General features: G+C 31.2%; 5 protein-coding genes and 1 pseudogene across 6 annotated transcripts; 4 read left to right on the top strand and 2 right to left on the bottom strand.

Moving 5' to 3' along the window:
- Nucleotides 1-15,364: 15,364 nt before the first annotated feature.
- On the bottom strand, nucleotides 15,365-17,260 carry NAC5 (NAC domain protein NAC5). The gene is made up of 3 exons (NM_001248970.3): nucleotides 16,953-17,260; nucleotides 16,506-16,783; nucleotides 15,365-16,362 (listed from the first exon to the last, which is right to left on the bottom strand). Exons 1-3 carry the CDS (start codon nucleotides 17,143-17,145, stop codon nucleotides 15,760-15,762), a joined length of 1,074 nt encoding a protein of 357 aa, NP_001235899.2. The 5' UTR covers nucleotides 17,146-17,260; the 3' UTR covers nucleotides 15,365-15,759.
- Nucleotides 17,261-19,508: 2,248 nt separating this feature from the next.
- LOC102667654 (zinc finger MYM-type protein 1-like) lies at nucleotides 19,509-22,389 on the top strand (annotated as a pseudogene).
- A 2,460-nt stretch (nucleotides 22,390-24,849) lies between these two features.
- LOC100306677 (uncharacterized) lies at nucleotides 24,850-27,285 on the bottom strand. 2 transcript variants are annotated; one of them, XM_006580874.4, is made up of 4 exons: nucleotides 26,674-27,285; nucleotides 25,367-25,429; nucleotides 25,226-25,297; nucleotides 24,850-25,144 (listed from the first exon to the last, which is right to left on the bottom strand). In XM_006580874.4, the coding sequence occupies exons 1-4, from the start codon at nucleotides 27,001-27,003 to the stop codon at nucleotides 25,031-25,033; spliced, it is 579 nt and encodes a 192-aa protein (XP_006580937.1). In that variant the 5' UTR covers nucleotides 27,004-27,285; the 3' UTR covers nucleotides 24,850-25,030.
- Nucleotides 27,286-28,484: 1,199 nt separating this feature from the next.
- Nucleotides 28,485-35,351, top strand: LOC100800656 (photosynthetic NDH subunit of subcomplex B 4, chloroplastic). The gene is made up of 6 exons (XM_003527042.5): nucleotides 28,485-28,741; nucleotides 28,830-28,874; nucleotides 29,126-29,288; nucleotides 29,388-29,443; nucleotides 29,532-29,603; nucleotides 35,068-35,351. Exons 1-6 carry the CDS (start codon nucleotides 28,643-28,645, stop codon nucleotides 35,182-35,184), a joined length of 552 nt encoding a protein of 183 aa, XP_003527090.1. The 5' UTR covers nucleotides 28,485-28,642; the 3' UTR covers nucleotides 35,185-35,351.
- Nucleotides 35,352-38,715: 3,364 nt separating this feature from the next.
- LOC102667526 (protein MAIN-LIKE 1-like) lies at nucleotides 38,716-40,186 on the top strand. The gene is made up of 3 exons (XM_041016136.1): nucleotides 38,716-39,051; nucleotides 39,188-39,829; nucleotides 39,923-40,186. Exons 1-3 carry the CDS (start codon nucleotides 38,716-38,718, stop codon nucleotides 40,184-40,186), a joined length of 1,242 nt encoding a protein of 413 aa, XP_040872070.1.
- A 17,731-nt stretch (nucleotides 40,187-57,917) lies between these two features.
- LOC100800129 (thioredoxin-like 1-1, chloroplastic-like) lies at nucleotides 57,918-59,622 on the top strand. The gene is given in 4 exon segments (NM_001253980.2): nucleotides 57,918-58,467; nucleotides 58,557-58,739; nucleotides 58,865-59,029; nucleotides 59,126-59,622. Coding segments are annotated over 4 exon segments (816 nt in total). The 5' UTR covers nucleotides 57,918-58,242; the 3' UTR covers nucleotides 59,369-59,622.
- The last annotated feature ends 5,264 nt before the right edge of the window (nucleotides 59,623-64,886 follow it).

Raw genomic sequence — 64,886 nt, 5'->3', positions numbered from 1 at the left:
TAACTTATTTTTAGTAGGTCTAGAATAGACCTCAAATTTTAATACTTCTATTTAAATTTACTTTTATTGCAAATTAAAATAATAATTCATATATATTTTAATTTTGATAAGCAACAATATAAATTGATCATTCTTGGTATCATTTCCCTCAATACTAGGAGAGACAAAGTGGGTTAATACCTAAGATGCAAAAGTAGATAAGTTGTCTACTATAACAAAAATATCTAAAATGGAAGTCTCGCTTCCTTTTTTCTTTTTAACCTTCTCTGAGTGCTTTGGACAATTTCTCTTCAAAAAATTTCTCTTCAAATGCCTTGTTTTTTCACAATGAAAGCATGTTCTAAGCGAAATCTCATGTTGGTGTTAGTTTTTCTAACTTATTTGTCATCACCTTGTTTGTGGGGCCAAAATGTCTTTTGTGGGTGTCTCTAGAGATGACCATCCATGGTCCAAAGTTATCCAAGTTAAAATGATAGATTGTTGGCCCTTCATCATCGTTATGTTACCATTACTATCACCATCCTAATTGATGTCATAGGAGTTATGTATGAATTTGACACATTAGTCTCATAAAGCTAAACTGAACAAGGTGAACACCCTTGTATTCAACTTTGTAGACCTTCTTGTTGAGCTCAAATTGACAAATTAGGGTTTTGTGGAGGTCGACCTTGATGTGGATCGATGATTGTTGAACAAGCGGCCTAAAAAATATTAAGAAGGGGGGGTTGAATTAAGATTTCGTTGACTATTCCTAATTGAAAATTTCCCTTTCTTTATTATTCCCTAGATTCAATTACTTCTTTGTTAACAAGTTACTAAAATAATAAATGAAGCAAAATAACTTAAAGAAATATAAACACAACAAAAAGTAAAAGAGATTAAGGGAAGAGAGAATGCAAAACCGGATTTATATTGGTTCGGCCACAACTCATGCCTACGTCCAGTCCCCAAGCAACCCGCTTGAGATTTTCACTATCCTTGAAAAATCCTTTACAAGCAATGAACCACAAAGGAATCCCCTCCTTTGTGTTCAGTGATTACAACCAAGAAGTTATTCCCACTTCTTGTAATGAACCCCAAGGAACGTTGGTCCCTTGTGTCCAGTGATAACAACCAAGAAGTTGTATCCACTTCTTGCAATGAACCCAAAAGACGTTGGTCTTTTGTGTCCAGTGATCAACCAAGAAACAAATCTTGTTTCTTGCAATAAACCTAAGGAACGTTGGTCCCTTGTGTCCAGTGTTTGTAACCAAGAAGACCTTCTCTTGAAAACAATCACCAAGAGTAGGTCTCTTGAAAAGCTTTTTGTAAGAATGGAGGAGAGGAAGAAAATAGAATAGTACAAGTTTTTGCCCAATGAACTTTTCTTGACAAAGCAAGTGTTGAACAAAAACTTTTAGAAAGATGTTTAGAATGAATGAATGAAATCCAGTTCTTAAAATTCATGTCATGGTCACATATTTATAGTCATTTGATGGCTCTTGAATAAACCATGTTAAAAGTTGGGACTCTTGACAATTTCTTCAAAACTAATCACTTTAAAAGTTGTGACTCTTGACAATTTCTTCAAAACTAGTAACTTTAAAAGTTATGACTCTTGGCAAATTCTTCAAAAACCAGTCACTTTAAAAATTGTGACTCTTGGCAATTTATTTTTCAAAACCAGTCACCGGTAATCGATTACTATTATAATATAATCGATTACACATCAACAGTTGTGACTCTTCATGTTTAGATTTGAAAACCAATGTTTAGAAACACTAGTAATCGATTACAAATGTTGTGTAATCGATTACACAAGTTTGAAAATGTTTTATCACAAGTTGTGACTCTTGAAATTTGAAATTCAACATTCAAAAACATTGGTAATCAATTACATGCCCATGGTAATCGATTACTACTTTGTAAAATAGTTATAAAACTATTTTGGGCTTCTGGTAATCGATTACCAGGCAGTAATCGATTACCAGAGAGTAAAAACTCTGGTAAAAGATTTTTCTTTGAAAAATTCTTTTGGACAAATTGTGCTATTCAATCTTTTCTTTGAAAAATTATTTTTATACTTATCTTGATGCTTTTCTTGAGGTTCTTGCATATCTTGAGTCTTCTCTTGAATCTTCACTTGAATCTTCTTGATTTCTTTAATCTTGTTTGAAAAATCTTTGGCATCATCAAAATAATCTTGGAAGCTTTGCTTCTACAATCTCCCCCTTTTTTATGATAACAAACCTGAAATCAAGAGAATACATGCAAGATTTGTTCTATCGTTCACTCATCTCTCTCCCCTTTCTTTTTGAATTCATGCTTAAATTTAAATTATGTTCTTGATTTCTAAAATACCCATTTTTCTCTCCCCCTTTGGCAACATCAAAAAGACAAAGTGCGTGAAAAAATAAAATCATACATAAATAATTTTAAAACATACAAAACATATATCATATGCTGTCAAACATAGCAACAAGACAAAAACACAATGAACACCTATTTATCTAAGTCACTAGCACCTAAAAGACCAAGTTCTCTTCTAATGGCAAAGAATGTTTCCTTTTGGAAAGGTTTGGTGAAGATGTCAACAAGTTGATTTTTAGTATCTACAAATTGTAAAACACAGTCGCCTTTAAGAACATGATCCCTTAAAAAGTGATGTGTAATCTCTATATGCTTTGTTCTTGAATGTAGTACTGGGTTTTTGGATAGATTAATGGCACTGGTATTGTCACACTTAATGAGTATGTGATCAAGAATAATTCCATAATCAGACAATTGTTGCTTCATCCATAAGATTTATGCACAACAACTACCAGTAGAAATATATTATGTTTCGGCAGTGGATAAAGCAACACTATTTTGCTTCTTGTTGTGCCATGAGACAAGAGCAAACCCTATAAATTGGCAAGTTCCACTAGTGCTGTTTCTATTGGTTTTGGATCCGGCAAAATCCGAATCAAAATAACCTATTAAGTTGCATGTAAAATTTTTAGGATACCATATTCCTAGGTTAATAGTTCCTAAGAGATATCTGATAATCCTTTTTACTACACTTAAGTGTGATTGTTTGGGATTGGATTGGAATCTAGCACACATGCATACACTAAACATGATATCAGGTATACTGACAGATAAATAGAGAAGAGATCCAATCATATCTCGATATTGTTTCATGTCTATAGACTGACCAGATTCATCTTTATCTAAGTAACAGCCAGTGCTCATGGGTGTGACCTTGATGTGGACCGATGATAAGCTTCCTTTACTTGTGGTGTAAACCTCTACTTCTTCATCAAACTTATGCAAAGTAATATCATTAACCAAGGTCCTTTTGCGATAAATCTTATGTATTTACATAATCTTTTTCCTCAAATAAGTAGAAAGCTTCCAAGTTGAACTCATTAGTATATATCATGGTTATCTTTGGCTTCTCCTTAATAAATCTTTTAGTATGATATTAAAGATCTTCGTAGGCTATCAAACAACTTCTTTGATTGAGGCTGAGGATGTGTTGAGCATTAGTCTTAAGTTGTGACTTCATTGAGAGGGCTTCAAGGACAATGGTGTATTGAGAGGATTAACAATTTTTTACTTTCTTGGTCCTACATTGTAGTTGGTTGCATTCTTTGAGAGAAAGCACGCCATTTATTCTAATAAATTCCACTCTCTTCATTCTCTTTAATAAGTTAAGAAAATCAATTTTTATGTTCTCAAATGTAAGTAAAATCCAACTACTTTTGCATTATTTAACTGGATTATGTTTAAAATATCTTTCATTTAATAGGAAATTTGTGTTTAATATCAAGTTTCAAGGAAGAATAATTTAGAAAAAAATTTGTTTTTTAATCGGAAATGATACAATTTAATGAAATTAATTAATTTCTTTTAATAAGTGTGAAATCAATTTTTGAACTAAAGGAGTATATTTTTGTTTTTGGATAATTGTGTATTACAATGTAAAGTTTTTTTTTTAATTTATATTACTGTTATCCAATCACAAATCACTACGTAGAATAAATTTGTTAATTTTACTCACACCAAAATTATTTTTTAATTGAATAACAATGTAAAATAAAATATTTTACAATAATAATATATATCTAGTAAACTCGCATACATTAATTATCAACCCAACATGTTAATTATTATGTAATATTAACACGCATATACATTAAAAAAACATAAATAATTTCAATAGAGCAATATAAGTACACTAAAAGTAAAACTATAGTGAGTTAATTAACTAGAGAATGAAATGACCGTGGGTGATTTTTTTTGGAATGAGAAGGGGAGAGGAGTGGATAGTTGCTCTCACTCAATGAAACAACAATGTTTTGCTTAACTAATTGGTGGAATACTTGGTTTCATTATATGAAGCTAATACTTGTCTTTCTTTTTCCAATCATTGACCACAAACACGCATGACACGTCTTACATATTTCGTCTCTTGTTGTGACAAATCATGCATGATATATATTGTGTTTTGTAGTAAATTAAATATTTAAATTTAAATATGTTTTGCTTGTTATAAAGAGAAAATATGTCACAAGTACTAATAAAATAATGAAAAATTGTCATAGGATAAAAACTATCCGAAATCAATAATTTTTTTATTTTTATGAATAATTTTTAAATTTCTCTTAAATTGCTCAAAAACTAAAATATATTTCACTCTCAAAAGTCCAGGACAATAATTTTCTGGTTGACCTTTCACATACTCTGGCTTGGATTAATTGATCTTGATCATGTTATACGCAAAAAAGAAAAATCTTCAATGGTATCTAAATCCTTGTTGTTTGTTTGTCTTTTTTCGTTCTTTTTCAATATTTCATTTTCTACCTTTTAGGAATAGTTCTTGGATGTTATGTAACAGACCTATTTAGTGGTCTCGATCAACTTTCAAGGCTGTGAAACAAATCAAATTATTGACATTACTTAATTAATCATAGTGGGAATCAGTAATTCAGTATTGTCCTCGGCCAAGTGCCAAGACCGACGTACGTAGCATCTACCTAGGGTTTGAAAATTGTATATATATATTTCTCTCCACATTCATATACAAATTTCCAGTACGATTATTTTCTGTGTTTATCTACCATCATCACAATTTTATTATATTTCATATATTTTTTTTCTTTTTTTAGTTGTAAAATTTGTTATATAATTTATTATACAAATAATATTTTTCCACTTAATCTAGTACTTATTCTGTCACAAAATAGACGTCACATTAAAAAAAAAATCTCAAAAGTATCATGTTAATTTTTCAATATAATATTCTTTTTTCTACTAATGCTCCTAATAAGTGACATTTTAGTTTTTCAATGTAATACTAATAATAATGTTAGTTTTATAAAATTACTATCCTCTTCCATTTATTTGTTAACTTTTTTTAGCCTCTATAAAACAACATAGAGTGACATTTATTTTAAGACGGAGGAAGTATTATATTTAATTCATGGATTTTTTTACAGCACAATATATATATATATATATATATATATTCACGGTTTTTATTAAGAAAACATAATTAGATACATAATTAGGAAACAAAAGATTACATCCTTTGTCATTAATAGTTAGTAATAACTAACTAGGTCCACCATAGTGATAGATAATTAAATTTTCTAAATATGTTGACATGTGTTTAATTCCTAACTGTGCATACGTGGAAAATTTTGTTGGGATAAATAAAATATATTTTGATGATCTTTATCTCTCGATGATTGATCTTATAACTTTTGACTATGAGAATATTTTTGCTTTAAAAAAAAATAGTTATAGTGATCAAACCTCTTTTAGTCATTGTCAACATATATATATAAAAGACAATCATATTTGAGTCATGTAGAATTATCATGGACTCGAAATTCTCCCCTTCTTCCTTTACTTTTCTAGTATTATATAATTAAATCATGACCAAAATTCATAACAAATAAATATCTTTAAATATATAAATTATATTTAATTTTTAATTAATTAATTTAAATTATGATATAATGTTATTTTTAAAAATTGATAAATTTTCTTCTAAAAAAACTATTGATAAAATTGTATATTGAAAGAGATAGTCAACTAAGAAGATGGTGGTGTATTTAGATAAAGATAATATGAGTGCAAATTGTGGTGATTGAAGGAGATTTGCTTTTACAATTTGTAGAACAGTAGATGAAATACACATTTAACAAAGCAAAATAAGAGAATGTCTAATTAAGAGAGCAAAGATAATAAGAGTTTCACTTTTCAAAGTATATAATATAATTTATAATGTCAAGATAAATTACTATTTAATAAAATTGGTTCTTGTTTTTGTACACTTCTGTAGTTAGATATTTGGTTTCCCAATGATACTCCAAAATATTGTTACAAAATTTAATCTTTTGAGACAATTATAAAAATTATAATTATTTTGGGCTTAAGTGCTCTACAAGAATAAAACCTTTTTTTTTACAGAACCTAATGAAACTATAGTAATAAAGGTAAATTATGTTTTAGGTTTTCCTAATTACTAATTTGCTAAAGTGTTGAAATGCATATATATATATTTTTTTCATTTTAGGAACCTTCTAATTAAACAAATTTTAATCATGTATAAAATACTTAAAAAACTAAAACTAATACATTCCAAATTTAGAGGAATGAAAAAAATATATTTTTGAAATTAAAGGGACAAAAATAATACAAAAACTTAGAGACTAAACCAAACAAACATTAGTAATTTTATATTGACTTTAAACATAATTTATCCCAATAATAATTAGTTAAAAATTTGAACCTATAAAAATTAGGAAATTATAATTGGTCCTGACACCATTACTATTAATTCTTACGAGTAGTTTTAAATTTTATTTTATCTATAAAATCAAATTATGTTTCTGTTATTTATGAAAGGGGTAAAAAATATGGAAGGAGGGAAAAAACAATAAAATCATAATTTTATTATATAATAATACATCAAAATTATGTTTTCATTAAAAAGTTGAAATGTGAACTTTTGGGGGCCCACGTAGGCCCTTAAAAATTGTGAGCATGTTGAGTAGACAAGAAGGAGACAGCTGGCGCAGAGGTGGAGACACGTGGGATCGGCGGCGCGACAAAGAGTGAGTGAGTTGGTTGTGTTGGGGAGTCGATGACGCTAAGCAAAAGCAGAAGCGTGTGGGCCCTTTCATCATTCGTAGGTGTCAACCGTTAAATTAGGCCTAACTCTGATGTCACCTTCTCTTGTGGGACACACCATAGGACCCAAAAACAAACAGATAGAATCACAGATTACCTCAATATCCTTAAATTAAGTTTTCTTTTAAAGTCTGGTACCCTAGTATGAGAAAAAAAAATATATTTTATATTGTTATTTAATTACAAATATATTATGATTAGTCTCAAAGGAAAAACTAGCTAATTACTTTTACTTATGTACAATTTTTAATTATAATTGTAATGCTTTATATAATTTAGTTATATGTGATTGTACCGTTAAATTAATTGTGTTTCATTTTTTATATATAGAATTATTGTAAGATTTTATATAAGAAAAAGCTAAAATGCGTCCCGTGACCGTACGTGTATCCAATTTCTAATTTAAAGCAACATGAATTTAATTGACTAATCCTAATTCAGACAAGCTGGTAAAATGTATATATTGTAAAATATGACCATGAGAACGTCGTATAATAAACGGCCTGTTAGAGTTGGTCTAATGGTAAGAAATTTGAATAATTTATTTGATATTTTAAATTTCATTGTCACCATGTAAAAAAAAAAAGACATAGTTTAATGACCGCAAACTTTTGAATATAGTCACAATTTGACCCGAATTTTTGGGGGACAAAAATATTAAGTGAATGATTTGTATCATATTAATATACTTGCATGCATTTCCCTCTTTATATATACTTACATGCAAAGTTAGAAAATTTCACGGCAACCCGATATTATTTAAAGTCTTTTTTAATTAATTTGTATCATGTAAACCCTATAGTGTGCCACACATGCATTTACCTACCTAGAATGTCTCACATTTATTGATAACCTGAGACAAGTAATTATGATTTATATCTTTTAATTAAATAGTTTTAGGGAATCTGATTAATTATTATGTATGAAAGAGATTATTTCATATTAAAATCATATTAAAAAATGTCTGACATCTATTTGTGGCATCTTGATTTATCTACGACGGAATATTTTATTGCGGGAAAAAGCCCATAAAAATGTCAACTAAATCACACATAATGATCCTTGAATAGTGTAGCTATATCAAATGTTTGAGATAGCTAGGTTTGTATTCGGTGTATATTAAGAGTTCTATGATTTTTCTATTTCAACCTGTTATGAAATAGTACATATATATAGTCACGTAATCACAAAGACAAAATTACATCTTATTATAATTAATTTAAAAGTAAATAATTGTATATATGCATATATATAGAGAGAGAGAGAGAGGGAGAGAGAGAAATAGTGATGGTTTTAAATATAGTTTTACTCATCCATTATTTTGTGTTATTTTTCTTAAAAAACCTGGACTAAGAGTGTTAGACTCTCCTCGTGCTTTCTTGTAGTTCCTCCATTAATTTAAAAGAATATAATTTATTCACCATTTTTTAAATACATCATGGAGTCATATATTGAAGAGAAACTAACCAACATGGTTCAGAAAATTTATCAATAATGAGTCAGTGGGAATAGTAGTCCACAAAAAGTTGACAGATCCAAATACCCTCGTTGATATCGAACAACTTTTGGTTGAAAGTTGTGATCTTTTTGTACTAAAAAGTCAGCTAAAATAATTTCCGAAGTGTATCTTTCAAATTCTTTATTGAGAAAAAGAAAAGACATATCATGGCTGCCAGTACTCAATTTATTTGAAATATGCTTTATATAATTATGGTCATAACTTTTGTTGTTAATGAGCTAGAACAGTGTTTCACCACAGCATTCCACAGTTAAGTCTTTTTTGGATCTTTGTTTTTGTGCGCGTATTGGAGCTTGTTACATCACACCAGTGCCCAGACTTGTAGTGAGGAGCATGTATATACTTTCGGAGACTCTAAGTCTATGTTTATAAAGATGAAAGTCTTGAATTAAAGGAGAATAAAAATGTGGGTCTCAAGAAATTTTACTATTCAATTCACTCTTTTCTTTACCTTATTTTGCCTTTACCAAACGGATCGTAACATTCATATTATAATTTGACATACTAATAGTATATATAAAATGTGTGTACCTGACTAAAATGGTTAAAGAAGTATTTATAGATGGTGTGTAAAAAAGGTTTAGTGATTTTTCATTATGAGTTTATTTGCCACATCCTTTCAAGGCGTCTAAATGTTTTTCAAACGTGATGCCTGAATATTGACATCGAAGACCGCATGATTGATGATGATTGCAGTGGTGGATCTTGCTAAAAAAAAATTGGAGGGACTAAATGATTAAACAAATATGTAAATTATTTACATTTTTATTTATAAAAGAAAATTAATACTTAGTTACTAAAAGAGAATAAATTATTTTGGAGAGACCATGGTTGCTCATCGCTCCCAAGAAGCTCCGCCACTATAGTGATTAGTGATGAAGTAACGGTTATCCTTCAGAAAGAGATACGTGCTTATATTGGCGAGAGAGAAGACAAGTTGATAGATTGATCAAAGTTCCAGTTGAGTGTTCAATCTTGTTATTCTTCTATTATAAATAAAGAAATTTATTAAAAAGAGAGTATAATTATATATAGAATATAAAGGATAAATACTTCTATGCATGAAGATTTAACTTCCACACAAATAAGTCAAAGTTAAGTACAATGCCAATTTATTCCAAAAGATATACATACCAAATATGCAAAAGTAACCTAAGATTTTATTTTTTTTCTGAATAACTGTAACCCAAGTTGAAAACCATCTAATTGTGAAGAAAAATATCAAGACTGCAATATAATTTTAATGAAATTCATAAAATGAAACTTATCAACAACTTTTTTTTTTTATCAAAACACGGCCTATTTGTGATGTAATAAAATAGACCATACCATTAAGTTATTAATCACAAAGTTTACCATAACTTTGCTTTTAATTTGTTCCCTTCATCACCACCCCCATGACCCATTTAGTGATCTTACAATTTATGTTCACAATTTGTTCATTATTCTTTTATACATATTGGAGTCTTTACATTGAAGAGAAACCCACACGGTTTAGAAAGCATGTCAATAAGTAAGTGGGAATAGTGTACTCCGCAAAAGTTGATCGATGTATATTGTTGAATGCCCTCGTTATTAATTTCTAAACCATTGGTATTGAACAACTTTTGGATGAAAGTTGTGATCTTTTGTGCTAAATCATTTAGAACACAATAATTAACAAAATCATTGAGAAAAAGAAAGGACATATGATGGCTGTCATCATCACTCAATTCATTTGAAGTATGCTTATCTATATAATTTGTGGTCATAATTTTTGTTCCAAAAGAACTAGAATAGTTTTTCTCTCCTGTATTTAAAATTAAGAGCATGTTTAGATTAAAGTTAAAAAAAAACTTAAAAGTACTTTTAATTCCAAACAACATTTTTTTTCGGTCAGTTTCTTTAGATATGTTTGAGGTACCGCTTGAAAACTCTTGAACATACTTTTGGAGCAAAGATAGGTTCTGTTTGGATAGAAATTTGTAAACGTACATTTGCAGAAGTATCATTATCTTTGTTTCTACTTTCAACTTACTTTTATCTGTTGATTTACATAAAACTATGCGCAACACATTTCCAACTTAAATCTAAACACACACATTGACATATGCTTTTCCCAACATACTTTCAACATTCATTCAAAGATTTCCAACGTTAACTCAAACAAACACTTTATTTGTGCATTAAATTTATAATTTTACACTGTAACTGGTAACCGTACTTTTAAAGTTTGATCCAAGCATAGCGTATGTCTTCTTTTGACCTATGTTTTTGTGTGTATGAGAGCTTGACTGAGATTATTTTTTTTATCAATAAATTAAATGTTAACTCTTTAGTTGTTAATTTTTATGAATGGAATTAGTGGAAAGATATGAACCCACAACATCTTTCATCTTCTTTTACTATTACATCAACGTTATAACTTCGTATCATTGATATTGTTAAAGGAATGTGTCAAGATGTTTGGTGGTTTTTTTCATAATGAGCATGCCACATCCTTTCAAAATGTGTCAATGGATGTCTTTCACACGTGAGATCTATGTGGGTATGAGTTACTTGAAGACTACATGATTTGTTGGTGATCGGTGGCGAAGTAGCAATTGTTCTTGAGAAAAAGCCAAGTGCTCGGATAGACAATTATGGGTCAAAGTTTGAACAAAGTATTCAACCTTGTTATTCTTCTAAAATATTTCTAAAAATAATTTTTTATATTAAAAATAGAGTATAATAACAGAGTATAAAGGATAAATACTTTACGTAATGGAATCTATCCAGATTTAACTTTTCCAAAATAAGTTAAAATTAAATAATTGTTCAATTTATTTCAAAAGTAGGGATGTTCATCGATTCAGAACAATTTATCCGACGAATTTGATAATCCAAATAGAATAAATTAATAAATTGGTTCAATTTTTTTTCTTGTTAAAATTGAATTCAAACTAAACCAAACCAATCGAAATCCTATTTTGATTTGTTGTGATATCGATTCATACTTTCCAAATCTTAATTAATCCAAACCAAACAAATTATATCAATTATTATTATTTTTTAATGCTTAATTTATCTATTATTGTGTTCTTTTGAATCTTTTCATTATATTTTATGGGATAATTTAATTTAATTTCTTTTAATTATTATATATAGATGAGATTTTATGATTATTAATCATGTGTTATTTTTTTTTAATAATTTATGCTATTATTTAGTTTTTAATTATAAGTCCATAAAATTTAACATGTTATTTATATTATATTATGAAATCATTATTTGTCAAAATTGATACAAAATCATGTTATTTTATTTATTTTTTAAATTATTATTTAAAAAATAATAATAATTGGATAACCGATGATCTACTCTAAACCAATCTGCTCAATACTGGTTAGCTTGATTTGAGTCAGACAAAAAAAATTATAAATTCAAACTAAATTAAACCAATTAAAATCAATTATTTTAGATTTTATTTTCTCTGAACTAAACCAATCCGTAAACACTACCATCCAAAAGGCATACAAAACAAATATGAAAATTGAAACCCAACATGAAAGTTAACTATCTAAATGGGAAGGAAAACACCAAGACTGCGATATAACTTTAATGAAATTCATAAAATGAGACCTATTATTAACAACTTACCGAAACACAAACTATTTGTGATGTAATCAACTTGATCATACAATTAATTTATTAACCACAAAATTTACCATAACTTTTGTTTCCATTCCCCTTCACCACCCTCTCGTGACGCATGTAGTGATCTTCGTATATATGTTCATAATATAAGTTTGAATTAAGCTTAAATATACTTCTTTTTTTGGGGGGAAAACTTAAAATATTTTGTCTTTTTATAATATTTTTATGATATATATATAATTTTATTTTTAGTCTTTATAAAATTATTTTCTAAAAATAATCCTTGCAGAATTTGTTTCTTTCTTTTTTTTTTGTTCTTGTCATTTTACTTTAGTCCTTGTAAAATAGTCATTTTTTCCGTTTTGCCCTTATAACATGTGAATAATTTGTTTAGTCCCTACCATGCATTTTTGTCCGGACTAACTCAAAATAAATAAAATATTAAAGGAACTAAAAATTTAGATATATTACAAGGTTTAAAACAAAATAATAAATTAAGGCGAAAATGTAAAAATAATTTTTACAAGGACAATTTAAAACATAGTTTTATAATAACTAAAACAAAAAATAGGAAATATAGGGACCAAAAGTATATATAACCTTTGAATTATGAAGAATTTCATTCGGCTTTGTATTTTGATTCTTTCAAATCAAACTAAAAAGGGACAATTGTGTGTGTGTAAACTATATAGATTATTGAAAAACTTTTTTTTAAATAAAACTTTTTATCAAATTTCAATTGATATTCCAAACATAACAATAATTTTTAAACAAATGTTCCTCAAAAATAATGAAAACGGACATAAGTAATCTGTCCGAAACACCCTCTTAGGATAAATATGCGAATGAAAGAAACAAAGATATTACCACTGGGGTTTATATATATTCTATACATTTCATTGCCATCAAACTGATGAAAATGAGTTGAGCATCAACACTTTGTAAAAGGCATATTGGCAGTGATTTCACATAGTTAACGATCAAGCCGTGTAGAACTCAAATTGATTTAGTACTTTTGAAGATCGAGGGTTTATCATGTGCCATAAATAAAAGTACCACATGGTACAAAGTAGACACGTATATTATATTTTTGGACAAAATAAGAAGAAAAAAAAAGGGCATTGATGTTCTCATGTCATGGCATTGCAGCTTCAAAACGCAATTCAAGCATCATGAAACGGGAAATGAATGATTGTACTTTGCGAATGGATGAATGAAACGTTAAAATCAATAATCAATAGTCACATATACAGACAAATCCCCTTGAGTGTTTCTTTATTTAGTAATAAAACATTAGAACCAACAAAACAAAATTATTATTTTTTAGATGTTTTCATTATTTAATTGTTTCTCATGCATAAGTATATCTCACGAAAGATTCAGTGAACAACTGACATGTAATTTTTTTATCATTAGCTGACATGTAATTTAGCTCAATGGGATGAAATTATATTAAAAATCGAAAACATCCTTGTACCAAAAAAAATATCACAGGTAACCGACCGAGTAAAGGGAAATAACTGAGACCATATTCTGTTTCTTTATTTATCTCTGTCGATGATGGCTTACAACTGGCCCTACATTGATTTCGTTGTATGTCACATTCATTATGTCTGTGTACTTACACAAATTCTCTTGAGTTCTTGATTTCAAAAGCAAAACTGATACATTTATTCTGAAAAACTTTTTTCTTCGTGCTAAAAATTAATAATGAGAAGCAACTAGGTCACCAAATACATCTATCAACTGATAAATTGTTATTTCAGTTTAATGAATAATCTCAAATTTAAATCTTGAAAATATAAATACATTAAATGTTCATAATTTTATTTTATTGTCTATAATAATTTTATCTTTGAATAAAATTGTTCAATGTAAAGAATACATATATAGTATCACACTTAAAAATGTAGTTAAAAAGAAAAAAAAACTCACTGCAAGATGTTTAATTAGATTTTTTAATAAAAATTAATTATCAATAGAATTGATAGAGACTTCGGATCAATAACATAATAATAATAAAAAATATTATATAAAAAAACTACCGTCCAGTGAATATATTCCACATGCATTAATTTAAAAATACATCAAATATTTTCAAATATATAATTAAGAAAAAATTAATTGAGAAATTAATGTGTTTGCTAGGAGGAGTGAAATACATAGGAACCAAGAGGAAGGGCGAAGAAATGGGGTTTAGGTAAGAAAGTTCCCAGGTACCCAAAAATAGGGTGGAGATTTTAAAAAAATGTGACACCTGTGTTTTTATTTTCACTCTCACGACTGTAAAATACAATAAAATATTATAGATGTTGAATTCTTTTTCTTTTTCACTTTATCAAAAGTAACCCATAATGAATTTTTATGTGCATTTAATCAATAATCGTTTAGTTGCACTGTTTTCTCTGTTGATAGTATAAGTGATTATATGGAGCATGTGGGGGTTATGGGTAAAAAAATAATGATTATATATATATATATATATATATATATATAGTATAAAGTCATATTTTTTTTAATAATCTCACTTTTATCTTTTCTTTATTCTAAACCAAACAATCTTGTTATTTTATTTTTTACCTTATTTTTTTTATTTCTCTTAAATCAAACAATCGATCAGGATTTTCTACTCTACTTTTATCTATTTTTCTTCTCTTCTTTACTTGAATATTTTGCTATTTTTCTATTTCCTTTCTCTCTGCCAAATACTGTGTATGAGTCAAATAGAGAATGTCCTCAAATTGATTAGGTAAAAAAATGTTTGAATCTCTGCGTTTGACTTAAACATTCTGTCTTGTCATCCACACTCGCGCACAAGAACAGAAGGAGAAAGGGGAGAGAGAGGAAAACTCTTCAGGGTCCTGATTTTCTACAAGGAGCATCACAGAAGGTAAATGCAGATAAGTTTGTTAATACTAATAATTTGTCCATGTCAAAGGAAGCGCGTGCACGAGTTTCCAAGAGAGAGAATCAAGAAATTTTTCATTTTTTTAATGGCTGTAATACTTGATTCAGTCCCCACAATCAAGAATTAAATTTGCAATTCAAATATTGCGAGAATAAATGTCATTCTCTAAAGATTTGCCGATAGATTCCAGATAAATAAGTAAAAATGACTACCATGTCTCATTCTAGTATTAATAATTTTAATAAAAGCTGATACATGGTAATCATGTTCATATCATACAAACCAAACCATAACAATAACAAGCCTAGAGTATCAAAGGACCAAAACAGCATAACTTAACACTTAACAGTACAAAATACATGCTTCACTATTATTCAGCAAATCTTTTAGTTAAAATCTATACAGACAAACAAACAAACAACAATAACAACAAGAAGGACAACATAAAAATCAAAACCAGACAGTAAATATGGTAAATTATGAGGCTATACTTTTTCAGCTGAAAAAGTTGGCCTTTTTTTTTTTTTTTCCAATGGCAATTCTTTATTTGAGATCAGTAGTTCCACAAGGTAGCAAGGTCCATTGGTGCAACTGCAGCTGCTGAAGCAATTGGGTTGTTTTGATTCTCAAAGTGCCTTTTACCCAATGAAGAGATTTCAGCCTTCACATCAGTAGAAAGACTTGTTTTCTGTGAGACACTGACCATTTCCCTCTCTGGCTCAAAACCATTGTTGCTCATGTTCGATCCATTTCCTTGGTTTTCAAGAAAGGCTCTAAGGTAATGGTTTGAAGAACTAGGTAATGGCAAAGTTGGTGGAGCCTGAAGTTGAACCCCCTGAGTATTGTAAAATGAATGGTTTGAAGAAACTCCATAAAGGGTGTTGCTGTTGATGCTGATATTGATGTTGTTCAAGGAATCAAAGATTCCTCTAGGAACATCAATTGGATTGGAGAAGCAGGGCACGTAAGCAGAATCAGTCACACTCAGTGCTTTGGTGTTGTTGCCAATGGAAGGTGAGGAATCAGTGAGAGGTGGCAAAGCAGAAGAAGAATAAACCATTTCGTTTCCATAAGAGTCCAACATCATCATCCCAGAAATATGAGTCCTTTTCACACCTGAACTCTTCTGAAAAACCCTGCAAATCACCCACTCATTCTGCAACACAATAATAAACACAGCACTGAAAATCAAACAAAGCAAACAAAGTACTAATACTAATAAGAGAATAAAAAGTGGAACATAGGAAGCAACATGATCAAGCCAAAATCAAAGTTGTTATTAGTTATTATTATTATTACCTTTGCAGTTTTGGGGAGGTTGTGAACAGAGAATTTACCATCAAGCCTATACTCATGCATGACCCAATCAGTTTTCTCTCCCTTGGGAGCCCTTCCTTTGTAGAAAACCAAAGTTTTCTTCATACCCACAAGAGATTTCCCTCTGAAAATCTCTTTGTCTTTCCCTGTAGCCTTCCAGTATCCTGATTCAGTGGCTCTATTAGTCCTCAAACCAGTTGGGTATTTTCTGTCCCTCACACAGAAAAAGTACCACTCTTTCTCTCCCATTTTGGCCTTCCCTGTAACCCAAAAAATAAAAAACATGCACACAACATAATGTTATAATAAACTTACACAATTAATATATTTGAGTCTGTATGGTCTCGTTGTAAGACAAAAATATATTTAGAAGCCAAATAAACCAAAACCAAAGTGGGGCTGAATTTTTTAATTTTGTTTTGAACTTACATGGCAAATCCCAAGGCTCAGACCTGTTCAAGTCCACCTCTCCAATGGCTCTAGCTGAGAAGTTGGTGTCAGTGACCTTTCTGTAAAGGTAATGACTAATAAGCTCTTCATCTGTTGGGTGAAACCTAAACCCAGGAGGCAAATCCATCTGATCCTTTTCCTTATTACACAAAAGAACCGAAACGTTTTCCATTCTCACTTACTCTAAAACCAATTACTACCCTTTTGCTTCCCTAGCCAAGAATTTCAATTTCAATATAAGAACATACACCAAGGTTTTAAATTGCGGTTGCGATTTCAATTTTCACATGAAAAAAAAAAAAAACAAAACTTGGTTGGAGAGGGAATGTTTTTTTGGTTTGGTTTAGAAAGAACTGGATTCAGAAGAATCTATATAGACAGTAATAAGCCAGAGTGGTTTTTTTTTATTTCACTGAAAAGGAAACCACAGAAAAGTCCACAGAAAGTGAGAGAGAGAAAAAGGGTGAAAATCATGGGAAGACATGGAACTGAAAATTGTGGTGGTGGTGGTGGTAACTGAGGGTGAGGGTAAAAAGGAAGCCCCTAAATACAGGTGAGTTGGAGAGAAAGAGAAACGTGGAAAGTAAGGCAACCTATTTTAGTTTGTTTAATAGCACACACCTGTAAACATTTATGCAATCATAATTTTATCATCCTAATTCTGTTATTATGACGCAACACACTGTGCCCAAGTACCATGCATGTAATTATGATATTCTCAAGTGCTTCTTAAATTCACTGTTTTGTGTAAGATTAATTAATGCTAAAAATAACCCACTTGAGAGTTTTTAAGTATTCAACACCAATCATCAAACAAGACATCGATGTTCATTAGTTCTTCTCAACTTAACAAACAATTTAATAATATATATATATATATATATATATATATATATTAAATTATCTCAATGTGAAAGAAAGAGAAAATTAGGATCAGGTGGTGGTGTTGATGCAAAGAATTTATGTTGATCATACAAAACCCAGCATCTTGCTTTCGAGAATCCGTTACACCACTTTATTATAATTAAATTACAAATTGGCCTTCAGGGTTCATTGGAGGAAAACGACAAAGAAAAGATATGAGAATAATAAGTGGCTTTTTTGTTAAAGTTTCCGAAACTGACATGGCAAAAGATATTTCAAACCATTAAAGTTGAAAACAGAAAATGGATACTTGCAGGACCGAGCAAATTAATTAATTCTTTTTCTTTCTTTTTTCTGCACTTAGTGCTGGGTGATGAAGAGCAAATAAGCGAAGATAAATGAAGCACGTAGCTCTTGAAAAATATAGACACTTGGACAATATCTGCGATAACTTGAAGTTATTATTATTTTTTCTTTTTACATCAACTTGAAGTGAAATTTTGAGTGGCAAATCCAACATCGACACATATATCACCGTTAACCCATAATTTAATCCGGTATTTCAGCATTTAAAGAAAGCATTTTTTAATATATTATTTTGGCTTTTTTATGGCTTTGCGAGCTGATTAACTTTACTTTTAATTTATTCTTAACTCTTATTGTTTTAACTTTTTTTTAGCCTAACTTTGAGTATTTGTAATGCATAATTGTTTATTAAGTTGCTTAAGAGCATTTTTTTTGGTAAGTTTTATACTTCACTTCATACTTTAGATGTCAAAAATTTTATTAAAAATAAAATAATGTAATCATTAAAATAAACAATGTAATATTAAATGAGACGGTAAATGGAAAAAATTTATTTTACTTATAGAGGATAAAAATAAGAAAGAAATATAGCATCCAAAGAAATACTACCATAAACTAATGATTTTTTTTTTGTTTTACTAAACTATAAACTAATAAAATAAACATATTTACTAAATACCTCTATCTAAAATGACATTCTATCTAGCATAAAAATTAAAGTATTCTTATCTAAAGATAAAAATATTTTTTATAATTTAAAATTTAAAGTAAATATATTTTTTTCTAAAGATAAAAATTATTTCCTATCTATTTATTCTTATCTTTAAGAAATTATGTTTAACCAAGTCTTTAGTTCTTTTATCTGTTGAAGGTATTTTGCACGTTATTAAGATTTTGTTATTATGGTTGTTTCTAATTTGCTGCGGCATGTTTAAGTTTGAATGAAGTTCTTGAACTTTATTTTTTTTAATTGGGTCCCTAATTTTTTTTAATTGGATCATCGAATTGAATTAAGTTCTAAATTGGTTTTTTTTTTTTTTAAACGGATTAGTGCTTTTGGAGTATATTGTAAGTACAACCTAGTCAATTGTAAGAGATTTTTTAACATCTGCGATTTAATTCAATCCCAATATTCTTTCAAAAGCCTCTGACAGTTGTTTGGCTCCGCAGAAGTAAAGGATCAGAGGAAGAAAATTGAAGGAGGTAAACCTAACATCCCTGACCTTAATCTTGTTTCTAATAATTGTCTTCTAAATAAAAATATACTATTGACTATTGAGACCATATGATGAAAGAGGAGCAGAAGAAGATAGAATGAAGCTCTCAAAGGAAGAGCAAACTTTTCTAGAAGGATTGATGTTAAACATGGCACAAAATGTTGATCCACAGCCAAAAAAAGTTGTTGAGCAAGGTCAGGTGGACCAGATTGCTCAAGATAAAGAAATCAACATCCTGAATCTGCATGTGACCTCAAATATCAGGTTCCATGTCCTTATGGAGATGGAAATCTCCGTGAAAGTTACTCCTATCCTAACTCCTCAAGTAGCAGCTTCTGATGCCACCTTTGGCACAAAAAGTATCAATAGGTTCTTAGCTTCACCTCAACTTCTTGGAGATCTACCCCAAATAGAACCTATCCAAGCTCCCCCACCTGATATTTCTCCAGTTTTTGAGTCACCTTGCCCTATATTAGAAGAACTTGAACCTACCCAAGAAGATCAATCACATCATCCTAAAATTCCTGAGCTTTCAATGGTAACCAGTGAGGAAAATCCTGATAACTCCCTTGCTAAATTATTTTCAGAGATTTATTCCTTGAAATATCTAAGAAACAAGACCAGACATGATCAGAAAAAGGAGTTAAGAAACTCTACTACTTTGCATGCATCTATCCAACAAACAGCAGAAAAACATGATCAATTTCTTCATTGGTTCAACTACAAAATGCTTCCTTCTCTTGCTCCATAAGCTTCATTTTCCTTCACTTCTTACAAAATGTCCAACCACTGCTGTCCCCATCTGGTTCAGTCTCCTCGGTGTAGTGCCTGCAATATCTCTTCCATCCCGCCATGCTTTTTTGCTGATGACAAAAGGGGGAGAAGAAGTGATAGAATTAGGACTTAGGATGTGTTTGTTATGTGTTTAGGAGTTAGATAAAAGCATGTAGATGATTGTCTTTTTGAAGTTTAGTATAATGATGGTCTTTCTTGAGTAGTAGGAAATTTGTTTTAACTGTATCATGGAATGCTATCATTGTTGTAAACTTGTTTACGTCTATAAAAATCCATGGTTATCATTTTAGGATTCCTACTTTTGCTGCTTGATGAGTAATCATGTTCACCTAAGGGGAAGGGAAAATATATTCATGGGAAGTCTTAAACTGATATATTCATAAGGATAACTTCCACCTATTGAGGGTAAGTTAAATTTTATTTCCTTTATCTCTATTCCTAAGTCAGGAACTTGTTTATGCGAGTGTTTGTCATCATAAAAAAAAGGGAAGAATGTTGAGGCAAAATCCCTACAAAGTGCAATCATCTTGGGCCAAGTCATTTGTTTTCTCTGTTGATTACTCTAACACTTTTGATCACTTTGTCCCACTATACTTCAAAAATGGTGAAACCTTGGCACATGATTACACGGAAATGTTAGTAAGAGTGTAAGACTGAATGAAAAAGGTGTGTTGCCTCTGTTCCACGATGATCGCAGATAGGGGCGGACGCATGTTGAGGCAGACCAGAATTTTTGAAATTATAATTTTAACTTAAAACTTTTTAAATTAGTTTATTAAATTAAAGATATTTAGTAAAATTAACTATTATGCTAATTGATAAATAAAAAAATAACCTAAAGAACATGTAATTATAACAAAAATCATTAGTTTTAATTTTTAAGATAATTTTGTATACTTATTATTTTTGTTTAAATATTAAATATTTACTAATGTTAAATAATATAATGTTAAAAATAATGTTTTTTTTTATAATTACACGTTTTTAGTTTGTTTTTTTTTTACAAAGGCTACATGTTTGTAGTTATAAATCAACACTAAGTTATGATATTAAAATAATAAACATATAGTATTAAAATAAAATTTTAATGAAATAAATATATAACCGAGAGATAGCTAATGTAATAGGTTGTACTTCGGGACAAACAAGTATCTCAATTTGCTAAATTGATTGAAGAGGATCAGATAGAGACTGGTAGTGGATTAAATCAAGAATCATCTATTACTAAAGCGGGTGACACTCGTTGGGGTTCCCACTTTAGGACTTTCACTAGTTTGATGACTATATATGGTGCCATTATTGAGGTACTTGAAGAAGTCGGGAAAGATACATCATTTGAAAAATATGGTGAAACTATGCTTTTGCTAGATGTGCTTCAGTCCTTTGATTTTATTTTCATGTTATACCTGATGGTTGAGATTTTAGGATTTACAAATGATTTAAGTGTAATGCTACAAAAGCGTGATCAAGATCTTTTGAATGTTTTATCACTTGTCAAAGCCACCAAGGAAGAATTACAAGAAATGAGAAATGATGGATGGGAAGAACTTATATCTAAGGTTATGGAAATTTGCAATAAGCATGATATTGATGTGCCTGATTTGGATGCACTATATGTGCAAGGGAAGAAACCTAGATGACATGCTACCACTTTTAGTGTTTCTGATTTGCATCATTATAAGCATGATTATTTATTTAGTGTTTTAGATTTGTAGTTGCATGAGCTCAATGATAGGTTTGATGAAGATAATATTGAACTTTTACAATGTGTTTCATGTTTGAGTCCCTCATCATCATTTGAAGCTTTTGATGTGAAAAAATTGTTGAGGATGGTTGAACTTTATCCAAATGATTTTGTAGATGTGTGGGAAGTGGTGGTGCGACATCAGCTTCAGAATTATGTTAGAAATGTTCGATGTGATCCAAAATTTGTAAAGTTAAAAGGACTTTCAGAGCTTTGTGCAAAACTTGTGAAAACAAAAAAGTGCAACACATTTGATATAGTTTATAGGCTTCTGAAGTTGGCTTTAGTCTTGCCGGTAGCAACTGCAAGTGTGAAACGTGTTTTTTCAACTATGAAGTTTGTGAAGAGTCAGCTATGTAACAAAATGGATGATCAATGGTTAAATGATCGTCTTGTAACTTTTATAGAAAGAGATGTTCTTGGAACAATCAACAATGATGTTATTTTAGCTCATTTTCAAAAAATGGATAGTAGACAATTTTTATTGTAAATACATTTCCTTAAACAACATTATTTCTTATTTTCAATATATTTTAATCTATAATTTCTTTTATATTTTAGCCACACTGATATTTATTGTCTGGATCCGTCCCTGATCGCAAATATTTACTGTACTATGGTGTGCATAGAGAGAGTTTGCTGTCACTCCCGGGTGCAACTTTGAGAAATTAACCAAGAGAAGATGAACTACAATAACAGACTACAAGAATAATTCCATTTATGTGTTCGCAGTTCATTACATTCACCATTTCTATTCAACATGAATATTTAAATTGTGATTGAAGTTTTCTTGCATGTCGTTGGTTTAATTTGTTCCTCATATTGATGTTGATAAGCCTTTTGTCATATGTATTTTCATGATATCCCTAGGTGCATAAATGATAGTTTCAATAGAACTTGTTAATCTTTCAATTCTTGTTTTTTCTTCCTTTGTCCAGATTTTATTTATCTGCATAATCTATGGAGAAACTTTCATATTTACCGAACTTGAGCTTTATACGTGGGCTGTCTGATATATGAAAATCATGAATACTTTATTATGGACTTTTACGGCCTTGGGGGTTGTTGCATTTTATTTTTACTCTGCACTTTGGATTAACATACTTAAACTTTAACAACAAGGTTGTATGGTGGTGGATGGACAGTGATCCATGTCTCAAATGAAATTTTGTAAAACATGTTGAAATTAATACGGGAGATCACACCATATTTCTTAAGCAGATTGATAGTAGATGAAGTCAGAAATGGAGTATTTTGGGACTAAATTCATGGTTAAGATCATATTTATGTTACAAGTTTAAAGGAGATAATTAGGAACCTCCAAGCAATATTTCATTTAACACTTCGATGACATTGACAGCAGACTTTTGATGGTGCATAACCAATAGTTTTAAGAATAATACAAATCATTTTCCTTTTGTTTCTTTTGGAGTGATTCATAACAACACATTAGTAAATAACGTGTTCAGGCTAAGAATGTTTCTTTTGCTTCTTGTCCTGCCATTGCTTGATATCAGCACTTTCTTTTTTTTTTTTTTTATCAACAAATGTTAGCTCATATCCTTGCATTCACCCTAGTCTTGAATCCTGGACATTCTATTAATGTAAGAGGTCAGCCTGCCATTCCAGCAGAAACATTTTTCTATCTGTTAACAATTTTCTTGCTGATGCTAAATTTTATCTTTTAAGAAACAACTGAACTCTTAAGAAAGAATAGTGATAGATTTGGTGAACACACAAGAACTCACCGAATAACTCTCCTTAAAAATGCTCTAAGTTTCTTAAAATTCTTACCAAACACACAATAATTAATATTTTATTAATACTAGCTAATTTCCTAAAAATGACAAAATGCATATTATTCCTTGTACAACTATCGGGAATAGAGACAAAAATGAATTATAGTAATATCCAAGATATTCAACAGATCTTGACATCTCCTCACTTCCTAAAGCTTAATCATTTCTCAACAACAAGATCTCTCTTGGCCTTCCTTCTTATTTTCCAACCATCTAGCTTAAATGTTTTTTTTTTTTGGTGAGCCTAGGGAATCTTTTAGTTTGAAACCAAGATTCTTAAGGAACCAAGATTCTTCTAAGGAGTAAAACTTTTTCAATAAATATTTTTTCATTCCCACGAACCTAAAAAATAAATCTCTAACCACATGTTTAAGAGACAAGATTACCTGTTAATCATGTCATACCATGTTGATAATTAACTTGACTAAATAATTAACTAATTAACTAGTTGGTGAGTGATAAAGTTATCCATTTTGCAACTTTTACAAGTTGACTAAGCTGAAACTAAGATCCAGTGATGTGGATTGTGCAAGAAAGGTGAAATTAGAAGGACGTGACTAAACCTCAGAGACGCAACATTTGGTTTAGGAGCTAGTGGAAAGTGGAAAGCGTGGCCATCAACTGTTGATAGTGTGGTTGGGTGTTGAATGTTGGCAGCTACATATTTTAATTAGCCTTGTAAAGACTAGTAAACTATGTGTTCTACTTGGGCTTCAATTTATAAATAGGATATCCACGGAGTTAGCAACATTTAATTATGAGAGTTGTTGGAAAACCAATTGTTCTTTGTTTATCCTTTCGAATTATTAAAGGGAAAACATGGTTGATATTTGATAAGAGGAATATCAAGCATTAATAAATCATCGAGTCTCATGAATAATTTGGACAAACCATTCTGTCAGAAAATGTTTAAGAAAAAGTTCAAATCCACATCGTCCCAAATTTCAGAGGTCGGTAACTAATCATTCAGCTTCTCAAAAAATTGGCATCATAGTGAAACTTTATTTTAGTTGAAAGTACTTGCATTTGATTTAGAATCGTCATTACTCTATTTAGTGGAGTAACTTTTGGACCATTTGTTGAAATTGATATTGGAGATCACACCATATTTCTTAAGCAGATTGACAGTAGATGAAGGTAGAAATGATGTATTTTGAGACTAAAGTCATGACTGAGATCATATTTATGTTAACAAATTTAAAGGAGATGAGGATCTTGGCCATCAGAGTTGGAACAATAACTAAAGAGTGTGTCTGTAGAATACGTATGGTTTTTCATTTTGTGTCTGTTGAAGTGATCTCTAGCATTACATTTGTAACTAACATGTTCAGGTTAAGAATGTTTCTTTTGTTTCTTGGCCTGCCATTGTTTGATATCAGCATCTATCCTTGCCTTCACCCTTGTATTGAATCCTGGATATGGTTCATATCCAACAAATTGGAGGACCTGCAAAACCCAATAATATCAAATCCACCTTGTTTCAATTGTCAAAGAGGCCAAGTACAAATATACATGACAAACATTTACCTCTAGCAACACGAAGAAAGGAGCCATCAGAAAAGCTTGGGCAAGGTTGTCCAACAGAGCTGGTGCACGTTTCTAACAGAGACAAACAATGGTTAAAACATAATTGGAATATGCATATTAGTAATGGAATAAATCCCTTACCTCAAACACGCCATGACCAATAAACTGTCCAGTCCAACAAAACAACTGAGCAGCCAACACAACCTGAAGATTGTCATCACAAACAAGTTACAATTTTGTTCAATGTACAATATCACATGCTTTTCTTGTCTCTAACAAAAAAGCAGAAGCACGCACATGAAGATCGAAGAATTGATGCTTAATCATGTCAAGATATGGGAAAGTAGTTAACAGTCCTGAAGAGCATTGAACTGAATTTAGAGTATGGTTGGAATAAAGTCAACAAATCTAAGTTTGAATGAATTCATTTCATAAACTGAGTTTGCAAAAGCAACTCTCCCTTTGCTTCCATTTCAAACTGACTTTCAAGGCAAGATTAAGACAAAATCTCAGTTTCCAATCGGAAAACCAAACAAGAAGCCTTTTCAGTTTTACTTTTTGAATGGATGTTGGGGCCTCCCAACTGACAACATATGATTTTCGTTGTTAGCAAACTAGGTCTAGCAATCTGAATCTCATTCTGTGTTCCATTACTTAAAGAGAGATTTTTTTATTTTTTATTTTTGCAATCTGAATCTCTAGCTGATGAAAAAATGAGAAAGAAACATTGAACTGAAATAACTTTCATCAAATGACCCAAATCTTCGTCCATCTATTCCGCAGGTAGAAGAGATGAAATTAATTTTTTTGCACTTCTCAACATATGAATCAAAAAAAGATTAGAACAAAACAAAAGAAAAAAGAACTGAAACCGTGCCTCTTGACTCTAATGTTCCTGCCAAGTTTGCAAGAGTTGGCAACGTGCAAAACCAATTCATAACAACAGAAGCAAAACATTCAAGTATTGAGACCATAAAGTGACGTAAAACAAAACTACAGAAGCATTTACTCACCTGAGCAAACAAGTCAGAGACACTCAGAGTTCAAACACAACACAATCGTCAAAAACATTTGCCAAAGTCCGACAAACATGTAATTATCTGGGCTCCATCCAGACGAAAAAAGCATTTAATTCACAAAGCAAAAAATTCGTACTAAAGAAGACACCTAACAGAAATAAATTCGCACAACAAAACATAACACACAACAGAACCAGTTAAAAAGAGCCACACAAATGACTTCTGATGTCATGTCCAAATAACTTAGTATGTATAAAGTCGTAGGTTCTAATTTCAGTGCCATCATGTTAAATTAAATGAAAAGACTACATTGTACGGATAAAGAAAGAGGTGAATTAGTATGAGTTTTTTTTATCAATAAAGGCTAATCTTTTAAAACATTAGTTTTTGTTAGCAGAGAAGATGGAATCCGAAAATTGGTATTAGTACCTTCCAGCTGAGCGTCCAGGCGAGGGAATTAGCGATGAAGCTGGAAGTGAGCCAGCAGAAGAAGGTGAGGAAGGCGGCGAGGGAGCCGGCCTTGTAATCCAAGGCGACGTAGAAGAGGGCGTAGAAGAGGGTGGAGAAGAAGCCCCAGTTGAGGACCAACACCGTGGGAAGGAACCCTACGGTGGTCAAGAGGGGTGGGGTGAAGTATAGGATCATTTGGCCCGTGAAGAGGATAGGCCACACGAAGAGCGTGTGGATCGCCACGTTCATGGGGTTGCTGTGGTACGCGCCGTAGAACGCGAAGTGCTTCTCCAGATCCAACAAACCCATTGTTGTTCCTGATTTTTTTGGACCAGACGAAATGGAACAAGGCAAAATAAATGGTTTTGGGTTTTGGGATTTATTAACTGGTGTTTTTCTTTTGTTCTGTTATGGGATCAACAACTTAGATGATTGGAGTGTGAAATGATGCGTTGGAGAAGATTGGATTGGTGGTTGGTGGCGCAATGTGTTTCTTCACGGGCGTGTGAGAAGATGCCGTTGCTGATATGGGCACACACGTAAAAACAAGTTGAATTAAGATAAGCGTACAGATACAGCATACGTAGAGATAAGACAACAACAAACAATGACATATAATTTTGTATTTATTATTTTGTTTAATTTGTAATTTTTGTTCATCTATTTTAAAGCCATTTTTAGTCATTTTGTTTTTTTTTTAAAAACACTGTAATTTTGGTAATGTTTTATTTTTTTTGTTTTAGTCTGATTGAACTATAAACCTATTATATTCATTTAAGGTATTATTAAAAAAGTATTTAATTAATTAAAATTTAATATTAAATAAAAGAAATCAATTGAGGATTAAAAAAATTGTAAATTTTTTGAAAAAGGAAGACTAGATCTCTATTTTTTATATAAGGAGACTATCATCGTGTAGATTGAATAAAATAAGAGGCCAAATAACCTATTTTGATTTTGAACTATCATTTTTTGTGGATTTGTTAGAGGGTATATATGTGCACATACTATTATAGCTTATAGGTACTTAATTTGAAATGCTATACTTAAGTTGTTGTGGTTGTCATTAAGTTTGATGTGTTTTAGAAACGAGAAATTATCTGATTTTGAATTTGCAATAGATGACATGTGGTGGATCATATATAAAGCTTTGAGATTTAAGAGGCACAAGAAATATTATTAGGGTCCTGGGGTCAAAGGAAGAAGGAAAAAGAGGAGGAAGGAGAAGGAAGATGAAGAAAAAAAAAACTCACATTTTATAGCGGTTTTTAACAATCAATATCTTTATTTCATTAATGGTATTAACTTTAGTAAATGAAATGATCATTTTGAATCAATTTAAAAAATCAAAGTACCAAAATGAACTTTTTAAAATATAAGGGATCAAATTGAACCAAAAAAATAAGATAAAAGATTAAATAGGTCATTTGGCACAATAAAATTACTAAAAAGTTATGACTAATTAAGAATTAAATTGAAAGACAATGGTCAAAGTTATGGTCGATCTAGATTTTTTCAAAAAAAAAAATATTGAAAATTAAATTAGTGGATAATATCACAAGTTGGTCGTTAAGTTAATGTTTCATTCAAAGTAGTAGTTGTGGCATTTTCTTTTAAAAAAAATAAGCAAGCAGAAGTAAACGTGGGATTTAGATTAACAAATTTGGATAGTGAAATGTTTCAACACTGAACAAAGATTACTCAACGTTAATTTTTGGCTTGTAAAGCTGAAAAAATGCGCAAGGATGTGATGTTTATAAACGAGGACATGAGGGTCAATTTGATGAATTGTTTAGAAGAATTCCACCCAGATACAATTTATTGGAATTATGTGCTTGAAGTTGAAGGGTAGTTCTTCGTTGTACTCTTATCCACTCTATCGCATATATGTAAGGACCAGCGTAGCAACCGCACTTTCCAGCAATATTGCACCTTTTTGCCCATAGCCATGGCTGAATCAATTTTAGGTTTCACCCTTTTCAAATCACACACTCTTAGTTCATGTCTACAAACAAAAAAGTTTCAAGTGAACCATTCTTCAAGATTGGTAAAATGGTTTTTCGATATATCCATTTCATCTCATGCTAGTAATTCAAAGATGGAAAAAAAAATGAAGGTGTTTCTTTCTTTTGCAGCCAAAGCAGCATTCAAAGTCTACCCTTTTCAACAGACCGTGGCAGGTATGTATAGTTCATATTGAAAGTGGAAGCCAGGTTTATAGAGTGTTTTTGGTACAGTGGAATGGAATTGGATGAGAGTGAATTAAGATGAAATTTTAAATTAAAATAAAGTGTAAAATCGTAGTCTCACCTCGTTTTAGTGTTCATTTTACTCCTTTAGTTCCTTTTCACTTCAAACAAACAAGAGCTTAGTATAAGGCTTAAACCTTGATTGATAGCATATTGCATTATTATGCGTATTTGTAAACAAGGTCTTAGAGGGCAAGAGCGAAAAAAGAGGATCTTTGTGCAAAGTGAATGGCTTGCCAGATTGGCCACTGATGGCAATTATAGTAGAGCAAATGGAGGGGCAAAGAGATTTGATCACTGAGAAAACAGTTTCCCATCTTAGTGATCGGGCAATAAAGAATGTTTGTAAGTCTCAATGTTCAAACTCTGTTCCTTTAATTTCCTTTTTTTTTTTTGAACTAGAGATGTTAATTTGATTACTTTTTGGTACCTTTTCTGTGGCAGACTCTTGGTACATAATGTTCACCGTTTGGGGGTGCTTATTCTTTGGTGCCATGAAGGTAATTAAGGGACTTCTCATTTTATTCATGTTTAGCAATTGTGTGTGAATATTTTAATTTATTTATTTTTTGGTTTGATATGATCTAGGATCCATATTACGACTCTGAAACATATAGGGGAGATGGAGGAGATGGAACTGGCAACTGGATTTATGAAAAGGTATTATTTTTTTGTCTTATCATTCTTGCATGTTAGAACCCGAGGAAAGGTAGAGCTAAAAAATAAGAATATATGAAATGTACTATTGAGAAGTTATTCCAATTACAAAATGTATTGAGTCTATTTATAAGCAATAGTAACTATGCATATTTACAAGGTTAACCAGTAAACCTCTTGGTTACCGAATAAAGGTATTGAATTACCCTTTTAACACCCTCCCCCCCCCCCCTATAATTCAAAAGCTCTAGACTTATACAACATTGAACACTGCTAAAAAAACATCAGAAACACACAATGTTCAACATCTTTCTCAGCATCAAAAACCTCTCAGTCTTCAATCCTTTGGTCAAAATATCAACCACTTGAACTTCTGTTGGACAATGATGCAAACCTATCCTTCCTCTGCACACTTGATCCCTGAGAAAATGAAACTTAGTCTCTATATGTTTGCTTCTCCCATGGCTCACAGGATTCTTGGCCAAATCTATGGCAAATTTATTGCCAATTTGCAGCCTAATTTTCTCAAAATTGTCACACTTCAACTCAACTAGTAAGGACAATAGCCAGAGACCTTGACACGATGCATTGCAATCAGCTACATACTCAGCCTCACAGGTTGACAAAGCAACAACATTTTGCTTCCTCGAGCTCCAGGATATTGGAGCACCTGATAACAAGAACACAAAACCAGAAGTGCTTCTTCTATCTACTTTATCTCCACACCAGAAGTGCTTCTTCTGTATAGCCCACGAGATGTAGATCACCCTTCTCTTTCTGATTTGGAAACAAAATACCACAATTTTCTGTCCCCTTTAGGTACCTCATGATCCTCTTGGCTGTTGCTAGATGAGATTGCTTTGGACGAGTCATAAATCTGCTAATCACTCCAACACCTTAAGAAATCTCTGGTCTACTGTGACAAATGAACCTCAAACACCCAACAATTTGTCTATACAAAGTTGCATGTACATTTTGTTCACTTTTTGAGTTGTCAATCTTCAAATTGGCCTCTACTGGAACTGCTACTGAGCTGCAGTTTTACATGTGAAACCTCCTCAAAGTTTTAGTGATGTATTTCCTCTTATGCATTATAATGCCTCTGCTAGTCTTCATGAACTCAATGCCCAGGAAGTAAGAAAGTTCTCCAAGGTCAGTCATCTCAAATTCTGACCCTAATTGTGTCTTCAAGTTCTTAATTTCCCTCGTGTTGCTTCCTGTAATTACCAAGTCATCTACATAAAGGCATAGCAGCAGAGCTTCATCATTCTTGAGAAATTTCACATAGACACCATGCTCTACAATGCATCTCTTGAATCCACTATCAGTTAGGAATGAGTCAATTCTCTTATTCCATGCTCTAGGTGCTTGTTTGAGTCCATAGAGTGCTTTCTTCAACTTCAGCACTTTATCTTCTTGTCCTGTAGTCTCAAACCCAAGAGGTTGTTGTACATATACTTCTTCTTCTTCTAGGGGTCCATTTAGGAAGGCAGACTTTACATCCATTTGGCATAGTTTCCACCATTTCCAACTTGCCAAAGCAACTATCAACCTTACAGTCTCAAACCTAGTCACTGGTGCAAAGACTTCTTTGTAATCATAGTCTTCTTTCTGCATAAATCCCTTTGCCACTAGCTTGGCTTTGTGTTTAGCAATACTTCCATCTGGTTTGAGCTTGTTCTTGAAAACCTATTTGACCTTTGTAGCTGTTTTGCCATTTGGTAGACTAGTCATCTCCCATGTCTTGTTCCTCTTTATGGCTTTCAACTCTTCTCTCATAGCTTCTAACCATACTTCCTTTTTAATTGCTTCTTGGAAGGTGACAGGTTCTGCTTTTCCCATTAGTGCTAGATGAACCAATTCATCATCATCATCTATTGCACTATCAGGAAACATCTCATAGTCTTCTAGTCTTGTTGGAAAGCTTCTAGTCCTTGTGGATCTTCTTCCCTCTACTTCTTGAACTGCACTTGTAGATTTAGCTTGAACTTCACCTGTAACATCATCAGGTTCTAGTTCACTCAATGTTTGTGTTGATCTGCATCATTGGCTTCTTGCTTGGATCATGCTTGTCCTTCATCCATGTGTTCAACTCATCAAATTGCACATCCCTATTGAAAACTATTTGATTCGTTCTTGGATTTAAGAGTTTGTATGACCCTGTGGGATTATGGCCAACAAAGATCATGTATTCACTCTTGTCATCCAATTTATTCCTTGTTTGATCAGGAATATGTATGTAACATGTTGAGCCAAAAACTCTCATATGCTTCATAAATGGTGTTTTCCTTGACCATACAGCTTCTAGTACTTGATTTTTAAGTTGTTGTGTGGGGCACCTATTCAGTACATATGTTGTTGTGACAACTGCTTCTCCCCATAGGGCTTTAGGTAGGTTTTTTCCTCTCAACATGCTCCTCACCATGTTCATGATGGTCCTGTTTCTTCTCTCAACCACACCATTGTGTTGTGGTGTGTAGGGAGTTGTTACTTCATGTAGGATGCCTTTGTCTGTGCAAAAGGCTTCGATTTCTCTAGAGTTGAACTCTCCTCCTCCATCTATTCTAAGGATCTTCAACTTCTTCCCTGATTGTTTTTCAGTCATGGCTGTGAATTTCTTCAGGTTCTCAAATACTTCACTCTTAACCTTGAGTAAGTATGTCCAAATTTTCCTGCTAAATTCATCAACAAAAGACACAAAGAGCCTACTCCCACCTTAAGAGGGAACCTCAAATGGTCCATAAATATCATAGTACACTACATGTAGTAAATCATTGGCTCTAGTGGATGTGTAGTTGCTAAAGGATGCTCTTGTTTGTTTGTTAATCATGCAATGGTCACAAATATATTTGAAGATTCTAAATTGTGGCAAACCAGTCACCATATCTTTTGCATGTAGAAGGTTTAAATCTTTGAAATTGAGATGTCCATACCTCATGTGCCAAAGCCAAGACTCATCTGATTTGGTTTTTGCATTTAGGCACTAAGAATCAAATGCTTCTAGCTTCACTTGGAAGGTCCTGTTCTCTGAGATTTTGGCCTTCAGTATTTTCTTCTGCATTCTGTCAAAGATCTCCATTGTGCCATCATGGAGGTTCATGTTGAATCCTTTCTACAGTAACTGACCAATGCTTAGCAGATTGTTCTTCATTGTGGGAACATACAAAACCTATGTTATTAAGGCCTGACCTCCATCTTTCCTTTGGATAAGCACATCACCAGTTCCTTCTGCTTCAATAACTCTATTGTCTGCGAATTTGACCTTGCTTTTCTTCTTCATATCAAAATTCACCAACCACTCTTTATGTCCAGTCATATGATTGGAGCATCCTGAGTCAAGATACCAAGTATCATCGTTTCCAGTCTTTGTATTTGTTGTCTTCATCAATAACAAGGTGTTGTCTTCTACATCAAGATCTTCACCTTTTGCCAAGTTTGCTTCTGGATCTTGTCTCCCCTTGGACTGATTCTGAGTTGGTGACTGGCATTCTGCAGAGAAATGTCCAATTTTACCATAATTGAAGCATTTAAGCCTCTTTCTATCAAATCTTTTCTTTCCTCCTCTATACTACTTGTACCTTCCTCTACCATTGGACGATTCAGGTTGTTCTGAGTTATGTTTTTCAGGTTCTTGCTGTTGAGGAGCCTTTCCAGCATTTGATCTTGGATCTCTACCCCTACCTCGAGTTTTGTTGTAGCTTCTACCACTGCTTCCTCCTCTTCTGTGAGTTTGTGCTTGCAACGCCTGCTCTGTGTGCCTCTCAGTGGTTCTTTCATTGAGTCGTTGCTCATGGGCTTCAAGGGATCCTTAAAGTTCTTTGATCTTCAGAGACTCTATCTTTTCGGATTCCTCCATCACTACAACGATATGATCGAATCTTGGGGTAAGAGTTCGCGATATTTTTTCAACAACCGTGGATTCTGTGATCATTTCGCCACACGATTTCATCGAATTCATCAGCTTGATAGTTCGATTGAAGAAATTTGCAAATCTTTTTTGTATCCTCCATTTGCATTAGCTCGTACTGACGCCTCATGGTTTGCAACCTTACTTTCTTCAATTGATTTGCACTGGTATTTCCCTTTTCTAGAATGTCCCATGCTTCTTTGGAAGTTGCAGCTCCTGCAATCTTCTCAAAATGGTGAATATCCACACACTGGTGAAGAAGGCACATTGCCTTGCAATCTCTCATCTTGTTCTCCTTGTGGATAGCTTTCTACGCCTTCGTGGCCCCTTTAGGAAGGCTTGGGTAGCATTCTTCCACGATGTCCATGACATCTTGATAGTCGAGGATCGCCTTCATCTGGATGCACCATCTTTCTCAATTGTTGCCATCGAGGATGGGGAGGACAATGACAAAGCTTCCAGTGTTAAGAGTCATTCTTGCAACAGAGTCTCCCTGGAATTCCTTGCTCTGATACCAAATGTTAGAACCCGAGGAAAGATAAAGCTAAAAAATAGGAATATATGAAATTATTATTGAAAAGTTATTCCTATTACAACATGTATTGAATTACCCTTTTAATATTACACTTATAACCTCAAACAGGGGAGTGCAAACCAAACCCCAAAGCAAAAAGCACTAGAATAATGCTACATACCAAAAAGTAACAAATTTAATTAAAATATATTAATAGTGCACCGTTCTTTATTTTAACTATCTCATTTAATCATAAATTATCGTAGTATGATAAAGTTATTAATTTTTATAATTATTACTTGAAAGTTATATTTAATTTTTAAATAATTAGTAGTATAAAAATCTTTACATAAAAAAGTAAACTAAAAATATATTAGACAAAAGTACATGAATGTGATGGTTTGCACTTATATGGGAAGATATTTTATTCCATTACGTCCCTTGAATGATCAAGCATGCCCTGCCTCCACTGTTAGGTTTGAATTCGTGGAGTTTTATGCTTCTCACTTTGGAACTAGATACCATCATTGTTATATATATGTAAAGTTTAATTTATGTAATTATTATTATAAAAATTAAAAAAATATTACACTGTAATTACATTCTAATTAAATTCACATATGTAACTTCCTCTTCATACTCCAGCCAAGAGGCTTTATAGTTTCAAACCATTCAGTACGGTGAAAAATTACGGTATCCACATTTATATTTGGGTAAGTTTATTCAGAAATATTTTTAAGAAAAAAATGTGATAAAATTTTATATAAGTTTATTTTTTCTTCAAATTTTATTTTCATAAATATACTTTTGAATAAGCTTACCCAATGTATTAAGATCAGAAGGGGCCAAACTATTAGCTAAATTGGAACTTAATTACCATTTACAATATCAAAGTTTCTATATAAATATGCAGTACTTAAATATGACAGCAATATATATAGGATATGCTGTATGCCACATTCTAAAAGCAAAATAGCACCTTCCTGTAGAGTAGAGTCCAGAAAGAAAAACATTGAAATTTGAGTATTATTATGGCTATGATGCAGCAAGATGCTATGGAAGCAGAAGCCAGAGAAGCTCTGTGGCGGGAGGAGTTGATTGAGGAGATAGAACAAAAGGTTGAAGGGTTGAGAGAACTTGAAGAAGCTGGCAAGAAGAACTAGTCAACTGATTCATACCTTTGCTTCCACCCATTGACCAAGCGATTCTCTGTTATTGTATATACAAAGAGTAATTTCTTATGCTTCAAAATGCAATGCTGAACCACAGATAGTACTTCGAATTAATATCTATGGGGTCGCAATATAAATCAATGGGTGGATTTTAATCCTATTGTTATTTGAATACTTTATTCAAGGATAACCAATTTAACTAGTAATTACTAGGCAACTTCATAAATAATTAATTGGCCGGGATTTATTATATACTTAAAAAACACAGTTATGCAAGATAATGCAGAAATGATAGGGAAAGCCTAAACTAGGATGAGGGTGCAAATTTAATATTCAATCGTTTCACAACTTTGACTTTTTTTAAAAATAAAATATGCTTCATGTAGTACAAGTATTTTTTTGTCCTGTCATCACGAGTATTATAAGTGTATTGAACTAGATATGAATCTCGTTCAGTGGTGGTCTTCAGCACGGTCGAGATGGATAACCGCCCAGGACCCCAGTTTAAGAGGAGCACCAAACTTTTTCTTATTTTGTCTATATGCATATTAAAATAAAGAATTATATAGTTTTAAAATTATATAAAATTATCATGAAAAATTCTCAACAAATATTTATGAAGAAAGGGGTATGTTGTTTGCTGAAATTCATATCATTAATTCCATTCCACCAAAGAGATGGACATGTTTGTTGTTTATGAAGAAAAAATAAAAATGGAGAGAATTATCAGACAGAAACAGAGATATGGATAAATTAGGGAGAAAATAGAAGAAAAAAAGACATATAATTAAAAAGGAGTGGTAAAAATAACAAGGTTAAATGACTTATTCAATTATTTATCTTTTTTTTTATTCAGTTTAGACCTTTATCTTTTAGAAAGTTTATTTTGATTTTTTATCTTTTAAAATTAGTTCAAAATGATCATTTTATCTATTGGATTATGGTTAGAGGTGTTGGGCTTGATGAAGGTGACACATTGGCTTGAAGGTTGCAAATCTAAACTGTTTTGGCCAGATCTAGGTAACTAAGGTTGATAGTAGTAGTGCACGCGATGTAATGGTTTGGATGGCGCTTGGGGTCGCTTATGTTTGAGTGACTATAGTGGTTGTTGGGTGCATGTTAACATTTTGAAAAGAAATGGTGGCGATGATGATAGTGGTGTTTGGCTTAGTTGCATGGATCAAAAGATTGTGGTGGTTGGGTGTACAGTGGTTGTGGATGGTGGTGGTGTTGGGTGACTGTGGTAAGGAGGGAGGAGGGAAAAGGAAGAAGTTTATACTTTGTGGTGATTTTTAGTAGTTAATATTTTATCTTATTAACACTGTCAATATATAAAAGAAGATAAAGGACCAACTAAATAGGTCGATCATTTGACCAAATAACAATTGCCAACAATTGACTATCCATCTTAAAGCTTCTCTATCACCCCGCCATCCACCGAGTGCTGCTAGGTGCACCCAATAGTTTTGCTGGTGCACCCAGCAATTAGTGTGAAAAGGCAAAAATGCCCTTCATTAATTTAAAAAAAAACGTAAGCTCTCTCTCTCCCTCCCCGCGTTTGCGCTTCTGTTCTTCTTCTTTCGGATCAGCTCTCTCCTTCTTCTTCCTGCTTCTTCATCTTCCTGCTTCATCTTCCTGCTTCTTCTTCTTCATTGGTTGCGCGTCTTCTTTGTGGCTCTTCTTCTTCTTCGTTGAGGAGGTGCGGTGGTGCTGCGAGGAAGCTTCCGCGAAGAGCAACGGTCGTTTGCGCGTCCACCGTCGAGGTCAGGCCCGTGAACTTGACTTTTTTTGCTCCAATGTTGTCGGCGATGGCGAAAAACGCTGTCGAAAATCGTTGGGAGCTTTACGGATCAAGTGATTCGTAAGGTATGTTGAGTAGTTTACGGATCACTTGATCCGTAAAATACTCAACATACTTTACGGATCACCTGATTCGTGAAACTCACAGTTTGATTTTAATTCAAAAATTGCCAAATATTATTTGATACCTCTGAATGTAAACTAAATATTTGATAAATAGTGTCATGAATATCTACTGTTTCATACAAATTGCCATGAATGTATGCTAATGATTGATATCCCTATAAGCTAACTTCCATGTGCTTCCATATAAGCCAACTTCCATGTACTTCCTTTAACTAAGTTATGGCCAATATGATTGATGCAAATACTTGTGAGTAACAATCTGCAGCTTCTTGTACCTAAATTCATACCTTAGATAACAATTTGCAGCTTCTTGTACCTAAATTAGAGGAGAACAACAATGAATAACAATGTGCAGCTTCTTGTACCTAAATACAAATTAGAGGAGAACAACAATGAATAACAATGTGCAGCTTCTTGTACCTAAATCCAAATTAGAGGAGAACAACAATGAATAACAATCTGCAGCTTCTTCTACCTAAATTCATACCTTAGATAGATGCAAATACTTGCAATTAATGGATTAAACTAGGAAATAGGAATTTGACATGATAGAACTGGGAATTTGGCATGATGGTAGTTTGCTTAGAACCTCTGAGCCTGTATGTGAAGAAATGCATTTGGAATCATGAACCAACTATCCCAAAACCTTAAGTTATTTAGAACTCTAAGCCACATGGTCGGCTATAATATAATATCATAAATGATGAACCAACTATTCCATACAAATGGTTTTATATCAAACTTTAGAGCAATAAGCATTTTGGTCATCAATTAAGCAGCCATTCTATCACCTAATGCTAATACTAATTCAATTCCCAAAACCCTATCATAATCATCAATTAAATTTAAAAAACTGAAAACATAAAAGGTAGAGAAACAAAACACAAATTCTCAATTAATAAAAGGGACTTTAAATTTAATCACAACCTCGAGATCCTTGAATTGACTTTGGGCTACACTAAACATTCTTAGCAACAAATGAAAACTTGTTTTAATTTCTCATGACTTTTTTGGTAACATAAGGAATTCCTTGTTCAACAGTGAGCTTGCCAAGAGCTTCAATTATATGGTCATGAAGTGATCTGTCAGGGGACTCAATCTGAGAGAATATGGATACCATTTTAGCTTCATAACCTGAACCATTCCTGCTTCCCATGTGTGAATTCATTCAACACCTATGGAATAAATCATTCTACATGTCAATTCTCTCTTCCTGATTGGCTCAACATTGGCCAATCAAAGTCTTGATACACAAATATAATTAATGTTATAGACGAAAAGGAAAATTTAATGAAGAGATAAACAGTCCATTCAATCCATTTAATGCATGGAGACATTTATAAAACAATCCATTTAATCCTCATAAGGAAAATTTTACCCTTAATTCTCGCAACAAAGTCCTAAATTCTTTGATCCATTGAATTCTATGCCTTCTTTGGCCTGAAGTAAATTGTCCATACTCTACTGATGTTAGTCTCAATGAGACGAACACAACCAAAACCATGTTGTTCCAAATCAATGTCCTATATGCGTTAGACGCATGAAATTTGAGAAAATGAAATGAGTCATGGATTTTGCGGTACTCATTTGCAGATCATGGTTAGGACCAGAGGATTAGGTCGTGCCTTAGGTCAGGTCACTCGCAGAGGTGTGGGCAGAGGAGATCATGATGATTCCGATGATGCTCCACAACGTCGACGACCTACTGCATCCGCATGGAGGCAGCGAGTCACTGTGACTGCGGATCACGTCGATGACCCAGTCATCCCTGACCCAAATGTTCAGGATGATCCGATGGAGGCACCAACTGTTGTGGAGGGCATTCTTGCAGACGCAGGCACAGAGGCGGCTGAGGATCAGCCTCAGGGATTTCCGGGTGGTCCGAGCGGCCCATCTGTGCTAACAACATATGCGGATCACGTTGCTCGTAGCGTATGAACGGGAGAGGTATTTATACTATTTATTTTTAGTTACTTGTAAATTATACTATTAGTTTTCCTTTAAATGATAATTTTAACGAATTTTGCCTTCCTTTTATACTTCAATTCAAGAGCGTCCTGAATTGAAGTTATCCTCGCATGGGAGGAAGGTCCATAGTTTAGGCAGGTCTGTCCCTGCCATTGAGGGACTTATCGTTGGTACAGGACTAAGTCCTTTGATCGCGTGTTTCGTAGACACCGGCGATCGGGGACTTTTGTCTGTGTTTGTGGAGCGGTGGCATCGGGAGACGTCTAGTTTCCATCTCCCGGTGGGTGAGCTCACCATCACATTGGACGACGTCTCCTCTCTTCTCCATCTTCCCGTTATAGGCGACTTTCACGCATTTGAGCCCTTGCACGTGGATGATGCAGTTCAGATGCTGGTGGACTTGTTGATGGTGTCTCCAAAGTCTGCTAGGGCTGAGACAGTCCAGTGTCGCGGACCGTATATATGCCTACAATGGGTACGTGATATATATCAGCGCCAATGCCAGGCAGGTCATTGGACAGCTGCGGCTCGTGCATATCTTCTTCACCTACTGGGTTGCACTCTGTTTGCTAACAAGAGTGCAACCAATGTCCATGTTGTCTACTTGGAGGCCCTTCGTGACCTCAGTATGACAGAGAGGTACGCTTGGGGAGTGGCTGCTTTGGTTCATATGTACGACCAGCTGAACGATGCATCCATGAGCCACAGTCGACAACTTGGCGGTTACATCACACTGCTGCAGGTAACAAATATGTTTTTCATTCATTCAGGCTAAACTTTAAATTTTGTTACACTTTCATTATTAATGTTTATAATTTGAATGTTACATCTGTAGTGCTGGATTTACGAGCACTTTCCCTCAGTTCCGGAGTCCACTGCTGATCAGGACTACGATGAGGCTTCTCCGCGTGCGTGCAGGTGGATTGCGACAAAGAAGACCGTCAAGAGCATTCGCACGCCGTCGTACAGGGAGCGCCTGGACCGACTCCGGATTCCAGATGTCTATTGGACCCCGTATAGGGAGCATCGAGAGGTCCGGGACTTCCACGTCAGATCATGCTACTCCGATCTCTTGCGCTGGGGGCCTGTTGCTGTTTAATACCGACCGGAGAGGGTCGTGCGGCAGTTTGGTTACACGCAGACCATTCTTGCTCCTCCTGTCGATTCATGGGTCTCATATGATGATATACACGACAGGTGGATGCACTACGAGGATCATATCGTACCTGCAGGTGAGGTGTGCGTTGTGCCAGGGGCGTGTTCCAGTGACTACATCGACTGGTTCTTCCGCATCTCCCATCCTTTCTTGACACCAGGCAACGCAGTAGATCCTCTGCCTCATGGTCACGCCCCGCAGCCCCGAGTCGTCCCTCAGGCCCCTCAGACGGACATCCCTCGCGTGCCGGAGCCAGGAGCATCGTCGACATCTGCGGAGGAGCCCAGACATGCAGTGGTAAGTAATACCAATAATTTACGTCATTTACCTCAATATTTGCATAATAATTTGTGTAATTAGTTTGTTTTGTATGTAACAGGAAGTTTGTGATGACATTGCTGAGAGGTTGGAGAGCAATCTGAGTCTAGGGGTGGTCACGCCTGGCTCATCGACACATGAGGTGATCGAAGAATGCCTCAGATTGGCCAGGAGTGTGACACAGGACCATCTAGTATACGTTAGGTGTAGACGCATTGTACATGAACTCATTTCATGAGTATTGTTGGTTTTATTTATTTTCATTACTAATGTTAGTTTTATTTATTTTCATTGATTGTGTATTCCATTTGTGTCTATATACACGCGTGTTATAACTTTAAATATAATTGAAATAAAAAAATAATTTAAAATATAACTTTAAATATAATTGAAATAAAGAAGTTGAAAAGGGTGTAAAAAAATAATCAACCAAAAAATGAACATCATTCGTTATCTAAGATCTTATATAACGTACTAATATTTTTAAATTCTCTTATAATTACAATTTTCCCACTTATACTAATGATCATGTAAAAAATGTATTATAAAGTAGTTAGTATTTTAATTTTTTATATAATACTAATTATTATTTTTATATTCTTTATAATATTAATAATGATATGATTAATTCTTTATAATATTATCTTTTATGTATTTATTGATTTTTATTAATATGTATAAAATAACCTTAAACAATAATTATAATGGGATAGAGTAAGTATTTTAATATCATCTTCTAAACAAATTTATTCTAAAAAATATATTAAAAAATTAATTATTTATGATAAATCAATATTTATAAATATATTATACTTAATAAAATAAAAAATAGATTTAATTATATTATAAATAAATATGTTGTATTTAAAAGTATATTATAATTATTTTTCCTCTTACGGATTCCGGATCAGCTTGATCCGTAAGTGGAAAACTAAGAAAGGGCAATTTTGACATTTTAGAAGAATGCTGGGTGCACCAGCAATAATGCTGGGTGCACCTAGCAACACTGCCATCCACCCCAACTAAAACCCAAGCCCAAAGTTCATGCTTCTTGCTAACCCAGCAACTCAAAAACATGCTTCAATATGGATCCAAAAATATAAACAATGTTTCAACATCCCAGTTACCTATAAGGCTAAAACGTCACTCAAAGCCCTTGCATTCAAAATTATGTAAACTCTAAACACCCTCTATTACTCCAGGCAATATCCCCATACCATCACCAAGTAAATCTCCATCTCTCAAATTAAACCTCATGTTCAATGAGACAACGTGTAAAATAACAAGAATTTAAGATTAACTACAAAATTAATTAATGAGAGGAAAAAATTAAAGAAATTAGTTTTGAAATGATGGAAAATATAGAGACAGAAATATCAACAATTAACAATAATAAGTAACATGAGCTCAAAATAAATAAATAAAACAATAATAAGTAACATAAGTATTAATTGCGAAAATATAAAATCTAATTGCAAAAATTACAAGTTAGTAACAAAAATACAAAAGTTAGTAATTGAAATGTAAAAGTTAATAGTTGGAATTAAAATTAGTAGCTAGATTGTAAAAGTTAGTTGCATGAATGTGAAGTTGAATTCATAAGTCTATTCATAAATATTAAAATAAAACAACCATTGATCATTAGTCAATTCATTATTAATGAGTGATGTTTTCACTTCTCAACTCAATTTTACCTTATTTCAAAAAATAAATAAATAAATTTACTCATAATTTTAGAAAAATTAACAGGTAATAGACAAATGAAAAGTTGAATACTTAAAAAAAACTCTGAAAGCTCACAATCAAACCTTGAATCCCTTAAAGAGTCTTTTAGGATCTATTATTTTTTATATTTCGTAGATCAAATAATTGATTCGCTTAAAAGAAGATTTGAGCATTATAACACATATGAGAATATTTTTAGATTTTTGTTTAGTGTTGAAAGAGTCAAACCATTTTGGTAATTAAGAATTATTTGAAGAAAGATAAGTCATTAGAGAGGTTTTAACAAATGAATCAAATCAATTTTTTTTTATATTGAGTTCTTCAAAGGCATTTAATTAATTGTTTTACTAATTTGGGTATAGCTTATAGAATAATATTAACTATTTCTATTATTGTTGCACTTGCTGAGGGAAGTTTTCAAATTTAAAATTGATAAAATTATGTTTGTGATCTACTATGTCACAAGGTAGATTAAATAATCTTGTTTTAATTGCTATTGAAAATAATTTTTTAAAGAATCTTGATTCTGAATGAATTATTGATGATTTTGTAATAAAAATACAAAAAGATCAATAATATTCAAATAATTATGAGGGCATCATTTTTTCTATTCGTCAAAGGCACCAAAATTCTCAGGTCCATGATAAGAGTGACTTTCTTATATAAGAATGAGAATACTAACATCAATTGTTAAATTAAAATAAAAATTTTATATTAAAATATTTTAAATTAAAATTAAAATCTCATGTAACTACAAAATTTTTAAAATACTCATTAAATAAAAAATCAAATATCTAATTTATTGTGTCCTAAAATATATCAAACCTATCATCACTATCACGATCACCACCACCACCATTATGACTACCATCGTTACCCCAACCATGATTGTTCTGTCACCATCAACATGATTATCGTCATTGTTATTGACATTGCCACCACTATTTATATGTACTTAATATTGATGAATAAAAAGGAATCAAGAACTAAAGATAGTAAAAAAAATTATAAGGATTAAAAATAGAAATCTAAAATTTCATAGGGACTAAAACCATAATAAAGTTAATAGAAAACATAAAAAATAATTGATATACTTTTATTGTTGAGTAGAAATATTATACTTATTATATATATATATATATATATATATATATATATATATATATATATATATATATATTACACATAATAATATCATATATTAATATATGTTATGTATATAATATTTATAAAGATCGTGTCTTGTCTTGATAAGGGTAGATTGTATTGACTCAGGAATCCGATCAAACCAATTTAACCTAATTACATTTTAATATATTGAGTTTAGTTGAATTTAAATTAGTTGAGCTAATTATAATTGAATTAGGTCACAATTACATTAACAATATTAATAAATTCTATTATAGTGTCACACATTGACATTTAGCATTAGATTGAAATATACGTGTAATTTAATTGATGTTATTCATATGTTTTGAATTGGCTTTATATGCATACATTGGTATTTTTCTAATGTGTGACTTTCTCCATTTGTTTTCCAATAACGTAAGATGTTTGGCTTTCTTATAACGATGTTCATATTAATCATGAACAAACTCAATTTCTACTAACAAAGCTAATCATTATGCTACTTATAACTTTCAGCAAAAAAAAAAAAAAATAATAATTATGCTACATATTAAATTGAAACTTATGATTATATTTACCCTTGTTGTTAACTTTGAGATCTTCCTAGATCATTTATAAAGATTGATTTTTTTCTTTAATTTTATCTTTTTATAATTTTTAAAATAAATTATTATTTTAATCAATCAACTCAACATAATTCAATTAAGATCAAGTTGGATTGAGTGGAAACATTGCTTAACAAAAAATAATAAACTCGTTTGATTGAATCTTAAATTGTCCCAAACTCAACCCAAGGTAAGTAACTTATGTCCTTAATGTTTTATAATCCAACTATATTCTCTCAATTAAAAAAAAAAATACTTTAGACTAACACGATAAGATAAGTAAGATAATATTATCATATTTTATTTACAACTATTAAAATTTATCTTTGTGTTATCGAGAACATCAAACTCACATTAAATAATACCTAAAAAAAAAAAGAATCCTTGATCCTAGTCCAATTGGAACCTAAAGAAGATGAGAGATGTCCTGTCAATTTCATTTTCATTGGCATGCAACCGTTATCCGGTGGGCTATCTTACCTTACCTAAACCAAAGCTTGTGAAGTTGTGCTTCTCTCCATTCCGATCAGTAAGTAAGGCGTCATCTCATAACTGATCAGCCCCACCCCACAAACAATACATGCATATCCTATCTTATCCAACAAAAATAGATTGCACAGAATCTCATAAGTATAACGATTGGATTGAATTGTACAGAACAGAATGCTGCATGCACAACAACTTAACTAGAAAAGTCCTTCATGTGCTCTGACACCCTTTTTTGTCAAACACATTGCCACTCTCACCTTCTAAAAGATCTCCAAGTGATGTCACTCAAAGCAGATTTTATATACCAAAGACCAAAGTGGATAATGTTACTCATAAGATAAGTTCCTGATATTTTCTTTTCGAAATAAAATACTCCACTTAAATAAGTAAATTAAAGGAAGATTATTTTATTTTTAAAAATGCTAAAAGTTGCGTACTCTACATGTAAATTTAATTTTGAGAAAGACAAAAAAAAAAGATCTTATTTCTGTGTGTATCTAATGACACTTACCAAGTAAAAAAATAATGAGACTTAGAAATAAAAGTGGTTCATCATCTATAAGCAAGTTATTAGCCTCTGCCCTAGCGAGATAGATAATTTGGGAGTGGGCACCGGTTGGACTGGACCGGATTTGTAGAATTTTTTAATCCAATTATTTTTAATTCGTTTGGATCTTATTTTGCTTATTTAAATTTATAATTTGCCCCCAATCAATTCGATTTTGATTGAATGAAATCAAATCATCAGATTTATTATTAAAATAATAAAAAATAAAAAAGGAAAATAAGTCTAATAGTATGTAATTTAATATATTTATTTTAAACTATTTTAAACTACTAGGCTAATATGAATATGTTTAATTTGAAGTTAAAAATTAAACCATATCTGATATTACAATTATAATAATAATTTATCAATGGCCTTAAAATGAAAAAAAAAATACAATTAAATAGGGACCAAACTAACAAATCCAAGCACTATAAAGGTTAAAAAAAATACTAAGTAATCAATTGGATCTAATTTTTAAAAGCATAATTCAAAATTTGATCCTAAACTCATCGATATGTAATTTTTTTAATATGGTCCAAACCAATAATTCAAATCAATCTGAATTTTCTGGTTTAGATCAATTTGGATTTATCGGATTGTCAAATTGATCTAGATCCATAGTCACGGTAATAGATATTTTGGCAGGAAATCACAAAAATGAGCTGAATATGTTAGGATAACTCATGTAGATGTAGTATTAAACGTGGGAGAAAATTCGGAAATTTGGCTGAACATACAGTGTTATTAAACTCACTTATGAAATGTCATCTGCAATTATTTGCTTACTAGCTAATGAAATTAATATCACCACTAATTATTTTATTCTACAAGCTAACCTAATTAGTATTTTCTTTTAACAGCTGTAAATAACTAATAACTTAATCAACATGTATAAAGCTAAATATATATTTAATGGATATTTTCCCTCGCATTCCGTATTTCTGTATATTTATTTATTATAAATTTGATTCTACATTTTTTTTGTAATCAATTCTACATTTTTAAATGTGGGTGTTTTTTAGAAAAACATTTTTTAATTAAATAGTGTAAATTCTTCTACTATGAACATTTTTTTTATATGCCCTTCAAATAATAATGGAATTTTATAAAAGATGCAAGTTTTACTTCCAATCAGTTTTCAAGATTTTGGTGTGACATTCATGAATTTGGCAAGGTCTTGTCCCAACTCGTAAACTTTTTTCTTTCTTTCAATTAAAGCATTAAGCATGCTCTCAATTTTAAGTTGCAAAAGCTTATGAGTTGGCCTGCTGCATTTGCATCTATGTTTTCTCTGTTCATTAAATTTTTAAGAAAGTTCAAATGCGATTCCTTAACACGATAAAACACTTATAATTATTTTTTTTCAACTTCTCATGTTCTTGTTGAATAGCAGAATGTTAAGTGATCCGTGATAAACTTAAATAACTGATGTAGATTTATTATATATTTTTTGTCTTTAAAGTTAAAATTTTACTTTCCTACACTTATAGTTTCACATAAAATGCCATGTTTTCATCCTTTTAATATTTTATTTTTCTAATTTTTTATTAATTTTTCACATGTACAACAAAATAATTGGCACGAAGCGCTAGTGGCCTAGCTAGTGCTTTGGGTGACTGGCACGAGGCGCCAATGTGTTGATGCTATGTAAACCTTTGGACAAAACAACATGGATTCAAGCGTTGGATTACCTATAAAACTCTATAAAGCCTTGAGGGCATGATCATCTTTTCTCAAATTTTTAGGTTATTTTTTAGAGTTCAAAGTGAAAAGAGGAAGATCTTATAATTAAGAACATTTTGGGAGTCAGGGGCGTTAAAAGGCTCAAGACCAAGGAAGTAGATCCAACTAGGTTTTTTTTTTTTTAACAACACTTAGATCCAACTAGTTAAACGATTTCATCACCAACATCACTTGTGTTTTCTTGTTTCCTTATTTGTAATTAAACCCCTCTAGGCCTAGGTGATGAACTTAACTAAGATCTCTTTTAGTTGATTATATTTATTTCAATAAAGCTTGGCTTTTGTGTTTGTACATTAACTTTGTGCTTTTTGCAAATTTTTAATTAGTTTCTATATCTTTCAGAATTGACCTTTTTCTATCTTAAAGTGTTGGGATTTATTGATGCAGCAAAAAAGAAGAAATTACATCATTGGAAATGAATTGGGGGAGTTTTATTAAAAGGGTGTAAATATTTTTCAATTTTTTCATTTGGAGTCGATTCCAAATTCTTATCGAAATTGGGATAAGTCATATCAGGTGTTACAACTTCAGAATTAAAAGTCAAAAACATTTGTTATAACTTTTTTTTCTTACTTTTTCTAATTGAAGTCGGAAAATTTTTCACTTTAGTTTAATATTTTTTTACAACTTTAAAGTCGTATATGTTTTTTTTTTATTTTACGACTTTGAAATTATAATTTTTTTATATATATTTTACAACTTTGAAGTCTTTTTGTTTTTTTTTTGTTTTTTTACCTTTAAAGTTTTTTGTTTTAGAATTTTTATTTATTAGTATTTTCTTTTTTTTGCTTTTAATTTTTAAAAAATTATAAATAATTTTATTTATTTAATCATTCAATAAATATACAATATAATTTCTACTTTTAATGTTTTTATTTAATTTATATTTTTGATTTTATATTAATGTATTATGTTCTTTTAATTTAACAACTACTTTTATTAATAAATTATTAGATGTTGTTAATACTAAATTCCTTTATACAAAATAAATAATATTATTTCATAAAGTATAAGTTAATATTAGTAACAAAATATTTTAAAATTTGAATTTTTTAAAATTTAAATATTTAAAATAAAACAAATATTCAAAAAATATATTAAATAACATTATGTTAGTTTTTTATTTCATTTACAAAAAAAAATTCACTAACATTATTAAAAAATTATTTAAATTTTAAAAATACAAAACATTAAATAAAATAATATTCAAAAACTATATAAAATATTTTAAATAAAAAAATATTTAAAAAATATATAACATATTAAATAAGACCATATAAAAAATATATACAAGATATTAAATAAAATTAATAACGAGTAAAATTAAATATAGTTATTTATTAATTAAATAAATGAAATTATTTTCAATTTTAAAAAAAATTGAAAGAAAAACAAAATAAAATACAAATAAATAAAAAATTCTAAAACAGAAAACTTTAAAGGTAAAAAAACCACTTCAAATTCGTAAAATAAAAAAAAATTTATGACTTCAAAATCGTAAGATAAAAAAAATATGTTTTTGAAGTCGTAAATAAAAAAAATAAACTAAAGTCGTAAAAAATTTTACGACTTCAACTAAAAGAAGTAAAAAATAATAATAAGTTGTAATATATTTTATGACTTCTAACTTAAAAGTCGTAACACCTGTAACTAATTATCTTATTTTTGATAATAATTTGAAATTCACCCATATGAAAAAATCGAACAAAAAAAATTACACCCTTTTGGTAAAACTCCCATGATTTGGTCCTACCTAAAAGGGAACCTCCTCCATCCAACATTTTTCCAACTTAGAGAAAATTAAATTAGTTAGGCAATGAGCTTACTGATTGCTCTATCGTTTTGAAACCAGAAGCTTATTTTGGCTATCAATAATTTACATTCTCCTATAGTCTTGGATGATTCCATGAAATAACGATTTGCCTTGGTCCTATGATTTCTTCCAATGTTGGCATAGCTAAAGGCAATCGTCTCAAAGATCGTGTTAATCAGGATAAGCTCACTTGCCAACATAATAGACCATATGAACGCAAATGCTTCTACTTCCCTTGGTTACATCAGAGAATCAACAAGCTTGGTTGTTGAGGCTAAGACATAACCTTCTACATCACGGACAATGAAACCTAGGCTCATTCCCACTCAATTCTTGGTGGATGTGTCAAAGTTTATTTTAATGGGACCCTTCATTGGAGCTTTCCACACCATGCTTTCCTTTCATCCGTTGTGCCAGAACTTATAGTCTCTTGTCTGGTTAGACTTTGGAACACCTTGGTTAAGATTTGAGGGCATTTGAGCTTCCTATCTTGGAACACCAACTAGTTCCGCTTGAACCAAATTGGTCATGCCATTGTATACAAAAAGGTTTTGCTCTCATCCTCTATCTACTTATTAACTTCATCCATCCAGTTACAAAAGTTTTCATGTTGCCCTAGGAAAACTCTCAAGCCCTAAGGAGAAGTGAACTAGAGTCTCTGGGCCTCCTAGCATGTAACTAGAGCGTGCAACACAGTTTCTGACTCTTTTCCACACACTAGACATGAGGGGTCAGCACCAATTCTCTTCTTTCGCAAGTTAGATTTCACTGGCAAAATATCCGTACATGCTCGCCAAATGAAAAATTTACACTTAGGCGTCATGGAGCCCTTCTAAATGCTTTTTTAGAATAGGTTTGGATTTTGGATGAACGATGACTCCATGGGGTGGAACCTTATAACAACAATCTAATATCTAGACTTAATCGAATATACTTCATCAAAATTGAAGCGCTATAAAAGGCAATGAGTTGCTTGAGTCATTTTGATAGGTGTTAACTTTATGCACTATCTAGTTTCCTATTCAAAGAGGCTCATTAAAATAGCACCATTCCAGCCCCTCTTGTCCTTATTCATAAGATCACTAACCCTCAACTCATTAAGAACAAGGGTGCCTTTTAGGGGAGAGATTTTTGCCCTAGGAAGCCTTGATATCCATCTATCCTGCTTGACCTTAATTGACCTCCCATCTCCTACTCTCCATTGATATCATACCTCCATAATCCACATGGAACCATTAATGCTCGTCCACGTGTAACTTGGTCTTAAACTCCTTCGGCCCTCCTAAATAGATAAGTTCGGGAAGTATTTGGCCTTCATCATCATAGCCATAAGGGACTCCTCATTTGTCAGAATTCTCCTCAATTGTTTCGCTAGAAGTGGAAGATTAATATCATACATAAAATGAAAGCCCAAGTTGCCCTCTCTTTTGTTTCTAGAAATTATCTTCCAACCCATCCAATGAATCTTCTTCCCATCAATATCTCTACCCCCCAATAAAAATGGGTTGTAAGCCTTTGAATCTCATCACAAATGACTTAGGAAAGGAGGAAGCATCCCATAACATAAGATGGGATTGATTGCACCACTAATTTGATTAACACCTCACAACTTGTTTTGGATAAACAACTTTCTTCCAACCTTTGAGATTTTTCCAAATTCTATCTCTACAAAAGTGAAGATATAGGTTTTGGATTTTTCCACCAGAGTAGGAACCCCGAAGTACCTCTCATGACCTTCAACCACCTTTACTCCCAACTATTTAGTCAGTTCTTCAATTCTAGGACTAGGCACATTTTGGCTAAACGAAAGTTCTGATTTGTTGAGGTTGATTCTTTATCCAGACACCTCTTCATAAGCTTTTAGAATATGAGATGTATGAAAAACCTTCTCCGCAGTGGCTCTATCAAAAATCATATTATTGTCTGCAAAGAACAAATGAGATATTAAAGATGTTGATGGGTAAATTTTTATACCATGAAGTAGTTCTTGCCCCACTGCTCTATTCAACAATCCTAAGAGGACTTTCGCACAAAGAATAAACAGATAAGGAAAAATGAGATCCCATTAACGAAGGCCTTTGTGAAGGAGGAACTCCTTATGAGGATTTCCATTTACCATTAATGTAAAAGAAACAGATATAACATATTTTATAATCAAAGAGACCTATTTGGAGAGGAATCCTATCTTCACTAACACACACTCCAAAAAACCTCACTCAATTCTATCATAGGCTTTGGACATATCCAATTTCAACCCCATAAAACCCATATTTTCCTCATCTTTTACCTTTATATAGTGGAAACATTGAAAGAAAATTAAGGCATTGTCATATTAGGAAAAAAAACACTTTGGTTCTCCCCCACATCTTTAGCATATTGGCCATAGTTTTGTTCACAATTTTAAAGAGAACATTGCATAGACTAATGGGTCTGAAATCAGAGGCCAAAGTTGGGTTTTTTAGTTTAGGAATCAAAACAATATTGGTTTTATTAATACATGTGGGATCACCCTCATCGTTGAGGATATCAAGAACTTCTCGTGTCACACCATCAGCAACCATGTCCTAAAAATGTTTGTATAAGATATAAGCTGTTCTGTCATGCCCAAGAGCCTTAGTGAAATGCATCTTATTTAGAGCCTTTTTTACCTCTTCTGTTGTGAACGATTTAATGTGGATGTCCACCATCTAGGGCTCACATATTTCTGCCACAACCTTTGTGACCTCTATTTCATCAGGTTTGAGGAGGTAAACTATGGAAAAGTATTGTGTCAGGACCTTTGTTATGTCCTTTTTTATCTTCCAATACACCTTTATCTTCCACGTGAAGTTTCTCAATAGTGTTTATCTTTTTCTATTGAAAAACCTTCCTATGGAAAAAAAATTGTGTTATTGTCCCCATGCTCAAGTCATGTCGCCCTAGACCGTTGTTCTTTAAAAATTTCTTCTTGCCAAAAAAATATCCAGTTCTTGTTCAACAATGATGGTTTCATTCACTACTTCCACATATTGCCTCATACTTTGCAACTTCTCTACTCTCTTCTTACCTTCCTTAACTTTCCTTTTGATACACCTAAAACTCATACTTCCCATAACTCCACATTTTCTCTTGTGTGGGAGATATTTGCGTTAACATTACCCCCAAGGCGAGCTTAAGAAGGTGGGGTAAATATGGCTACAAGATATCATCAGGGTCTTCAATAATTGTTGGCACCATGTGTGTGACAAAGATCTTGGAGTAATATGGACAATGAAAGAGTATTTGAAGGTGCATTTGAAATCTAGATTTCTTTATGTGTTAGAACTCTAATTATTTCTACTTGCTCACACTTTTTTGCTATTTTATAATTAATTCTCAAACCAACTCAATTTTGATTCATGGTCCTATGCTATTTGTTATTTGGGAACCATTATTAGTGTGTTTGGATTTTTGGTCCAAACCTAGGTTTGGCCGGATTTGGCTTCTCTGCTGTCCCTCTGCCAGCAGTCCATGTGTTGTCCCTTCCAAAACCGTTTTTATGATCTTTAAAATTAAATCAAAACCCTCCAACTTAATTTAATCTCAACCGTTGAGGATATGTATCTCATCTATTTTGTTTCGTTGAATCTGTAACTTGCACGTAGCCTGACAGCCCGAAATCCACTTCTCTCTTCATAGATAGTTATTCCCACCTAAATCAAAGCATCAAAGTAGATTCTCTAAAACAATGGGAGAACCTACAAAGCCATTGTTTATGCAAGGTCCATCAAAGCAAGCATGGGAGAACCTACCAGGTCCATCAAAGCCAGCGTCTTCCTGAAAGCCATTTGTAGGTTCTTTTCAAAACCTTGTTTTTTCACTGTCATTTGTAATAGTTTTACACAAAATAAAAGGTGCCAATTTTACTTGAAAGAGGTTATCTATAGAAATTATAATTTAGAATACGATTGAAGTTTACATATATTGATTTACATAGATTAGTTAATTAATTTATAGAAATAATTAAAATTGATAATTGCTAGTATATTGTTATAAATATGTTATGAAATCATATCTAATTCTAGAAATGTAGATTTTGGGATTATTATTTTACATTGGATAACGTTAATTTATGTCATTTCTTTTGCTTTAGGATTATTGTTTTTTCACTGTCATTCTAAACCTTGTTTAGATAAATTTTAAATGTAGTCTTTGATTTGGGATTTTTCTTTTGCTTATTATTGTTTTACGTTAATTTTTGTCATTTCTTTTGTTATCTCTTCAGCTTGTAAATTTTTGTAATAAGCTTACTCAAAATTTATCTAAACAAGGTTAGGACTTTGGAGTTCCAAGGACACAATCGCAGTGGTTCCCATAGATTATATATATGTTTTTTAATTATATGATACTTTATTATTTTTTTTACAGGAGTTAATTGATGGACCCAAAGGAATTGACTATCAAACTTGGTCTTGAGTTCAATAGTTTGGAAGAGGCATATCTATTTTGGACAGATTATGGAGGCATGAAAGGCTTTGGAGTTAGAAAAAAGAATTCAAGCAAGAGTAAGAAAGATGGTTCCATTACTTATTATAAATATGTTTGTTGTAAGGAGGGCATACGTCAATCTGATAAAAGAGATCCTAAAACGACCAATCCAAAAGCTGAGACAAGAACATGGTGTATGGCAAGTATGAAAGTTAAACGATTCAATGAGAAATATAAAGTGATTGAATTTTTTTATGATCATAATCACCCACTCCATCCACAAGAAACTGTGCATATGTTAGCTTGTCAACGAAGAATAACTGAAAATCAAGCATATGAACTTGAAGTGGCAAAAGATACAGGGATTCAACAAAAAGCCTCATTTGATTTGATTAGTAAATATGTAGGAGGTAGAGAGAATCTAGGGTATACCAGACAAGATGCAAAGAATTATTTGAATTCTAAGAGGCGGCGAGATATGGCTTATGGTGAAGTTGGGTGTTTGCTACAATATTTCCAATAACAACTTACATATAATCCCTCATTTTTCCATGCATACCAAACTGATTCAGAAGAGCAAATAACAAATATCTTTTGGACCGATGCAAGAATGTTATTTGACTATCAATGCTTTGGTGATGTGATTTCTTTGGATACCACTTATTGTACAAATGGAGATCATCGTCCCCTTGCAATTTTCTTGGGCTTTAATCATTACAGAGGAGGGGTGATATTTGGGGTTGCATTATTGTATGATGAGACAATTGACTCCTTTAAATGGCTTCTTGAAACATTTTTGCAGGCACATAGCAAAAAAAGATCACAAACTGTTTTCACTGATCAAGACCAAGCCATGGCAAGAGCATTGCGGGAGGTTATACCAGAGACAAAGCATGGTTTGTGCATGTGGCATATAATAAAAAATGGAATCAAACATCTTGGCAATTTAATGAAAGATGGATCAAATTTCTTATCTGATTTCAAGAAGTGTATGTATGATAACGAGGAAGAAACTAATTTTGAAGCCTCGTGGAGAATTTTATTATTGAAATACAATGTAGAAGAAAACAGGTGGTTGAACTCTGCCTACCAAATCAAAGAGAAATGGACAGCGTGTTATATGAAGTATGCTTTTACGCTTGGTATGCGTAGTACACAACTAAGTGAAAGCATTAATTCAGATATAAAGAGTTGCACAAGGCCTAATTTAAACATCAACCAATTCTTCAAGCAATTTGAAAGGATTGTCAAGGAAAAATGGTATAGTGAGTTAAAGCAAGATTATGAGATGCGTCAAAAGTTGCCAAGAATGATCATACAAAGTTCACCTATGATTCGACAACTTTCTCAAGAGTACACTCCTCCCATTTTCAATTTGTTTCAAAGGGAGTGGGATCTAATAGCTACCACAAATATCTACAAAAAAAAAAAAAGAAACGAAAGCTCATGGTGAATATGTGATAACAATGGTGGATGAAAATGGAGAGTGGAGAGTTAGGTATGAATCCCAAATTGAGAATGGACAATTGACAATCACTTGTAGTTGTAGGAAGTTTGAACAATGGGGAATATTGTGTTGTCACTCATTGAGAATATTATTCCATAAGGATGTCAAGTTTCTTCCAAACAAATATATATTGAAGCGGTGGACACGACAAGCAAGATGTGATACATACAATGATAATAGTGGGAGGCAAATTGATGTTAATCCTAGGTTGGAGAGTTCAAATTGATATAAGCAATTATGTCCAATGCTTATGAGATTGGCCGATGAAGCATCTGACTATCTGAAAGCATGTTCTTTAGTTTATCAAGGGGTGTTAGAGCTTAGCAAGAAAGTGGCTGAAACTCGATTGAACCAACCACCACATGGTCCTCGTGATTCCATGTGTGAAGCCACAAGGTATGCTATGAAGCAATTTGGCTTCTCTACTGTTTCGGCATCCAAAGGAATTGGATCTAAGAAGATAGATGGTAAAAGGATGAAAAAAAATAACCCTCTCAGAAGTTGGACTGATAATCTAAGGCGAAAAAGAAGAAAAGTGAAATCCATGCAACCATCAATTCATAAGGTTTATTTTAAGCATTTCTTTATTTCTTTTATTGATCAAGTTTAATAGTATGTTTGTAGTGTGGTGTGTTAATTCAAAATCTATGATATATCAGCAAAGTCAAGTCCTGTTGGAAGCATCAAATTCAGACTCATTGATAGGATGTGCTCATTTAAATCAGCTATCATTACAAGAATCAACTTCTATTCTTCCGAAAACATATACTCATTTAGTGTCTTTTCCACCTCAACCAAGTCAAATGAGTTTTACTAGAATGCTTGTGGTATGTATATCTATTTTAGATTACTGCAGTTAAATATCAATTTTAAATTTTACTCACTTTTATTCTATTCAATTTAGGCTCAAGATGAACACAACATTCCATCACTTGAAGCATTGGACTTTAATCAGACAATCTCTAATGATAGAATTTGTCAAAGCCAGATTTGAATTTGTCATGGTCAATGAAGCTTTACCACATATTACCTTAGTTCATGGTCAATGCATTTCTCATTTTGTATGTTAGAAGTAAGCAAGTAAGTATTTTGGAGATGTACCTACATGGTGAAAAACATTTTTATGTGTGTTAGAAGTAAGCAAGTTAGTATTTTGGATGTACAGGTCGAAGTTGGCTTCTCTATTTTAAAGTTTATATTTATCATAATTTTTATTATCCATATTGTAAAATTTTTACTCATGTTGTATAAAATTTAAACATTCAATATATTTATTTTTATTATTTTTTCTGGAAGTTGTTGTTTCAATGATCGTAAAATAATATTGTAAATTTTTTTACTGATGTTGTATAAAATTTAAACATTCAATATATTTATTTTTATTATTTTTCCTAAAAGTTGTTGTTTCAATGATCGTAAAATAATTTTACTGATATTGTATAAAATTTAAACATTCAATATATTTATTTTTATTATTTTTCGTGAAAGTTGTTGTTTCAATGATCGTAAAATAATATTCTAAAATTTTTATTGATGTTGTATAAAATTTAAAAATTCAATATATTTATTTTTATTATTTTTCCTAAAATTTATTGTTTCAATGATCGAAAAATAATATTGTGAAATTTTTATTGATGTTGTATAAAATTTAAACATTCAATATATTTATTTTTATTATTTTCCCTTAAAGTTGTTGTTTCAATGATCGTAAAATAATATTGTAAAATTTTTATTGATGTTGTATAAAATTTAAACATTCAATATATTTATTTTTATTATTTTTCTTGAAAGTTTTTGTTTCAATGATCGTAAAATAATATTGTAAAATTTTTACTGATGTTGTATAAAATTTAAACATTCAATATATTTTTTTTTATTTTCCGTGAAAGTTGTTGTTTCAATCGCAAAATAATATTATAAATTTTTTACTGATATTGTATAAAATTTAAACATTCAATATATTTATTTTTATTATTTTTCCTGAAATTTGTTGTTTCAATGATTGTAAAATAATATTGTAAAATTTTTACTCATGTTATATAAAATTTAAACATTCAATATATTTGTTTTTATTATTTTTTCTGGAAGTTGTTTCAATGATCGTAAAATAAAGTTTAAAAAAATTAAAGGATATGTACCTACATGGTAAAAAATTTGGCCAGTAATAAGCAAGTTATAGATTTAACGGGTGAGATGTAAAGAAAACTTATGAGATACATATCTTCAATGATTGAGATTAAATCAAGTTGGAGGGTTATGATTTAATTTTAAAAATCATAAAAAAACAAAACGGACAACAGAGAAGTCAAATCCGATTTGAGCCAACCTCTGTTTCTAAAAAGCACTATTTGTCTTACTTTTGCGATGATTGCATGTTAAACTTTGTGTCACCACATGTCTATGTCTATCGGCAAAACAAATACATTGTTAAGTATGCATTCAAACTTTAGGTTAATGTTACTGTGTATAAGATACTCTTATCCTTAAGCTGTAGTATATTTTATGCAACAAAACGGAGTAGTATTCCTTAATCTTCTATTTTTTGTTTTCGCTTTTGCATCGGTCCGAATCATTCTAGCTATCTAGCTAACTGGAGTATGATTCCCTTATGTAAAGATGTGTGCTTTGTAGCAAAAAATTCCAAGATTAGCCTAATCGGCTAATCACAAACCGTATCAAACCAAATACTAGTAACTTAACAACACTTGTAATTTTTTATCCATTTAATAGAGACGCGCATGTGACATGACGAGGGACAACTCAACCGGAAGCAGCAATGCAGGCACTGCATAAGTTCGGTGTTAATTATCCTTAATAAATGCAAATGATAACGTGGATGTGGATAATGTTTTTCTTTTCAGTAACTTTTTCACTTGGCTTAATTATAAATTTCTCTCTCAAATTATTTTATATTATTTAATTTCATCTTTAAATTTTTAAAAGATTTAATTTAATTTTAAATTCTTAAAAATAATCTATTTAATTTTCAAATTTTAAAAAAAAATTAATTTCATTCTCAAATTAAATTCATTTTAAAAATTTAATAATCAAATTAAATTTTTTAGAAATTTAATAATTAAATTAATTTTTTAAAAATTTTAAAATCAAATTGAATAATTTAAGATTAAATTTATAATTAAAGTCTTTTTTTTGGGTGGACGTGTATGTGGATTTATCCTTAATGTTTTCCATGAAAAGAAAATGGATAAAGTTTACAACTACCATTATTAAATATTTCAATTCTTTACCTTTTACAATGACACGGACAACAACGCAAACCCAGAAAAGACCCCACCACATTTCCATTTTTCTCTGTTATAAGTTAGGAAGCATCTCCATTGCTCTCTCTCATGAGTCTCATAAAACCATTCACAAGACAATAACACTTTTTGTCCGTTCAAGCTTGCGCTTTTTAGCTTTTATCCATTGAATAGCAATAGACCCTTTTGTTGCCCTTTTGTTTCTGAGGCCTTCAAACATTCTTGGCTTCTTTGCAAAGTTGGAATTTTCACTCTTCAACTTATTGTTTTGATCCCAAATCAGAAAAAAATAATATTGGGTTTTATTTTGATCCATAAGCTGAAAGGCTGAGGCAAGTATCATTGGAGATACCCTTTTCATCTCATGATCTGAGGTTGATAAACAAGATCCTTTTGTTCAGAGTTCAGAGTGATCATGGCATGTTCCATGAACAGTGTTTTCTGTGTTCCTGAATTAAATGAGAGCATATTTGGTTCCAAAACCAAAGGGGTTTTGTTGCCTTGTCCCTCAAAAACTGCCAATGCAAAATCATGGGGTTGTTCTGTTTTGAGCAATGCTTTCATGGGAAAATCCATTGCTCTTGGTGAGAAAGGCTCAGGATGTTGCAATTCAAAATTCTCCAGCAATGTTCCTGTTCATGTATGTTGAAGCTTTGCTTTCTGGGTATTTCACCAAAAAAAAAAGTTTTTTTCTTTCTCTTAATCTTGAACCTCTATCTTTTATTTCAGGCACAAGCAACAATTTGTGTCAGCAAGGCTTTGAAGTGGTGGAAGAAGACCCTAAAGCCTAATATGATTGAGATCCACTCGGCACAAGAACTGGTCCATTCCTTGCTCAACGCTGGTGATTCATTGGTTGTGGTTGATTTCTATTCACCTGGTTGTGGAGGCTGCAAAGCCCTTCATCCTAAGGTATGTTTGTTTTTGTTTTTTGGTGCTAGAAAAGTCATATTCTTAAATTCTTCATTTTTTTTCTAGTTTTTTTCTTTTTGTTTGTCTGTGGTTACAATATTTGACTTGGTTTCATGTGTGACCAGATCTGTCAAATAGCTGAATTGCACCCAAATGCAATCTTTCTTAAAGTCAACTACGAGGAACTGAAAACCATGTGTCACGGTTTGCGAATTCACGTGTTACCCTTCTTCAGATTCTATAGAGGTGCGGAGGGTCGAGTTTCTAGCTTCAGCTGTACCAATGCCACTGTAAGAATTTTGTTGATATAGTTTTAATTTTTTGTTTTTTTTGTCTTTTCTCAAAATTTATTTTTATTTATATGGATGTGTTATGCTATTTTACAGATCAAGAAATTTAAGGATGCTTTGACAAAGCATGGGAATGAACGGTGTAGTTTAGGTCCAGCAAAAGGTTTGGAAGAATCCGAGTTGAAAATTTTGGCTTCTATTGGTGAAATTAATTCTTCTCCGTTACTAAGTCCCAAGCAAGGGAAATTGGAAGATTTGCTTACGGAGAGCCATGATTTTGCTGGGGTTTGGAACATGGAAAATAATAGCAGGGGACTTATGCTGGATGCTATATACTAGTATTTATTTAATTTTCAAACTAGCAAGTAGGGAATTTATTTATTTATTTACTTTGTCATGTTACAGAATGAAGATCATAATGGAGTAAAGCAGCTCCATATCATTTATTTTCCTATGAGGTTTACTGATTTTTATATCTTGCTGTAAATTTATTTTTTGGAGGGGTTTGATGGGACTTGTAACATTTTTTTGGTTGGATTTGAGCCCTGCAATTTAGCAAGTGTTGCTGGATAATAATATCTTCCGTATTCAAACCCTGTCCTCAGATTATGAATTAGTTCTCTAAAATTGGTATGGCTCATTGAATCTTTATGATTGGTAGCCAGAGTTTCTTGTTCTAAAGAATTTCATTCAAATGAGAAAAGAAGACTATGTCTACTCACTGAATGAGAAGGGTACCTCAATTATTTGAAAGGCATGATTTATGTTCAGTTCTATAAAATGATGATCTAGTTTTGAAAATGAAGATGATTCCTGAATTGTGTAATCTGCATGTACATATGAATTTGGCGTCATTTAAAAGGTACCAACCAGAAATGCTTCTCTAAAAAAAATGCTTTTTTACTTTGTAATTTGTCAGGAAATTACGCTAATCAGTACATTCACTTAGGTTCACAGAATACAGGCTTACTATCCTCTGTAGTTTACATAAATTGCAGACAATATCACCGCTTAAATAAACATTCTCTTTTATTAAAAATGAAATAATGAAGAAAAATTAACACGAAGAATATGAAACAAAGATAAATATAATAATAATAAAAAGATGTATTATATTTATATAAACATAAATGGGTATATAAAATGGAAGGAAAAAAATTAAGAAGTGAATTTTTTTTCTTTTAATTTCTTAAATGAGTGAAGAGTAGGTGAAAATAAATTATGGAAGAAATTTTTTTGTACTAAACAAAAAATTAATTCTAAATAAAAATTAAGTGTTATTGTAATATACCTTTTCTTAATATATCTTTAATTTTTATGCATTGATGATTGATCTTTAACTGCTCGAGGTGCAGCAGTGTTGATCCCAAACAAAGAGACAGTATAAATAACTCAGATTTGTTAGTTCTAAATAAAATGACGAGTGTTGTTCAAGATTGTTCCATGTGCACCCATTGCTTCATTAAATGCTAATAAAACCGTGAACGAAAACTTAGCCCTATAAATTAGAGGCTTCCTTTAATTGTAATCAAAAGTTTGATTGAATTTTTCAATTATTAAAAAATTTAATTTATTTTCTCAATTTTTAAAAAATTGAATCAAATTCTTTAATTATCTGTGTACACTACGTTCACATCCTTTTCGTATGTCAATCAAACTAACATAGTTGACCAAAAGTATAAGATGATAATGTTTTTAGACAATTAGATGATTTGATTACATTTTTTAATTAGTGAGGACCTTAATTAAATTTTTAATTATAATTAAAAAATTAATTGTATAATTAAGTTTAAACTAGATTCACTAACTTTATCTGACAAAAATAAATTTAATTGTAAATTTTATCATTAAAATTGCATTATTTTGCAAATTTCTCAAGTGTTATTTTTGTAAATTTTATCACCAAACTTTCATAGTTTTGTTGATTTTCCATCCAAGTTTTTTCCCATGAATTTTACAATCAATTTTTATTATTTAGTAAATTTTATCATTCAAAAGATAAAGATATCTCCTAAAATTAAAAATTATTTATTATTAAAAAAATATAAGATAAAATTATATATTTTTCTATTTAAAGAATTTTAGATAAACAAACTCTTAATCTAACTTATATTATGACATTTGTTCTTACCTATTTAAGAAGGATCATCTTGAAAAGATTTTACCAAATTTGATAACAACAACTAACTAAACCATTTTTCATGTATTGAGAGATTAGTCTTTAATTATATATGAGATCGTATATAACTATGTTTTACAATACTTGTTATTGAAGATAATTTATTTGTAATAAAAACAAGTTATTAAATAGTTTTAATTTTAAGAAAACATAAATTCATTTTCCTAATTATCCTTTATTAATTTTTTCTAGAATTTTAGCATATCGTTAATGTTCTCTTATTTTTTTTATTGAAAAAAATTAATAGTTAAGACTAAAGTTAAAAATAATTATGTTTTTTAAAAATAAAATAACAAACATTTTAAATAAAATAATTTTTTAATAGGGGTTTTTCTTAACGTATATTTTAGGGGTGCATGGTAGAAATAAAATAATATTTATTAATTATTATTATTTATGAAATCATCTTAATTATTTAAATAATAAAGTATTAATTGTTTTATATGTTTTAAAATATTGAATACTTTGTATTGCACTTTTTTAACATTTGTCGTAAAGACATCAATAAATACATTGAAATTATAAAGGAAAAATGTGGAGTTTAATAGGTATACAGTTTTTAAACTACCAACCAATTAAAATTTTTCTATGATATAATTTTTAAGTAATTATTATAAAAGCTAATAAATTTATTATATATAATAATTTATTTATGATGGGATGAGATTATAAAAACATTTTTTTATCTAATATATTAATACTACATATACTATTCATTACAATTGCATATTTAATATTTAAATTCGAGACCAGTGATTACATTAATATAATCTCATACCAATTACTCAGTGGTTATTCACCAATAGAATGTATTTTCTTTTACTTTCATCACATTGTCAAATTTTGTGTTTTTTTTTTCTTTTACAAAATCTAGTATTGTGTTGGGATAAGTTTTTCCATAAACATTTATTTGAAGGGAAAAAAAAAGTTTATCTCAAATCTCAATAGCTAAAATTAGCTTAGGTATTTCTTTTAAATAGCTTATGCACGTTAAATTCAGTTTTTTTTAGAAAAACTAAATGATTTTAACTTTTTCAAAATAACATAATTTTAATTTATGTATAAGTTAATTTTAGTTTATAAAGAATTTTTTTTCTTCTAGAGTAATTATAGAAAATTTTATCAATTATTAGTACTATATAAATAGAGAAAGACAAAAGTGAATTACAAATGTTTTTTTGGTGTTCACTCAATGATACGTGATTTAAGAGAATATGATAATACTTCTAAAAAAATCTTTTATTTATTATTGATTACATGTTATGTATCATTAGTATTAGTTTTTTGTTTTGTAATTCTAAAATTATGATTTGAGAAAAATTTACATAAGCGAAAAATTTGAATTATGATTTTATTAAGAATCAACAAAAACAAAACCAAATATGTTATAGACCGGTATAATTAAAAAAAATTATATTTCAACTAGTTATTATTATAGACTAATTATTTTAGTAATATAATAACATATTATAAATTTACAATTAAAACTATACAAAATGTTAGGTAAAAATTAAATTTATTAAACAATGCAAAACTTAACATTTATAATCTATATATACATTCTGTAAAAAAAAAATCTATATTTACATATGAATTAATTATACTAGCTATCGTTATATTTTTTATATGAATATCATTAAAAAGATAATTAAAAGTATGTTTTAGATGCTCTATGATTACAAGTATTTTGCATAAATAAATAAAAAATATGCATATTATTTTTATTAAAAAAATAACAACATTTGCCTAGTGCAGTCAAAGTCCAAACCAAACTCCAAAATAAAAAGTTGCACGTTGAATTCCTGCGTGAGTGTACCAGTATGGCCAATAAAAATGAGATATTGAAATCTCAATTTGATAAAACATAAAAGAAACATGTGGGTCCTAAAAGCACCTCGATCGGAGCTGTTGCCGTGGCACTGACTAGGATTATGGAAGAAGGATGCCGACAGATCTCTATAAAATAATCTTTAGTTTGGTTTTTATTAGACTAAAAATCTTTCACATCAAATATAAAATAAAAATAGAATTTAGCTGAATTTAATGTAAATATAATGTTAAAATCGAATCATACTAATTTATTTTTTAATTTTATTTGATTTAATTTTGTGGTTTTCTATTTTTTAATATATTGTCATATTCTAAAATTTATCAACTAAATTTATATAATAATTATTATATTCTATTATTTTAAAATTATTTTTTTATTAACTTTTATTTAACATTGAAAATTATTGTTTTCACTTTTATTTAGAATATTTATAAAATAATATTACTAACTCTTTTTGTAATATAATAATAATTGAGAAAAAGGGTTATACATTGACCCACAATGTAAAAATTATTACATAGTCATCTAATTACAACATATCATATATAATAAATTTATTGACTTTTAAAATAATTATCTTAAAGTAATTCAAACTATTAGTGCATAAACATTAAAATCATAATAATTTGTGCATCACTTGATGTTTAATACTATATTTTAACAATATTGGTACTTCAATAAAAAAAATATTGACACATCCTTTTTTAACATATGAAAGTAAAATGTGCATCTTGATTATTTTTTATACAATAGAGAATAAAAGACAACAAAAACAAAGATTAAATCCTAATATGAGAGACACTCATTTTGCCCATCAGAAGAAGAGTGGCTAATTGAGCTAGGCAACTATTCCAAGTAAGATATTAATCTTCTGGGGTGGTAATGTATTTGGCAAGCTAGTCTGCACAAGCATTTCCTTCACAAAGGTTATGCTTAAAAATAATTGTCCATTCCAAGCCTATGAGATCATATATAAGTTGAATCAAAGGATAATAATGGTGGTACTCATTGATAGCGTTCTAAAAGGGATGTAACACTAGCTTTGAGTCAGATTCACAAACAATGTGTCTGAAGCCATCTTCCCAAGCCTTTTGAAGACCATAGAAAATAACATAACTTTGTGCCGAGGTTGGTGAATACACTACAATCACTAGAGAAGTCACTGGTCCAGTTGCCAAAATAATTTTGGATAACTCCACCAAAGCCAAAGTCTCCTAGATTACCAACAAAGTTGCCATCAATGTTCAACTTCACAAAAGGTATGTTTGGGGCCTTCTAGTTGACAAGTCTAATGGTTATTGGTTGTGTCGATTGATGAAGAACCTTGACCATCTCTACATGTAAAATTAACACCTAATTGATGATGTGCCAAATTCTACAACACTTATGTTGAAAGATAAGCGGGTTCCTACTCTTCCAAAGGTTCTAACAAGTTGCTACAAAGAGGGTGCCACTAGGACTATTGATGTTTGTCACTAGCTAGTCAAAGTAATGCACATTATAGTAGAAGTTTGAATCACGACCAAGCTAGAGATTTTTCCACACCTGACAAGAGTCATGGAAATCCCAAAGTAGATGTATAATGTTCTCATTTCCTCGAGTGCACTTGTTACAAGAAGAAACAAAAGACATGTGTCTAAAGAGACGGAATTCATTAGTGGGGAGACTACCATGAAAGGTGAGCCAAAAAAAAGTGTTTGGTATTTTTCGGTAGTTTTTAACTTCCAAACCAAAGACCAGTTTCCAAATTGAGAAGTAGTCAATGGATAATTGGCAATGAGCCATTTGAAAGTGTAACATTGTGTTTTCATAATTGGTTGTTCAAGTGATTTAATTAAATTGTAAGA

This window comes from Glycine max, chromosome 6 (genome assembly GCF_000004515.6).
Source record: "Glycine max cultivar Williams 82 chromosome 6, Glycine_max_v4.0, whole genome shotgun sequence".
NCBI classification, from domain to species: Eukaryota; Viridiplantae; Streptophyta; class Magnoliopsida; order Fabales; family Fabaceae; genus Glycine; species Glycine max.
This window is presented reverse-complemented; position numbering and strand designations above follow the sequence as displayed.

Bases quoted from the DNA above. Each gene is read 5' to 3' on its own strand.
- LOC100306677 (XM_006580874.4), bottom strand. From the start codon at position 27,003: ATGGGTTTGTTGGATCTGGAGAAGCACTTCGCGTTCTACGGCGCGTAC. The intron at 25,430-26,673 runs GTACTAATACCA...GACAATCTTCAG, and splicing joins CCTGGACGCTCAGCTGGAAG to GTTGTGTTGGCTGCTCAGTT. The intron at 25,298-25,366 runs GTAAGGGATTTA...TGTCTCTGTTAG, and splicing joins TTGGTCATGGCGTGTTTGAG to AAACGTGCACCAGCTCTGTT.
- NAC5 (NM_001248970.3), bottom strand. From the start codon at position 17,145: ATGGAAAACGTTTCGGTTCTTTTGTGTAATAAGGAAAAGGATCAGATG. The intron at 16,784-16,952 runs GTAAGTTCAAAA...TTTGGGTTACAG, and splicing joins TGAGCCTTGGGATTTGCCAT to GGAAGGCCAAAATGGGAGAG. The intron at 16,363-16,505 runs GTAATAATAATA...ATTGTGTTGCAG, and splicing joins ACCTCCCCAAAACTGCAAAG to AATGAGTGGGTGATTTGCAG.
- LOC100800656 (XM_003527042.5), top strand. From the start codon at position 28,643: ATGGCTGAATCAATTTTAGGTTTCACCCTTTTCAAATCACACACTCTT. The intron at 29,289-29,387 runs GTAAGTCTCAAT...TTTCTGTGGCAG, and splicing joins TCGGGCAATAAAGAATGTTT to ACTCTTGGTACATAATGTTC. The intron at 29,604-35,067 runs GTATTATTTTTT...GCTATGATGCAG, and splicing joins GCAACTGGATTTATGAAAAG to CAAGATGCTATGGAAGCAGA.
- LOC102667526 (XM_041016136.1), top strand. From the start codon at position 38,716: ATGGTTAGGACCAGAGGATTAGGTCGTGCCTTAGGTCAGGTCACTCGC. The intron at 39,052-39,187 runs GTATGAACGGGA...CCTGAATTGAAG, and splicing joins CGGATCACGTTGCTCGTAGC to TTATCCTCGCATGGGAGGAA. The intron at 39,830-39,922 runs GTAACAAATATG...TTACATCTGTAG, and splicing joins GTTACATCACACTGCTGCAG to TGCTGGATTTACGAGCACTT.